Below are 70,865 nucleotides of genomic sequence, written 5' to 3' on the forward strand. Positions count from 1 at the left end.
AAGGAATTCTCAAACTTGCACAAGGTAGGTAGATAATAAGGTATTATTATTTAAGGTTCTGTTATCTATGTCATTATGTATGCATATTAATTTGCTTCTTGCATTTAGCTACTTTACATTAGTGTCCCTCAGCAGCTTTCCACACCAATGTTTGTAAGAGAAAACTGAGGACTCTAAAAGTTCAGGAGCTGGTTCACTTTTAGGCAGTTAATTTCCTTGCCGGTGAACTCACCTTGTTCATATCAAACGTGCGGAACATCTGCTCAATGTACTCATTGGCCTCTGGATCCAGCCCTCGAAGCCCAAAGAACTGTTTAAATTCGTGCTCTGTCAGCTGTCCAGAAGGACACTCCATCATGAACTTTTTGTACCAGTGGTGGATCTCAACAGCCTGCAGATCATCCACTGTGGAGCTGCTATTGTTCCCCATGTGTATGTGTGTTCAGAAGAACGATGCTACAGGAACGATCCTCTTCCTCCTGTTGCTCTCACAGCACTGCCCATCGGCTCCTGTCCACGTTCGACATTAGTGGCAGTTCAGTGAGGATCTAACATTCCACAAGCTAATTATAAATGTTAATCTGCTTAGAGACTGATTTATAAACCTCAAAGTTTCAATGATACGAACGGCCTTCTTAAAATGGAAAAGAGGTGCAAGATAATCTAGCGAATCACCACTATTTCAGAAGCCAGATCAGAAAGGGTGAGAAAGTTAACCAGAAACTGGCATCAAGATCTATACTGGTTTGGTACACTACCCTACTTTAAGCCTTGACAAAATTATACATGAAGATAAAAAGAAAAGGCTACAAGATGTGAGGTGAAGTAAAGATCTACTCCTCTAACTGGATTTAAGAGTCTGTTTTCTCAACTAGAAATGTCGGTTAACTTTTGTGTATAAGACCAGAAAGTGTTATAGAAGTAGCCCATCACAAACATTAGGCTATGTGGGAAAAAGTTCACCTCCACACACACGAAGGAGCCCAGAGGAACAACAGCAGATAGGGGACCCCAAACAATCCCCTGACCTACCTACTCCCAGAACCACCCCAGAAGTGCAGTCAACCCATAAAAGGCTCATTTGCATGAACAGGAAGGAGCAAAAAGAGACAACCACAGGCTGGGGAAACCCCCAAATAACCCAGTAAGAAAAATTAAGCCCCTGTCCCAGCTCCTTCTAAGGCTGCGATAGGGAAACCATCACCCCCACAGGCCTGAAGGTGACACCCATCACAAGTCAGTGGGAGATGTTGTCAGAGTGTCTTACAGACTGAGTTGGGTGACTGCCTAGGGGTATGGAAAAACATTATGGGGTGCAGGGGAAGAGAATTTGTGGATTGCAGAGAACTTATCATGAGGTGTTTAGGGGAAGAACCAAAGGTGGGGAAATGTAGCAATTTGAGTCCAAATCAGTTTGCCTCACATGGGGCACCAATTGTCACAGCACTATGAAACTAACAAGCAGCAAAAAACTTTACCAATGGTCAAACCCTACTGTCTATGCTGGGCCTCCATCCTCCTGTTGCCAGACCACAGTCCCTGTTGCTGCTACATTGGGGTTTTCCCCTTCCCCAGGCTCCTCCTTCATCCAGGACCATTCACTCCCACGCTCCTCAGAGCTATTTAACCACTTTGCTGGGATGAGCTACAGCTGCACATCATCAAAGCAAGGCCACAGCTGCATATTATCAATGTCAATCAACCCACTGTCTTCATTCCCCTACAGCAGGGGTCCTCAAACTTTTTAACCAGGGGGCTGGCACACGGATGAAGTGGCAGGCAGCCATCTGCGACTGCTTGGTTTCCCCCCCCCCCCAACCCCTGGCAGGGGGCGGCCCTGTAAATACCAGGGGGTGGGATTGAGGACCCTAGGGGGGCTGTGTCCGGCCCATGGGCCATAGTTTGAGGACCCCTGGTCTAGATGGTTTGGGGATGAACAAGCATGGGAAAATGGAGGGAAAGGGGATACAAGGGGCTGGTTGCATGTAAAATGGTTTTGGCCAGTATGAGTATCTAGCCATGTCCTGTGTCTGATCAGCACAGTCTTTCCTGTCTTCTACCATTTCTAACTCTTTTTCTAGCTGTCCAGCTCTGATCTGTGTGCACATGTGTGCATGAGGATTTAAGTGCCTACAGCTGGAGTGGAGACCACAGCTCACAGGAGCCTGCATGTATTTGGTGCCAGCAACTGGAATCAGTGAGGATCTAAGTGCCAGCAACTGGTGTCAGACCATGGATCACAAGGTCCCGCATGTCTTGGGTTCTAGCAACTACAGTGAGTGAGAGTATGTATGTTAGTAAGCATCAAGCCAGATAAGCCATCAAATAGGTTAAGTGGTTTGGGAACCAGCTGTGTGTATGTCTCTGTGAGTGAGACAACTGGAGGAGTTGACTATCAGAAACACCAGGGGTCCAGCCCAGCCACTGGAGAGACTGTAAGGTGTGGGGCTAAGGAAGACCGACTTTTCTGTGTGTGTTTCTCTGTGCAGGAGGCAGCTGGAGAAAACAAGGATCCTGAGAGTCTCATCACAGTTACTGGAAGGACCCACAGCGTACCTGTCTGTGTGTATGTTGGTGTGTGCAAGGGGATCTGTACCAGCAGCTGTAGTGGGGCTGTGGGCCTTGGGGGTCTGGCATGTCCAGGTGACAGCACCTGGGGAGATGGGGCACCCAGAACCAGCTACTGGGTAAGCAGAGTGTCAAAGTCCAGCTACTAGAGTGATCTGCACTGCACATTTGACTATATTTCCCACTGATGGATCTTCATCCTCATCAGCCGAGAGTGGCACAGAATGCAGCCATTGGTGCTGCTTGTGTTTGTGTGAGTGCTGGGTGATTCTGTCTGTGTTGCTGGTTGCGTGCATATGTATATATGTGTTGTATACATGTGTTTCTGTGTGTGCTTACTAAGAATACATTCTCAGCTTTGGAACTTGTTGGACCTGGGGGCATGGAGCTGTAGCAGCCTCACTTCTATCAGGCCACCAGATCTAACTCCTGACAATAGCACAAAAGAATCACAGGCAATAGCCGTCTTTACTTAGAAATGTTTGTTGTTCCAACATTTTATCCTCTCAAACCTGTATCTGTTAAAACACAGAGATTATTTTTGTAGCATAACTTACAAAAAATATGCAAACCCAGAAATATTTTATAATAAAACAAAAAGAAGTAATTTTAGATCCTGAAACAATGAACAGCACTAAACAGTCCATGTACTTACCATTTGTGGCCAGCATCATATAAAAATGTAAGTAGTACCACCTAAACTTCACTTTCTCAAGAGCATATTAAATCAGTGTAACAAGACTATGTATCACAAATGTTTCAGCTACTTAAACTGAAGCTGCAGATAAACATTAAGACCATAAAAAATTGGTCTTACTGAAATATAGTGAGACACTAGCATGACTGAGCCTTGAAAATTAACACCATTAATCCATTTAAGAAGGACAGTCTGTAAAGGAGATAGAGGATTTCTACCTCTGTTAGACACTGTTACTAAACATTCTTAAACTAAGAACTCAGTGTTACATTCAAAATCTTTTTTATGGACAAAGAGGAAGTATACCTTACATATAGAATCATAGATTACAGAATTACAGAATGGTTTCGGTTGGAAGGGACCTTAAAGGCCATCTAGTTCCAACCCCCTGCCAGGGACAGGGACACCTCCCACTAGACCAGGTTGCTCCCAGCCCCGTCTAAACTGGCCTTGAACACTTCCAGGGATGGGGCAGCCACAGCTTCTCTGGGCAGCCTGTGCCAGTGCCTCACCACCCTCACAGTAAAGAATTTCTTCCTTAGATCTAATCTAAACCTGCCCTCTTTCAGCTTAAAGCCATTCCCCCTTGTCCTATCACTGCAGGCCCCTGTGAAAAGTCCCTCTGCAGCTTTCCTGTCAGCCCCTTTAGGTACTGGAAGGCCACTGTAAGGTCTCCCCGGAGCCTTCTCTCCTCCAGGCTGAACAGCCCTGACTCTCTCAGCCTGTCTGCCCAGGAGAGGTGCTCCAGCCCTCTGATCATCTTTGTGGCCTCCTATGGACTCACTCCAACAGGTCCATGTCCTTCTTATGTTGGTACCCCAGAGCTGAACGAAGCGCTGCAGGTGGCGTCTCAGGAAAGCAGAGGGTCAGAATCACCTCCCTCGACCTGCTGCCCACACTTCTTCTGATGCAGCCCAGATTATGGTTGGCTTTCTGGGCTGCCACTGCACGTTTCTGGCATCTGTCCAATTTTCTGTTTACCAGTATCCTCGAGTTGTTCTCAGGCCTCCTCTCAATCCCTTCACTTCCTAGTCTGTAACGGTACTGGGTATTGCCCCCATCCAGCTGTAAAACCTCGCACTTGGCTTTTTTGAACTTGATGAAGGTCATGAAGACTTTATGAAGTCAGAGCAGCACAATCACCCTTGCCTCCTAGCTGTCTCCATCATGTGTTAGCATATATATTTGAATGCACTCATAATGCTGCTTCTGGTGACACTCTGTAGTCCTGCCACAGGGCATGGCCATGGGCTCCGTGCCCAGTTCACAAGGCCCCAGGGCTAAGGCTTGCCAGACCTGCCCTGAATTGTTCACCACTGGCCTGCAGCTTTCTTTCACTTGGCTTAGCTGTGAGAATAATTTCTCTAATTTAGCAGATGTCTATGGCAATTTCGTTAGTTATGCTTGTGTGGTACAACCATGGTTTTATACAGGTAGTAATAGCAAGCAGTTATTCTAGGTGGCATGAGATGTTTACGGCTCTTAACACAAGATGTAGAGAAAGACAGGCCTGGTGAAACAGCTGAGGTCTGGAGAAGTGGGAGATGCAGGATTTGACACAGGAGAGAACAGACACAGATGGGGCAAAGGCTTTGTGCTGGAGACCCCCTGGCGGTAAACAATTAACTAATGATTGGTTAAGTAAATGCAGGCCCAGAACTGGACAAAAGTGGTTTAGGAGTAACAAAGTAAACCTATCAGAGACATGTACAGGGCACCACAGAGACTGACAGCCCCCCTGCCTCTTTTGGCGGCTTAGAAGAAAGACTTTTTACCAGGGCCTGTAGTGACAGGACAAGGGGTGACAGTTTTAAACTGACAGAGGGCAGGCTCAGACTGGACACCTCGAGAAGCACTCAAGGCCAGGCTGGACGTGGCTTTTAGCAACCAGATGTAGCAAGAGCTGTCCCTGCCCACAGCAGAGGGTAGACCAGATGACCGCTAGGCTCCCTCCCACCCCAGCTGTCCCGTCACCCGCACACGCGTGGACCAAACAGCCTATCGCTGCCGCCGTCCCACCGCACCCTGGCGATGCCTCAGGCAGCCGCGGCTGATTGGTTGCTTCCTTGTTATTGGGCGGGACCCCAAGCCCTACTCGGGATTGGTGATTTTGTGCCATGTTGCAGGATAACCATGGCGCCGAGGCGGATGCTACGTCGCAATTAGCTGACTGACGTGTCTATCTTAGTAGCTCCGTAGCTTATTGGCTTTCCTCCCGCTAGGAGGCGGGGCTGTGCGGGAGGCGGAAGCTGCCGCGGCATGTTCCGGTGCTGAGGTGGCTGGGGGCGGGATTGGTTTCACTGCGGCGGAGCCGTCGCCGGCGGGTGCGCGTCGCCTGTAGGTCAGTGCTTCCCCTCCGCCCCTCGGCGGTGGGCCCGGGCTGGGCTTTTTCCGTCACGCAGCGCCAGGACACGGCCGCCAGCCCCGTGGCGGCGGCCTTGCTGGCCCGCAGCGTTCGAGGAACCGGGGCGGGTTCGCAGGTGCTGGGATGCGGGGCGGTGAGGAGCGGCCCGGGCTGGCGGCGGACCGTTCTCTCCCGGGCTCCGCAGTCCGGTCCGCCTGGCCCCGCCACGCCGGTGCCTACGCTGTGGCCGTGCCGCTATGGCCGCGGGGCCCAGGTGTGCCGCGCAGCGGGGCCCGCCCGGGGAGGTACCCCCCTGGGGAGGTTTGTGTCCCGGGGCGCCCGCCGGAGGAGCTGTGGCCGGCCAAGCTCTTCGTCGGTGAATCTGCGGGGCCGGTGGGGCAGCGTGTGTTCTGTAGCTGCCTCGGCGCTGGCTTCCCCTCCTCTCGGTGGAAGGTTGTGGCGTGCTCCTGAGGCCTGGGGTTGCGGGGGGCAGCGGTGGTGGAGATCTGTAGCTCTCCTTCGAGCCTTGTCCCTTGTAGAGCCCCTCTGCACAGTGTGAGAGGCTTGGTCTGGGGCTTGCGTACAGCAGCAGTGCCTTCTATACCTGTTTGCCTTCAAAAGAAGGGAAGAGCAAAGAATTAAACTTCTGTGTAAAAAACTTATAATAGACTTGACAGCGGTTTTCCCTGATTTATTCATTCTTCCCTGTGGCTAATACCTAGAGATAAAAATGCATGGATTTATGCACTGCTCATTATTCATATGCAGACTGTCCTATGACTAGTAATGGACTCAGGCCATTCCCAGTAGGGCAAGTATATTTCAGAGTAATGGAGCCTCTTCTAGAACACTGCTGGTAGTCACAGTGTTCAAATTAAGGTCTCATGAGTAAAAGTTTCTTAGTCATGGGAGTGCTGAGCAAAATATTATTTTCAACTACAGTCAGAACACAAAAATTCTGGCTTACATCATGAACACAGTGCATATCTTTTGTGTTCTGCTATTCGTTACAAAAATGGAAATCCATACCAAAGTCTGTATGACCCTGGAAGAGTGATAGCCTTGTCCTGAGAGCTGTACTGTTTACTTTATTTGGGTGAGGCAGTGGAACACAGAATAACCTCTGTCTTTCTGTGTTTGTCTACTTCTGTTTATGAGGAAGTTGGTCAGCACTGTATAAAGTTTTCCTGGTATAAGCTCAGAAGCAAATACGAAGTGCAAGCTCCAGGTTATTCCTGCCACAAGTCCCTGAGACTAACATGTGAGACAGCTACTACCTTGCATGTGGGCTGTTGGCTTTGGGACAGTATTTAAGACTATGTTATGTTTGTTCCTGGATTTTTTTATCAGGGATGGCTCAAACAAGACTGAGCCAGGCTCTTTACAGTGGTGTCCAGTGGCAGGATGGGAAGCAGCGAACACAAACTGAAACACAGAAGGTTCCCGCTGAACATCAGGAAATCTTTTTTTACTACGTACATTACTGAGCACAGGCACAGGTTGCCCAGGGAGATTGTAGAGCCTTTGTCCCTGGAGATACTTAAAAGCTGTCTGGACAGTCCTGGGCAACTGGCTCTGGGTGGCTCTGTTTGAGCAGTGAGGTTGGACCAGGTGACCTCTGGAGGTTTCTTCTGACCTCACCCGTTCTGTGATAAGATCCTCCCTGAACCTTCTCTGTGTTGTCCTTCACTGAATTTGCTCTAACAAGTCCCACCTCTCTTGTTCTGGGGAGTCCAGAACTGGACACAGTACTCCAGATGTGGCCTCACCAGTGCTGAGTAGAGAGCAAGGATCACCTTCCTCCTGGCAACACTCCTAACGCAGCCCAGGATGCTGTTGGATGTTGTCATGCTGTTTGTCATGAGGGTGCATTGATGGCTTATGGTCAACTTGTTGTCCACCCACCATGATCCTCTCAGGTTTTTCTCTGCAGAGCTGCTTTTCAGCTGGTCTGTCTCCAGCATATACTGGTGCAGGGGGTTATACCTCCCCAGGTGCAGGAGTTTGCATTTCCCTTTGGTGAACTTCATTAGTTTCCTGTTGGCTCATTTTGCCAGCCTGTCCTGGTCCCTCTGGATGACAGCACACCCCTTTGCGGGGTATCAGCCACTCTTCCCAGTTTTGTGTCAGCTGCAAAGTTGCTGAGGGTGCGCTCTGCAGTGATATCAGCCAGCTGTCTCTACACTTCTGGTGCATCCTCTCAAGCCCCATGAACTTGTCTATGATGAGTTTGTGCTCCCTAGCCTGGTCCTCTTCCTCATAAGGTAAGTAGTCTTTGCTCCAGACTTTCCCTCAGGTGTTGGTGGCCTGGGATTCCTGAAGCCTAGTCTTGCCACTAAAAACTGAGGGAAAGTAAGTGAGCCTTTGCAGTGTTCAGGGCCCCTGCCGCATTTAGTAGTGGGTCCATGTTTTCTCTGGACTTCCTTTAGCTATTTATATAATTGTAGAATCACTTTTCATTCCCCTTCACATCCCTTGCCATACTCGGTTCACCTGAGAATATAATCTAAAAGTGAGTTCGAATCTTTAAGACTTGAGTTCAGTTTATTAAAGTCCGTGCCTGTGCAAACAGGCCTCAGTTCCTCTGTTTGTATTTTCAGGAGGCCAGGTGTAAGCCAAGCCCAGCAAGGCATATTAGCTTGAGTTCAGTATCAGGTTAATGTATCCAGCCTGGACAAAGGCCACGGAATCTTTTTTTCAACATAGTCCCTGTACATATTCCTGAAATTGTAATGCCTGTAGCATGCAGATAGGTGCTGAGCCCCATACATATTTCTAGTTACAACTGATATCTGGAGATGCATGGATTCTTTTTTTCCCCTTATTTCTAATACTACTTCTAATAATTCACCTATCACTTCTATCAGTCCTGAATCATGTTATTTTATATTTTTTATTTTATTTTATATTTTTTATTATCTTATTTTATTATTTTATATTATCTCAAGTCACATCTCAACCACATACTGTGCACTTGTGACTTTAAGAAGCTGTGGCCTAATGCTCAATAGCAAGGTCAGATCCATCCTCTTCAAATATTGCTTGCTGACAGTTAAAAAGAGGCGGTTTTGCATTTGGATGACTTTTTTCTAACATGTGCTTTTACAAGACAGCAGGTTCTGTTCCTGGGGCATTGTGGGGGTGGTGGTTTACAAAACTGTAAATACTTTATTATTCTTACAATGAATCGGGGATTCCAGGTCTTTAAGTCTTATATTACCAGCTTGGTGCACAGTTGATGTTGACAAGACATTTCTCTAGCAGGAATGGTAAAACTTATTCTGGTATTCCATGCCTCAGGCTCACCTAGGGCCAGCTGAAAAGCAAAGTACTAGCACTTTTTTCATGGGCTATTGTATTGATACAGAATGTGGACAATCTTGGCTTTCTGATAGTATGCTTCATTAATAGTTTCACCCTCCAGAGCCCTTGGCAAGAGACTGAGGCCTGGCTTCTCTCCTCATGTCCTTTTGCTCACAAACAGCTTCTCAAGCATTTTATTCTGTAGGCTGAAGAAACTAAGCTTATGCCATTCAGTATAAGAAACCAGGGCATGTCTCAGCAAGAACAGGAGAAATCCAGTTTTCTGAACACTTCTTATGCTTATTGCGAATGACTGACTGTAATCATTCCTCATCCTACACAGTACACTGGGATTGACTTACTTCTGTACTGTTGGGTAAATTATTTTCCTCTTTTTCTTTTTTTTTATCTCTCTGTCTAGAGTCTTGGTTCATGCAACCTGCCAGTACGCAAAAGTTAAAAAAAGAATGGTGTGAAGGACCTGTGTATGACTGTTCTGCCTTGGAAACCTCTTTACTACTGAATAAGCAGACCTATGAGCTACCTGGCGCATGAAAGTGGTTGGTGTTCATATTCCCTTTTCTGCTATTGATACTTTAATGTGCATTGTGACATTTTCTACTTCTGCAAAAAAAGTTGGTTAGAAGATGTGACTGCTACAGAAAAATAACGCACTACTGTTCTCTCCATTGTCAGTATTTCCACATGTTCTGTGGCAATCTAAAATCAAAGATTTGCTTACTAAGAGATCAGGAATGAGTGGATCATTGTAGCCAGCTTTAGAAGCCTACTTCTAGCTAAACCGAGACTTCTTGTCATATTGAAAGATTCCATTTGATGGAGATAATTATTGTAAATGTAAACTTGATCTTATGGCTAATGTGAGTTTGCCTAGTTTCAGTTTGCACTATTGGAACTTCTTTTACATTTGTACAAATTATTTTGCCATTTACAGGCATGGACTTACAGTTGGGATAGATGTAAGCTTTTCTGTTAAGAGATATGTCAGGTGTCACGTGACCTTTCTTCATAGAATACTAGAATGATTTAGGTCTTAAGAGATGTTGACATTTGTTTTGCTGATTGACTGGATACCAAGCAAAAATGAATTCCGAATCAAATATAAGAATAAATGCAGTTTATTAAATTACACTATAATAAAGGAAAACAACATGCAATATGATAAAAGGAAACAGTACTAGTTATTATGCATAATACGATAAAAGAGCAATAGGAGCGAAGCATCAGATCATTACTGCAAAGCGTTACGGAGACTAAGAAAAGGACACATCACCAATTACCACCTTAACATCATCCAGGCCCACATTTTGGCTGGGAAGCCCCATTGCAGCTGGCGCCAGGAATCTCTTGGTAACTGGGAGAATTCCTATGCGGTGTGTCCACCCATAGGTCAGGCTTCTGGCCCAGTCCTGGAGCTTACCTGCCTTTATACTCAGTGAAAAACGAAAATAGTATACACACCTAGTGTATGCAAACTTTTAAGTTTAGGCTAGGTGCAGGCGTGCACTGTCTCATGTTTCATAGGGTTCACACATGCCAGGGACATTGGCCAGATGCCTGAGCATGGTGGAGTTACCATCATGACACAGCTGAACACAATATTTATTGTCTGGATGGTCCTGCTCATATCTTGATTGTTCAGGGGGCTTGAGACAAACACCACCTGCTCATTAAAGTTGTCCTTGAGTGCCCCGAGCTCACTGTCCAAGTTGAGCGATCCGTAATTAAAGACAAAGACTTTTTCATAAGCAGTCATCAGTTTAATACATTTTTATCACAGGATTGGTCAAACCCTCTGTTCCTAGCACAGCTGGCTTCAAAGTTAGATCAGGTTGCTCTGAGCCTATTCCAATATTTTTTTATCATCTTCCGTGTGCGTATTTTTTTTCTGATTGAAATTTCTTATGCTGCAACTTGTGTCCATTGCCTCATGTCCACCTGCTGTGCACCCTGTAAGTGTCTGGCTCTGTCTTTAACTACCTAATAGGTGATTATGGAGAAGACAGCGATTATATCCCCCTCCTTACCTGCTGTTCTCAAGGCTGAACAAGCCTGGCATTCTTAGCCTCTCCTTATGTCTTGTAATGCAACCACCAATCATCCTGGGGCTTTCTGCTATACTTGCTTCGGTTTGTCCCTGTCATTTTTGTGTATCGGGGACACTGTACTTACAAGTGCTGAACATAAAGGAATAATTGTTTCCCTCAACCAGCTGGCTGCAGTCTTACTAGTACAACTCGGTATATAGCTGACCTTCACTGCTGTGAGAGCACTCTACTGACTCATGTTGAGCTTACCCACCAGCATCCCTAGGTTCTCTTCTGCAACACGGTTTTACAGCCAGTTTATCCTCAGTCTGTACTAGTGCGTATGTTTGTTCCATCCCAGGTGTTGGGCTCTGTATTTGCCTTTTCTGAACTTCATGATATTTCTATCTCTTTCTTTAGCCTGTTGAGATTCCTCTGGTGGGCAGCACTATACTTTGGGTTATCAACTACTCATTAGAATCTGGGGAACTTACTGAGGTGGATTGTATCGCCTTGTCTGGGTTAATGATGGAGAACTTAATTTCCGCTCCCTACAATGGCAAATTATGTATTGCTGACTGGTACTTCTTGCTGCCTTTTTCTGGTTCTTTTTTGCTTACTAAGATAAAGGAGGTCAGGAATGAGTGGATCATTGTAGCCAGCTTTAGAAGCCTACTTCTAGCTAAACAGATACTTCTTGTCATATTAGAAGATTCCATCTTTTAATGGTTTAAAGGTTTCCTCCACTTGCTGGATCAGTTTGGGTCCTGAATTTCAAGCAAAGGGAAGAAGGTATGCTAAGCAGCAGCTGTGGAAATACATGCCCTCTCCACCCTGTCCCTATGTCAAGGTCCTACGCTGTCATATATGTGACATGCAGAGGTCTCATCATCTCTGTAATGAGACACACTTGCATTTAGTAATCAAATGTCAGGGCTGAGTTCACCATTCCCACTACTTATTAACAGAAGCCTTTTATGTATGGCCTGTAAAGAAGTGACTTCATTTAAGAATCACTTACCCTTCTTTTGAGTAGACTGAATAGATCATGGTTCTCTAATGTCATTGTTAAGAAAGATAAAGAATGAACTATGACAGTGACTTGAAATCTGGTATAGAAACATATTTTTCAATCATACATGTAGAGTGGTGAAGGTATCTTCATGTGTCTTACTAGCATATCATCTGCTTTTATGTTCAAAGTGTCTTGCTGCTTTTGTTAACATGGTCATTTCTTTATTCCTGAGGTTTTACTTTGGCTTTTCTCTCTTGGCGGAGGTAAGCCTGGTCACCTCTATAATGTTACAGGTCAGCATGAAGGGATGCGTATTCTTCTTAGCAGTTTTGACTCTGTAACCATATTCTGACTCTTTGTTTTGTTTTAGGCTGAAAATGCTGAGCCGTTTGTCAGGTTTAGCAAATACTGTTTTGCAAGAGCTGTCAGGTGATGATGGAGATGCGGTTACTGAATCCTCAGTTGCTGTAAGTACAGTGTTATCTAAAGACTTACAGATGTTACTGAGAGTTAGTTTGAAAAGTATGAATAGTTTGACTGTAATGAGAACTGTTTTCTGCTGCTTCATTGCTGACCGGTAGACTGAGCTGTCATCCCACTCTGCTGCTTCTGTATTCCTGACCTCTTAATTCACCATTTTTGTGGGGCAGACCATGATCTCTTTAGTTTCCACGTCTCAGGGTGATCCTAGAAAACAAACTAGAACTAGGGTGAAGAAAGACTTTTAAGGGTGCTAATGATTCAGTAGCAGAAAGGGGAGCTCTGCATGGTTGGGTGAGGGTGGAAGGCTGATCTGTATGTTGCCCTTTGGTACTTGAGATGGTGGATGGCGTGAGTGGTAGAGTCCCTCCTGTGCCACTCAGTTTCAGATTTGCTTTTGTTGTGTTTGGCGAACATGCTCTTTTTTCTGTGTATTGGCTTATGGGTATCCTGAGCTTTCCTCCTGATTTCGCCTAATTGTATATAGTTCTATAGGCTACATGAAATGCTTGGCAAGGAACGGAGCGCAACATTTAGGAGTGGAGCTGAAGATGCCAGTTAGATGCTATGCTGCAGTCTGTTTAGACTTTTTTTTTCCTCCAGAGCACTCATTTCATTTTCAGGTACAAGCTTTAGAGACAGAAGCAGAAAACATGGAGGAGGCACCTGAGGAGCTATTGGAGCGCCTAGCCCAAACAGAAAAACTAGTTGTTCACCTAAAGGATTTGATCAGAGAAAAGGATGCCCAGCTCCAGCAAAAAGAAACTGTACTCAAGGTATGATTTCTTTCACTGGGGACCTGGGAGCAATGGTAAAATGCTGCTTCAGCTTTCTATGCAAGCCAAGCTATGGTTTCTTTTGAACATTTGAGACATCTGTACTACTAAATGTATCAGTTCCAGAGAATTGTTGGAATCCAAAGAATGGACCCTAGCCCAAGAGATGTAGGATAGCTTCTGTACATTTTGCATAGAGGTAATTCCTTCTGGAGTAGATTACTTACATCCAGGCTATGTAACATTTTGTCTTGGAGCTCCTGAAGGCCAGTGTGGATTCCTGGTGGCTCTAATAAATATTAATATCTTCTGTATGAGGTTTTTCTTTCCCCACTTCAGAGTGTTTGAGACAAAGAGCAGACTGTGCTGCAGTCACCCAGCAGTCCAGTGGTGTTACAGCATGGTAACCAAAGATACATATTGTATACCCTGAGGCATGACATGAGAGAAAGAGCAGATACTTGAGATAGTGTTGAGGGGCTGAGTAGAGCAAGTCAAACTGAGTTTGTACTAACTGCAAGAAGTTCCTTGAGTGATCAGTCCCTTGAACAGAAAGTACTAGAGCAGAAGCTAACTGTTTTGCTGTGTGTAGTGGTTCAGAGCAAATTTGTTTCCTGGATGTGTTTTGATTAGCACTGTTACTGGGGAGGCAGGTTTGAACAAAGAACGGCAGGCTGACAAATTATGTAACTTTTCCAAGTGGTGCTTTTGCTGTGATAGCACTGGAATTTTAGTTGCAGTTTATATCTTTCTTTTACAGGAAGAGCGAGAGGCTGCAGATGCTAAGCTGCTGAAGCTTAAACTTCAAGCCAAAGCCAAACTGGCCTCTCTGAACAAACGCATTGAGGAGCTGACAGAGAAGGGATCACCATTACCTGCACAGACCTTATCAGAAGAGCAAGCGTATTTCAAGGTTGGGAGAACAGGGCTGCTCAAATGATGTTGGCCTCTACTGATAACCTGGTGCCACCCTACATTTTAGGTCCCAGTGAGTTAGCATGTCCTATCTGTCTTGTTAGCAGGACGTTCATAGTTCCCACAAGGATGTCTATGCTGTAGGAAGCTGTTGTACTGCAGATGCCCTTGGAGTGCACAACTTGACCTCCTCAAGGGTATGGGCCAGTTTCACTTGCATACTTTCAGTAATCTGTTGTAGCTAAGTTATTTCCTGAAGAAATCACATCTGAGCTGTAAGTTTCAAAATATTACCTGTCACATAAGTACAGCAGAAGGAAGGTTGCTGAAATACAAGAACAAGGAGGTAGGGAGGTCATTAAAATTGAAAGACAGTAACTTACATGTAAAAAAAGCAACATATAACTTTCCAGCAGTGTAGCTTCCTGTGCTGCTGCGATGTTTTGTGGTTAACAAGCCACAACTGTGTAAAGCTAGGTAAAAAATGAGGGGAAAGTGTCCTGTACCAAGACATTAAAGAAGCTATTAGCTACTAGCTATAAGCTCCCATTGGCACTGGTTATTTTTGGAAACTTAATTTTTTTCTGCTGATCACATGGTTTTCTTTAAAAACTTAGTAATATTAGGCAAGGGAAATATGACAGAAGTCCAAACAGCTTGCAGGACTTCAGATGATGTTTGTTAAACCAGAGAAGACAAAGGTTATTTAAATCATTGGAATAAAAAGATTTAAAAGGGTATCAGAAACATTATAAAGGGTGAGTAAGAGAGCTGTTAGGTGAGGGGTGATGACTGATGGAGTAAAAATTGGCTCCGTGACTTGTGCTTACTATTTTTGATTGATGGCATCATAAAATCATTGCGACTGTAAATCATGCTACTGTAAAATCATGTGCTACTGTAATCCACTTTGCAATACAATCTCGATACTCTTTCTCAATGCAAAGCAGCGTTTGGTTTTCATAAAGGAAGACCTGGATGACCTTGAGGATTGACGTAATATGAAAATAAAGCAAAATTTAACAAGTGCAAGGCCAAGTAATTGTGGTATCCTGCCACTGTATACTGGAAGGCCATGAAAAAAATCCCCCATCTGCAGTGAAGGCCCTGGAGGCTGTTCAGCTATGTCACTTTGCATTGCTGTCCTGCTGCTGAGGCACTTTTTTTTTTTTTTTTAAGCTTATTCACATGTACGGTTTGTAGACCTGTGTTGCTGTTACATCACATTGTGTAGACTTCCTGTTATGGTCTAATAAGTGTTCTGGCTTCAAAATTCAAATTCATTAGTTGAAGGCAAAATGAGAGAAAGCTTATAATCAGTTAATCAGCGTGGTATAGATTTTTAAAAGACACCTACTCTTTTGGTTATTATGTAAGTCAAACAGCTGTCTTTCCAACTATTGTACTAAGAGTGGCAAGGCCTTGTGGAGTGTAGACAAGGCTGTATTTAGAATATCTAATTGGTACTGTTAGTTTCTGTGCTTTTAAGAGTGCCTTATTTTGAGGAGAACTGAAAAATCAGCTTATATCTTTCTATTAAGTAGTTGGCATTTGTATACAGAACAATTGAGGCTCTTCTTAAACTTTTAAAATGGGTAAACACAAATTATGTTCAGGTACAAGAGTTTATACATTTTGGAAAAGCATGATATTTGAAAACTTGAGCTCTGGGAACTTTGTGGCTATGCTACTGTCCTTAATTGTGGCACTCCATGTAGTGGCCAGTGTGCAACAACTTTATCAGAAGCTTTTCCAAATCTGACTGTAAATATCAATTCTGAAAGCTAATCCCAAATAAGTAAATTAATCCACCCATCTTTCCCCCCCTAGCAACTGTTGTTGCCCCAGCATTATGAATTAGTATATCCCTTGCTTCTTAAAGCTTCCTGCACTTTTGTTGTTTCAGGGTTTTTTTTTCTCCTGTTCTACTTCTAAGCTTAAGTGCAATTAAAGCTTTCCCCTGTCTGTCTATTCTATCTGCTTCCAAAGACCTTCTCTGTAGGTGACACAGCTTTTGGGGAACAGTGCCTTATTCTTATTACACTGACTTATAAGTCCTTCTAAAAGCCTTCATAAATTTTTCAGATTGGCTTTAAAGGACGTAAATGCTCTGTAGACTCGATATGTTATTGGTGATCTTTGTTCTAATGCCTGTGACAAGGAAAAGGAAAGAGATACATTTTTTTATATCTATTCGGTCAAAAATCCCCAGCACTAAGTGCTTGAAGTAGTTGGGAGTGCTGAGATTGTAACAATAGATGAATGTTTCTCCTGCTCCTCCGTGATAGTTTTGATATGCTGGATTTAATATCTGATTCTGTGTTAAGCAGGTGTACAGCTGAGGTATTAGAGGATTGCCTGCCATGCAGATGGTCTTTGAAAGACAAAAAAAGGTGCAGATGTAGTGTGCTCATACGTCTGAGTAGACATAACCTAAGCACATGTTTTTGTGAAATGCTGTCCAAGTTTAAATTTCATGGTCATAAATGGAGTATTTTAATGCCTTGGATGTTGTCCAAGTTTAAATTTCATGGTCATAAATGGAGTATTTTAGTGCCTTGGAGTGGAGTAGAACTGATGATTGTGTGATCCCTTTGCTTATTTCTAATAGGTTCATTGCTGTAAGTCACTTTAAGGAGATTTCCATGGGCATTTTCTGTAGTCTGGAGTATATAAGGTCTGACCCTTTGTCAAGTGGAGAATATTCTTCTGTTGCTAATTAAAAAATGTTTAATTTCTGGTATTAGCAAAATCTGTGAAATTAAAAAGCCTCACAGATTAAGGTGGTCATATCATACATCATGTATTATATTTTAGTTAATAATATGATTTACCTTAGTTTGTATGGTAAGCATTCATGGATAATTATCCATTCCAATGTGATTTGACACTTCCCAGTTAAAGACATCTTGTGCATATCTACACAGAAATAGGGAAAACAGTTACTTTTTTCTTCATTCGTTCTGAAGAACAACTTCATTTAAAGACACAAATTAAAATGTGAAGTTAAGAAATGTAGTAGAAATAAGCATCTGGTTAAGAGTCAAGAGTACAGTAGCATTCTAATTTATTTTTTTTAATTCCAGTAATACTGATCAGTTTATTTTCTTCTGTTTCTTTTCTTCACACTTCTTTCTCCTTGCAATATCAGAATGACCAAAATACAAGTGAAGCACACAGTGAAGAAGCTGGAGCACTAAAAGAGCAGCTCAGGGAGCAAGAGGAGATTGTTCAGGATCTGAAAGAACAGCTGGCTCTAGCCAAAGTGAATCTGAAAGATGCTGAAATCAAATACGCCACACAGGTACAGAAAATTTTTCTGTTCATCAGTCTGTGTTTATGTCTGTTTCCACCCCACCACTTATTCTAGCATAATGGAATAGAATAGTTCAGCTGGAAGAGACCTGCAATGATCATCTAATCCAACTGCCTGGCCATTTCAGGGCTGACCAAAAGCTGCTAAAGCATATTGAGGGCATTGTCCAAACGCCTCTTAAACACTGAGAGGCAAGGGGCATTGATACCTTTTTAGGAATCCTGTTCCAGTTCATGACCACCCTCTTGGTAAAAGGTATGTTTCGTAATGTCAAGTCTGAACCTCCCCTAATGCAGCTTTGAACCATGCCTACGCGTCTTGTCACTGGATAATTTCAAACAGTTGTTTCTGAGGATGTGCTGCTGCTAGGGAATATGGCTAAATCCTGTAGCCTGACAGGGGCAAGGTTGCCAAAGCTCCATGCCCCCCAGTCCAGCCAGTAGCATGGCTGAGAATGTGTTCCCAGCAGTCACGCATATACAACTCCTGTATGCATATATAGGTGGCCAGCCACATGGGTAACGCAGACAGAAGGACCCAGCACTCACATGAATACAAACAGCACCAACAGCCTCACCCTGTTCTCCTCTATGGCAGTTCAGGTGAGAGAAGAGTAAGAACATATATGGATGTACATTGTGCATCTCACCAACAGCTGTGCTTGGACACTTGGTCTGCCCAGTAACTGGCCTCTGGATCCCAGTATCCCCAGTTGCTGTGGGACATGCAAAGCCCCAGGGCCCGCAGCTCTACACCAGCTGCTGGTACAGACCCATTGCTCACACATGTGTGCACAGAGCCGGCTGGGTCTCCCCTGGTCCCTCCAGTAGCCAACACTCCTGGGCTGGCTTGCTTTTAGAAGAATGCTCGTATTAGTGCATGCATGCATGCAAACACCCACACACCACCACCACCACGCCTGACCAGGGCTCCCTTGTTCCTTTCAGCAGCCAACCCCCAGTAGTCTTATTCTTAGAGAGACACAGACACACATGCGAACCCTGACCAGGACTCTCCTGGTCCCTCTGGTAGCCACGCTCCCTGTGTTCTCACTCTTAGAGACATGCAGGCATGTGCTTGCACACAGTTGACCAGGACTCCCCTGTTCTCTAGTAGCCAGCTCCCTTAGAGATTCACACACACACAAAAGCAGGTCTCACTCTTAGAGACCCCCAGGACCCTATGGTCTCTGACAGCTGGCCAGAACTCCCCTGGCCTGTCCAGTAGCCAAGTCTGCCTTTTGGTCTCGCCCTTGGGCAACATCCCCTCCCTCTGTCGTTGCTCCTAGGCTACTTCACTTGCCAGCTAGTCCAGCCTGATACTTGCTAGTGACTATACATTCACTTGCATGCTTACACTTGTTCCAGTTTCTGGCACCATGTGCACGCAGGCCCTCTGACCTGTGGTTCCACTGCAGCTGCTGGCACTTTAGTTCACTTGCTCTAATCACTCCCATTGTTGGCACCGTGGGCACATAGGCCCTTTGACCCGCAGTCTGATTCCAATTACTAGCACTTAGATCCCCCCCATATGCACACAAATGCACACTGAATAGAGACCCTCTCCCACAATGGAAGGGTTAGAAATGGTGTTTACTAAGAACACAGGACAGACTGCTATCAGGTGCAGGGCGTGGCCAGGCAAGCGTATTGAGCACCTGCTGTTTACACAACTGGCCTTTTTTAATTCCCTTATGCTCTATTTTTTTCATTTTTGTTCCTCCCCAAATCACCTAGGTCCATCCATTTCTCTGCCTATCTTTCCTCCTTTAAAAGTCTTTTGCAATACCCAAATGCTCTTCACCTGCATCCTATACCCCTAGGCAGTAACAACCCTTGGTGCAAATGGTGCTCCACAGTGAAGTCATCTTAATGGGTTTCATACTTTGACAGTGGGACTGATGGCTCTCTGAGGAGGGGGGGAACAAGGCCTGTGTAGGGTGTCCCTTCCTCAGAGTCAGAATTTGGATTCTTCCCTGCCTGCCGTTGCTGTTCTGTGATGAGCTTTGGAATAACTGGAACAGAGTATTCTTTGGCCTCCCAGACTTCACATTGCTTCTGTGTTCTATTGTGGATGAGCAAAGGAGTTTCTTATCACATAATGCAACTGTTGTTATGTTACATTGTATTTATTTATGGAAAGATTTTTGTTAATACTCTGAACTGCAGGTTTAGCTTTTGATCTGTGAATTGGGCTGTATCCTATACAAATAAAACCCCTGAAGTGTTACAAACTTGTAGTTATAAAGTAACATATCTTTTACCATTCTGCATATTTGTAGATGAAATTTTTGCTTTCTGGGATCGAAATCTTATCAGTTAGTATATATGTATTAGTAGGATAAAGATACTGTTTGACCAAGGTGACATATAGGGTTATCAAGCTGAAGACCTTATCACACACATAATATGCTGGTGCATGATTAAAGCAAGCCCGCGTGTCTGTCAAGCTTATAAGTGTCTTGGTTTATGTTTTTTTTTGTTTTGTGATTTATGTTTTCAGCTGAGCTCCCTGCAGGAAGTGATTCGGGAGAAGGAGGCTCTCCTGGAAGAGCAGGTTCACCAGCACCAAGCTGAATTGCTCAAGATAGTGGCCCAGTCAGACCTGGAAGTAGAGATGCAACAGGTATATTTGATATAATAATATTACTATGAGAGGAGAAAGGAAAAGAAATTTTACCAGTCTGAAGACACCCTGAGAGAGCTGTTCTCATCAAAATAACTCAGAAGGGGTGAGAAGAGATACAATTTGATTGTCCTGGGAGTTTGGGGATGCTGGTTTGGACTTTGAGTCCTAGCTTCAATCTGCTGATTTGCTATCAGTTGAAAAGCAAGAACAGTTAAAAAGAAGTATTAAATTACTGTGCTCCAGTTCCCAATTTGTGAAACAATGGTGAACTCTTCCTACTGCATCAGGGCTCCAGAATAAGTGTCAACAAAAATGAAGTTATTCAGGCTATTAAAGTAACTTGTGTTATGCAAACTAGATGGGCAGCTGAAAGCAGGAAATCTAGCTGCCTTATGTTAGCCTCCCAGATACTGGTATAGCGCTGTCTCTCTCACAGAACCTGCGTACGCTTCAGAGGAAGCTAGAGGAGCAGGAAGCAGCTCTGCTAGGACGAACTCAGGTGGTAGAACTGCTGCAACAGGAATTGCATACTGCTGAACAACAAAACCAGGTACCTTTCATGCTTTGCTTATTTCCTTACTGTCATGTGTAGATGGTGGATGGGGCCTTTGTCAGTAGCTCAGAAGTTACCAGATTAGCTTATTTCTGCCACCAGGTTTCCAGCATGAAGTCAGCTGGGAGCCTCCCTCAGGTTAGGCTTTAGAGCTAGAGGTCTGTATGCATAGCTCGTAGTCAGTCCAGACAAACAACAGGGATGGGGTGCTGCAGCAGCCACCTCTAGTGACCCAAATTCTGGGCAGGTGGACAGGGACAAAATCTATCCATGCTTCACGCTGCTGACTGATACGTTCAAAGTCATCAAATACACAACGTTTTGCCTAAAACAAAAGTGCCTAACACAGTGCTGCCATAGCTACACTGTTTCCGGACTGCAGTATCCAGACCAGATCAGAGCATAGACATTCTTTGGTATGTTTTGCTGAGAACTTGCTAGTATGATGACACAGCTTCTGGAGTGGTATTGGCTTTCAATCATTTTTGAGCATGAAGAGAATGAGATCGAGTCTGTGTGTATATGACAATATATATACCTGTGACCCTTAAGACAGGGTTTAGTACACAATCTCTTAGAAAGCTTGTTTGCAGATACCAGTTAAGATACTAAGCACACTTAGGTATGACTCTCATTTTCTTTTCCCGTGTGGCCCAGCCAGGCACAGTGGTGGGACCTTTTACCACCAGGAAGAGGTGAAGAACCTCAGTGAGCTGACTTGTGCTCACTACTGATTACATTGCTCACCAGGGTGTTTCATGGAGTGGTGGCATGTGTATCTTCATGGCATGGTTGTTGGGTGTCCCCTGACTCCTGTCTGTCTTTGACTCCCCTCATGCACATTATACAGTCAGAGGGAGACCTTGGTACACATACAAATTTGAGGCCATGTGGCTGAAGCTTCTCTTTCTACCCATAAAATAAAGGGAGCTTCTCATGAGTCTCCTCCTGACACTAGTTATGCTGACTGTCCACAGCTGCAGGAGGAGGAAAGGAATTCTGGCAAGTGTAGGGTCTGTTTTTGTTCCTTGGTTGTCTTAAGTCTCTGGTCAGTGTCAACCAGCTTTCTTGGATTTTTGTTGAAGCAGTGGGCACTGTGTAGAGCACTCTGCCTCCATTTTCCTATTTCAGCATTTTTTACCCCCTTCCACATACATACTTTTGTTCAGTTTTTTAATTGTACTCTGTCATTTTTTAGTTCCCCCTCTTTTGTTGTAGTCCTTCCTCCCCTTTTGGGGAAGCTTTCTTTCCTCTAAAAGAGAACTCATGGACACTGTTCTGTTGTTTATTTCCTCTACATTCCCCTGCTCTACATTAAGACTCATCTTTTTTTTACCAAAATCAAGTGTTCTTGTTTCTTCCAGTATTGCTTTCTTTCGGTTTGCAAATAGTAGGGCGGTTTCTAACAAGCTGAAATTTCTGCCATGTTTATTTCCTCCTTTCTGCTACTTAGATATTTGAAAATAATTTAATGGCAATTTTAAAATATATTTCAGGCACTTTTTGCTTTTGCAAGGTATTGAACTAGTTGAGAGTTAAATTAATTTCCATATCCTTTTGCAGATGCTCCTAGATCAGTGCCAGAAGATGGAAGTGGATCTAAGCTCCCTGAGGGATGTGCTAGATGCAGAGAGACGAAAGTCTCAAGATCTCAGAGAGAAGATGGAGCTGGAACTAGCAGAGAGGAAGCTGTCCTCCCATCGCTTGCAGGAGGAGGTGCAATGTCTCTCAGAACAGCTGGAAGAGGCAAGAAGAGCACAAGCTGAATTAGAGGTGAAGTATAAAGACCTGGAGCAGGAACAAAGGCAGGAGGTGGAAGAGAAGAACCTGCAGATCAGATGTCTTAAGGTGGCTGAACAAGAGCTACAATCTAGCCATGCTGCTCTTGTCGCTGAAAATGACCAGCTGAAACAGGATGTTAAGCGGCTCTTGGTAGTGTCTGCCGAAAACAGTGCTACGATACAGAAACTGCAGGGTAAGCAAGCACAGCAGTTCGCTGAAGCAGGTTCTCAAGAGCCTAAGGATCGTCAGGTTGCCTTCTATTTGGCTTTCTTTTTATAATAGCTTATAAGAAAGTCTCAGTTCCTAGTTGCATAGGAACATAGGAGCGTTTGTGCTGTATCAAACTAAATGTCTCTCATGTAATCCCACCTTTCTACCTTTGGCGGAAAAAGCCAGTTGCAAGAGGAGGAGCATAAGACTAGAGCAGCATATGTAGTGCTTTTCTTGTGTACTGTCCCAGCCTATAAATTTTTGAAGCTTATGGATTTCTTGAGCAAGATGTATATTTCTGATTAATTTTAATAACTTGTTTGATTTTTTTCCATTACCTTATGTAAGTTCTTTTTACATGTGCCACATCCTTCAGTGTCTGAATTTCTACTGAAATTACAAGTAAAACAACCAAGGAAAGCAAACTGTACCATTTTTCTCTGTAGGCTTGTATTAGAACTAATAACATTGACCTTGCCTCAAGCTATTATTTAAAATTGATTTTTCTACCAGCTCCTTTATGGCCCCAAACTGAAGCAGTGACTGAGAGATAAGGGATCTCATATACTATTGTCCATACACGTAAACTGGATATATTTCAGAAAAAAAAGGCAAGAACACACCTTAATGCCCCTTTTTCCCCTCCATTAGATGAACTTGTACAGAAATGTGAAGAATTTGTCCGCTGTCAGAATGAGCTGAAATCCCAGTCAGTAGTGCAGGTCTCTGAATTGAAGAAACAGGTACGATCTTTTCATATGAGTCTTCTGAAATTTTCCCATGTGTTGAGGAACTGAAGCTGAATGAAATGTCTGTAATTCCTTTTTTATGATGTATAGCTTGAAACAGGATCTTATGGGTTCTCTCAGCTGATGGGCAGACACGTTATGACTGTGAAAGCCTGCAAAGAAATAGGAGTAATCTGAGTAATTTAAAAGTTGCCCATTGATTTGTTAAAAAGTTAACTGAAAGACCAAAGACTAATATGGATGTTTAAACTGTACTGAAATTTATCTTTATCCCCTCCATCCTATGTTTAAACAGGATGAAACAACTTCACAGGAAAAAAAAACAGATCAGGAAGATTGGAATGGGACTTCATTCCTACCCACAGAAAATTTGGAAGGACAGAAGACTGAAGATGGTATGATTATCTTATCTATCTTAATATTCTTTAAATATTTAAGAATTATTCTTGCCTGTTTTTAGATAATGAACATGCCCTTGGTTACTGGTTCATTATGCTGTCACTGCCAAGATCTTCAGAAATACTATCTAATTCTTTCCAGTGGTTAAAGTAGAGTTTAGTTCTAAAAGGAAAAGGTACTATTTGATTGTCAGACAGTGAACAGATTGACAAACACCTGGAATTATTAAAAAAACTGGGCTGTGCATCATAGGCCTGCCTGTATGGTGTTATCTTGTGATATGAAGTGATGTTGGTATTTTGGCCATGAGACAGAGTGGGTAGAACTTGCTACCCGTACGGTTCACATGCTTCATGTATGATCTGTGGTGGTAGGTACAAAGAACATGGAGAAGACATGAAGAAGCTGGGATGAAGGCAATAATGGTGGTAATATGTGATTGCAGACTTTTTCAGAAAAGGGTGCCAAGGTTAGCTTCACTGTGATGGGGCATATTAAATTCAATGAATATTTTTGGTTTATTGGGGTTTTTTTGTTCCATTAATGTCAGTTGTGCCTAAGGATGGTAGAATAAATTTTGTATTCCAAGAGACTGTGCACTCGCACATTGTTAGATTGTATAAAATAAGGTGAAACTGAAGTAGGAGCTCCTCCCTGATACAAAATGCTGACAATCTGCAGGCAGTGCTTCTGGGGTGGTTATTTTTGACAACTGTAGCTGAAAGAGTAAAGGTTCCAAACATATACCACCGGGGGGGGGGGGGGGGCAGGCGGGGAGGGCGTGTGTGTTAAAAAAACATGGACAATTAACTTGGTCTTGAGTGTCTAGGCATGTAGACTGGTAGCAGTGGTAACACCATTCTACCTTTGTGACAGTGATAGTACAACTGTCAGAATTACAGTATGAAAAGATCGGTTTCCATAGTTTTTGATTTTGGAGTATGGTGTGCTATGGCAATAGGCTGTCTAGATTTTTGCAGAAATAGATTCCTTTTGCTTCCTGTCATTCAGAGATGCCCTCTTCATAAGAATCGTGGTGAGAGAATAATCACCAATAAACTTGATTCCTTCAGTCCTAGCACGTATCTGTTCTCTTTTCACTCTATGAACTCAGAAATGCAGGGCTTTAATGGACTTCAAGACATCATTTAGAATCAGAGTGGTTTCGGTTTGAAGTAACTTTTAAAGATCATGTAGTCCACCCCCTTCTGCCCTAGTGAATAGGGATGTCCTTCACTAGATCAGGTTGTTCAAAGCCCCATCCAGCCTGACCCTGAACATATCCAATGATAGCACAACCAACAACTTTTCTGGGCAACCCAGAGAGAAGTAGTCCTCTTGAAAGGCTGCAATAAGACTTGCTTAGCCTTTCTTCATAGGTGAGATGTTCCAGCCCATTGACCACTTTTGTGGCCCTCTTCTGGACTCACACTAACAGATCCATGTCTGGCTTGTACTGGGGGACCCCAGAACTGTACACAGTATCCAGGTGGATCCCACAAGAGTGGAGCAGAGGGTGAGAATAGTCTCCTTCGAGCTGCTGCCCACACTTCTTCTGATACAAACCAGGATATGATTGTCTTTCTAGGCTGCAAGCACACATTGCTGGCTCTTGACCGTTTTTTTGTTTACCAGTATCCCCAAGTCCTTCTCTGCAGGCCTATTCTCAATCTATTTACCCCCTAGTCTGTATTGATACTGGGGGTTGCCCCAACCCAGGTGCCAGACCTTGCACTTGACCTTGGTGAACTTGATGAGGTCTGCATGGGCCCACTTCTCCAGCCTGTCAAGGTCCCTCTGAGTGGCATCCTATCCCTCTAGCAAATCAACCACACCACTCAGCTTGGTGTCATCTGCTAGCTTGCTGAGGGTGCACTCAGTGTGTGAAATGCAGACTCCCACTGTCTTATGCCGTGGATGAAGACAGTAAATAGTATTGGTCCCAGTGTGTGGACCCTTGAGGGACACCACCCATTACTGGTTTCCACTTGGACATTGACACATTGACTATAACTTTTTGCACATAGCCTTCCAGCCAGTTCCTTATCCATCTAACAGTCCATCTGCCAAACCCTAGCTCTGTAACTTAATGGCAAGAATGTTGTGGGTGACCATATCAAAGGCCTTACAGAAGTCCGTCTTTTAGTCTGATATCATGCCCTGAGTTAAGATTGAGTATATCCAAAATGTACTTGGACTTAAAAAGCAGGTCCTTTTTCCACTGAAGAGAATGCCACCTGAAAAATGCAGTGACTTCTAGAGCTTTGCTGTCATGTTACTTAAAAGGTCTTTCCCAATGCATGTTTACTTCAAACAAAGCTTTTTTTGTTGTAATTTTGTTTCCAGTGGGTGTGTTGAACTTGGTTACTGACTTTCTTTACATTTTAAACACTGGGAGATGTAATTTCTTCAAAAAATAAGAGCCAAACCCCAAAAGATTAAATGAAAACATGTAAAAAATCATTGTCTTTCAAACCTCCTCTGTAGGTTCTAAATACTTTGTTACTCCTCTTTCTTATCCCTAACAGAACTGTTTAACTTGGTCTTGAATTTTATTTTGCGTATATATTAACATACATTTAATATCATCAGTAATTACATGTTCACAAAAATTGAGTCTGTTTTTTGATGATTCTAAGTTTGTATTTCTGGGCAAGAAAGACATTATATAAGTTGGTTTACTGGCTGTTACACTAAAATATTGAGGCATCATCTCTAATAGCATTAGCTAGAACTGAGACGAGTCATAGAATCACAGAATAATTTATGCTGGAAGGGATCAAAGTCAGATTTTAGTCCAGCTTCTTCCTAGAAGCAGGATCAACTGTGAGATCAGACAGGGTTGCTCAAGCCTTTATCCAGTCAGGTCTTGAAAACCTCCAGTGATGGTTACTGCACAGCCTCCCTGGGCAGCCTGTTATGATACTTGACTGTCCCCTTGGCAAAAAAGGTCTTCATTACATCCACTTGGAACGTACTTTATTTCAGTGTATGTGGGTTGTCTTTCATCCTCCTACTTTGCACCACTGTAAAAAGCCTGGCTCTGTCTGCTCAATAACTCCTTCATCAGTGTTGGAAAGCTGCTTTTAGGACTTACCAAAGCCTTCTGTTCTCCGGGGTAAAAAAGCCTTGTTCCTTCTGCCTCTTCTCAGAGGGAAAGTGCTCCAGCCCCCTGACCATCTTGGGGGTCTCTTGCTGAACTTGCTTCAGTTTATCAATGTCTTTCCTATATTGGGGGTCCAAAACTGAATGCAGCACTTGAAATACAGTGTAGCGAGTGCTGAGTAGAAGAGGATAATCTGCTGACTGGACTGCTGTTCATACGCTCCAGGATGCTGTTGACCTTGTTTGCTGCCAGGCACACTTCCTGGCTGAGATTTAGCCTGATGTCTATCAGGTAGATCTTCTTCATCCTTTCTTGCAGAGCTGGTCCCCAGTCCACATTCTAGGGGCAGGAGTTTACATTTGCCCTTGTTGAATGTAATGAGGTTTCTGTTGCCCCGTTCTTCTCGCCTGTCTAGGCTGCTGTAAATGGCAGCCCTGCCAGGGAGGGTATCGGCTGTTTCCCCACAGTGTGCTGTGTTCTCCAAACTTGAGTGTGGACTCTGCCACCTTCAGCTCACTGATAAAGATGTTAAACAGGAGAGGTCACAGATTGACCTCTGTGATTTTCCACTTGTTCCTAAACTCCAGATAGAGCATGACCTGTTCACCACTGTTCTCTGAGCCTGATCATTCAACCAGGTTTTTTATGCGTTGAGTTGTCCTTCAGTCCAGACTATTACTTCTAATTTTCAATAAAAAATATTGCAGGACACACTGGCAGAAGGTAAATGCTATCCACAGTTCTCTCTTCATCCACAAATGCATAAAAGGCAATTGGGCATTGCAAATGTAATTTAACCTTGGTAAATCCATGCCGACAGTTTCTCAGTCACTCCCTCCTCTTCCATGTGCCTGCTGATGTGCTCCAAGAGGACTCACTTCGTGATTTCAGGAGGGACTGAAGTGAACTATACTGGCTAGAAGTTTACCATGTCATCTTTGGGGCCTTTTTTTGAAGATGGATACACCATTTGTCTTTCTCCAGTCATAGTGGACTTCCCTCAGTTTCCATAACCTTTCTGTGATGATATTGTCCTTGCAAGGATGTTGGTCAGCTCTCTCAGGACCCTCAAATGCAAGACAACCGATCTGTTCTCATAAATTTGTATCACACTCTTTCTCGCAAGTAGTCCCTGACTCAATCCTCAGGACAGAGGCTTGGAAAACTTTGTTAGTGAAGACAGAGACACAGATGGCGCAGAGTATCTTAGCGCTACCTGTGTGCACTGTCACTAAATCATGAACCTCATTGAGTGACAGTCCCACATATTCCTTGTTCAGCCTTTTACTACTAATGTAGAGGTAGAAGCTGTTCTTGTTGCCCGTGACATCCCTTGCAAGTCTCGAACGCCAGTCATTTTTGCATATTGTAACACAGTCCTTAAATGTTTCTGAATTCCTTTGCAGCGTGTCCCTGGTTTTATCTCCTATATAATACTACTTCGCCTCAGAGCTCTGCCATGAGTTTCTTGTTTACTCAAGCCAGTCTCCTGATAGGCTTGTTTTCCTAAGTGTCAAGATGGACTGTTGTTGTGCTTGGAGACTGCTGTGTTTACAAACCTGCCAGCCCTCCTGAGCTTCTTTGTCCTTCAGAGCTGTCTGCTGTAGGATCCCACCTACAAGTTCCCCCAGTAAGGTGAAGTCTGGTCTCCTGAAGTCTATGATCTGTGCCTCTGTTACTCTCATTCCTCACTCCCCTCAGAATCTTGAACTCCTCTATTTCATGGTCACAACAGCCAAGGCTGCCAGTGATTATCATATATCCAGCCAATTATTCCCTGTTTGTGAACAGCTGCTCTAACTCTTGGTTAACCCATCCAGTACCTGTATCAAGAATTTCTCCCTGACTCCCTCCAGCAATCTCAGATTGCCCACGTTGTACCTGTATCAAGAATTTCTCCCTGACTCCCTCCAGCAATCTCAGATTGCCCACGTTGTACCTGTATCAAGAATTTCTCCCTGACTCCCTCCAGCAATCTCAGATTGCCCACGTTGTACCTGTATCAAGAATTTCTCCCTGACTCCCTCCAGCAATCTCAGATTGCCCACGTTGTACCTGTATCAAGAATTTCTCCCTGACTCCCTCCAGCGATCTCAGATTGCCCACGTTGTGGTGTGTTACTCTTCCAGCAGATGTCAGGAACATTAAGGTCCCACAGAAGATTCGGGATCTGTCACACAGAGACTTCCTCAAACTGTTTAAAGACAGACGTTTACTGGCAAGTAGCCAGTGTGGAAATGAACACATTCTCTGTCTCCCCAGGTAGTGAGAAGACTGACACGGTGACTGTTGATATCAAATGCAAATGGAAGCTTTCTTCCTGGGGTAGTTAATCAGGAAAGCTAAATAACTATTAGTACTTTCAAAAATAACTATTAGTACGTTCAAAGGGGTTTTTTTTTCTGGGTTTGGCACAGGACATATTTTTGCCTGTCTTATGCTTTGGAGTATGAAAATGTCTTGAGTACCTCCTGAGTACTGTAGAATGGTTGAGGTTGGAAAGGACCCAGAGCCAGTTGCCCAGGACTGTGTCCAGACAGCTTAAGAGGGAGACTCTGCAACCTCCCTGGGCAACGTGTCACCCTCATGGCCCAAAAAGTGTTTCCTGATGTTCAGAGGGAACCTCCTGTGTTTCACACTGTGCCCATTGCCTCTAGCACTGAGCACCACTGAAAAGAGCCTGGTTCCATCTTCTTTGCACTCTTCCTTCAGAGATTTATACTCATTGATGAAATTCCCTCCTGAGCGTCCTCTCCGCAAGGCTGAAGAGTCCCAGCCCTCTCAGCCTCACAGGGGGATGCTCATGTCCCTTCATCATCTTTGTGGCTCTTTGTTGGACTCTCTCCAGTATGTCTGTGTCTCTCCTGTACTCAGGAGCCCAGAACTGGACATAGTACTCCAGGTGTGGCCTCACAAGTGCTGAGTAGAGACAAAGGAATACTTTGCCTAATGCAGCCCAGGATGCTATTAGCCGCCTTTGTAGCAAGGGAGTGTGGCTGGCTCCCACGGCTTGGTGTCAGCCAGGACCCCCAGGGCCTTTTCTGCAAAGCTGCTTTCCAGCTGGGTGGTCCCCAGCATAAACTGGTGTTGTGGGGTTGTTCCTCCCCAGGTGGAGAGCTTTGCACTTCTCCTTGTTGAACTTCACGAGGCTCCTGTCAGCCCATTTCTGCAGCCTGTCCGGATCCCTCTGCGTGGCAGCACAACCCTCTGGTGTACCAGCAACTTCTTCCAGGTTTGTGTCGTCTGCAAGCTTGCTGAGGGCGCAGTCCGCCCCATCACCCAGATCATTAATGAAGATGTTGAGCAGGATCGGACCCAGTGCTGACCCCAGGGGTACACTGCTAAGTTACTGGCCTCCAGCCAAGCCTTCATGTTGCTGATCACCACCCTCTTGGCTGGCCATTGAGCCAGTTTTCAATCCACCTCACTGCTGTTCGTGCAGCCCATACATCGACAGCTTCTCCATGAGGCTGTTACGGGAGACGGTGCCAAAAGCCTTACGGAAGGCCTTGATGATATCCACTGCTCTTCCCTCATCTACCACGCCAGTCATTTCATCATATACAGTGACATATCTATGATAAATGGTGTTTATATGCCAGGTTACAGACATATACGTGTAAAAAAAAAAAATAATTCTTGAGTCAAACAGTAGTTGAGTTCTTGTACCAATCTTGACTTGGACCATGGCCCTTGAGTGTTTTATTCTTCTCTAATTTTAACAATTTCTCATCTCATTTTTATCCAAGTTAAATCTGAAAATTTTGCTATAATAATTCTTTCTTTCCCCTCCTCTATAAAAATGTTTCTAAAATCTTGAAACTCTATCAGCTGTCCTTTAATTTTAGTCTGTATTATAATAATTTTTCTTTTCTAAAAGGCGCTTAAAGTATGTTGTTTCGGTGGTTTGTCTCTTAAAAAAAATAAACACATTATCCAATGGCAGTGTTATATATCTCCACTACATAAGTTTTTACTAAGACCCATGTGTCCTGTTCTCTAAAGCTCCTCGAAGAATATCCTGTTACTCTCTAAAGTAGATTTTTAATCTTCACGGAAATTGTTTGTTTTGAATGTTTCAGAAATACCACACTTGCAAGTTGTTCTCCAGGAGCCTCTGCAGAAAGCTGTGATGGTCACAGAATATGCAAAGCAGGTAATGATTAAGCAGCTGAAATAAGCTAAAACTAAAACAGGTCAAGGACTGGCCTTAAAACAGCTAAGCTGTGATGGCCTTTGTTTTAACAATCCTCTTTGGAAGGTTATTATTAACTGGATTAATGATGAAAGACAGAAAGAGCTTCCAAATACTGCTTGTACTATGTTCTTATCAGACTGTATTTCCCTTTGCTGGCTGCTTGGAATTCTTGTGTCCTTCATCCACCCAACCCATATTTGTGCTTTTTTTCTGTCTCTTGTGACTTAGTTTTTCATCAAAACCATAGGCTAAACGGGGGGAAGCTTCAGTAAATATACGTCATAGGATGCCTTTCAAACCAGCCCTATCCATTCCCACTGCCTTAATGGGGGTCTGGCAGACTAACTGGAGGAAGCGGAGTTATTTTTGCTAAGTGAGGGAGACAAGTAGACTCTGTCCTTGTAGTCTTGCACTGTGAACAGCGGCAGGTACACTTGCAGTCAGTCTGTCGGTGAGAAGAGTGCAGGATTAGATACCTGCTGCTTTGCTTTATACTCAGTCAGCAAGGTGATGGAGATTACTACCTCTGTATATCTGTACTAAGAATTTGTTGTAGAGTTTTTTGTTGGCTTAGAGCAACGTCTGGGCTCTTTCCAGACTGCTCCACTTTGTTCCAGCCTGCTATGTTTTATCTAACATATTCCTCTCCAACAGAGAGAGTTTATAGTATATGTATATTACTGTGAAGTATTAGGGCAAAAGTTAACATTTTGGACTTATGTTGGAACTGGAGAAGGCATTTTGAGTCAATTCATTTTGCTTGACTTCAGACCCTTACATTCCAACTGCCTGTAGTCAGGGTGTAAGCTAGAGGATCAATGAGTTTGTACGCACACACATGCACACCATCTTTTCAAGGGCAAATATAAACCTTTGAGCTATTTTCTAGAGCCCCTTTATAGTCAGTGGAGATAGGTTCTTTAGCATACGATTCAGACCGAGGTGAATGTTTAACATGGGTCAATGCATGCCGTACGTTCCATTTCAGTGCTTGTAGCACGCAAAGGCAAGGTGCTCTTGGGACTGGAGATTTCCTTATGATTCTGTGCCCTCTTAGTGCCCTGTACCTACATTCTAGGTAGTTACAGCAAAAGTTAGTTCTGAACGCTTCATTTTTTTTTTTCAGTCTTTCAATTGTTGGGTTGGGGTTTTTTTACTTGTTTTTTTGAGGGTGGGAGGGAGTAACTTTTTTTTTTTTAGACACTTAGTTCTGACATGTAGTCTCTTTGTATTCTAGTTCAAACCTTTTCCCATGGAAACAGTACTAGCCGTGCCAATTCTTTGTTGTGGTGAAAGACAATGTGTTGGGAACTAGCCAGAAATACTGCCATTCGTTTTAGGTGGATGTTAAGTGGATTTCTCAGAATGAAGGAATTAGTAGATGAAGTTTTAGTTCTTGTAGTTCAACAGCAAACTAACCAATTTCCTGGGCTTTATTCAGCATCTTTGTGTGGGCAAAAAGAGTTGGTGTGTGTGAAATAGCAAAATCTCTCTTTCTAGTGTGCTCTGTGTTCTTCAACACTCAGGTTCTGTCCTGTCTGACAGAAGCAGGAGACATAGAGCAGTGTGGGGTGGGTCTTTCTCTGTGGAGGAGCCTACTGTAACTTTCCTGGGAAGACTGTAGGTTCTTTATCTGCGGTAGTATCTCATTACTATCTGGAGTAGTGAGGCATACAGTGACAAACACATGACTCCTCACCTTCTCTGCTTGGGTGGTTCAATGAAAGGCTATGGATCTATAGTTTGACCCTTTGAAGCAGTGAAGATAGAAGAGGAAGCATCTCAATATGCGAAGTTGTTAGAATCATTGCATTCATTAATGCCTTAATCTGCTGAGACAGGTCTTAGTCTCTTGCTTAATATAAATTATTTAAAAAAAAGTAGATTTGTTTTGATTTTCATTAGACATCAGAGTTGCATCTAAAGTTGGGACTGGTGCTTTTTACTTAAGGGTTGACAGAGCAGCAGGCAGCTAAGATAGCTGTGTTCTAATGCAAAGATCATGGATCAAAACTTCAGTATTTTTTCTTCAACCAACAGAGTAAGTGTGTTGGACCTGAGGTGGAATTGCAGATTCTCGAAGCTCCAGCCTCTTACGTAGACTGCTCTTCTACTTCTACAGGTGAGGACACAGAATAAGGCACAAGACAAGAAAATTGTGGACGTTTGAGAAGTTTCAGGGACAAAGCAAAGCTGATTTGGAAAGAAGAGCTTTGAGGTCAGAATCTAAAGTTGTACAGGAGATAGAAAAGATGCACATGAGGTAGAAGAGAACATTCTAATGTGGGATGGATAGGATATATCTGAAGAGAAGAAAGAAGTGGTTCCTAAGATGAGAGAGAAGGGTTTGAAGGAGAGCGTGTTTGTAGATGCAGAGGCCGATGTGTAAGACCCATAAGAGAATTAACATAAATTGAAGAATTGGGTTTCTCTCTGCAAGCTACTAAATTTCTTTTTGTGCCTGGAATTACCACCCCCACCCTTTTAAAAAAAAAAAAAAAAAGGAAGAAAAAAAACACACAAAAAGCCAACAACCCAAAACAAAACAACCCATCACCTAGTTCAGTCTCTTTGCCTCTTCATTCTTCTGTAGAGGTCAGTTGTAGTGTAGACTTAGGTGATGCCAGCATGCAGCAAACGCAGGAGGTTTTGCATTTATAGGTTCAAACTTTTTTCTTTTCCTTGCCTTGGAAACTAGAGAAACTACAGTCCCATATATTTTCTCTCCATTTACCTACTGACTTTACATGCAACTTGTTATGCTGATGGTGACAAGTGTACCTTTTATCACTAGGTGTGTCAGGAGAGCTGGTGAATTCTGAAGTGCAAAAGCCTTTTGATGACACTTTGGTGCTCCTTGAGGTACAAATTTAGTCTAGAACTTTTTTCCTCTCAGTATTGTATGCATCTGTGGATATGAAAACTTTAATTTAGTTTAAAAGCCCCAAAGGCTTTTTTTAACATCCTGTAATGTAAAGTCGTTGATACAACACTGCAACATGCTTTAAGTGACAGCTCTCCTTTAATGGTTCCTCATAAAATGTTTCTGCTCTCCAAACTGCTGGACAGCCTTTACAACACAAGATGTTGACTTATTCGTGGGCTGCTGATCCATGCTTTCTGGGAATAATTTGTGACTGCTTGTCTTCTGTAATCTGTTTTTGGGGGTGGGAGGCAAGCTTAGGACAGTTATTTGGAAAAAGCCAAGCACTTTGTCTGGTGCTTTCACTTTGGAGATGGACACAGACTAGAATATGGGCTTATGCACTGTTTCTTTGCCATGTTAAATGGACAGATAGAATACAGGACAAAACCTCATTTGGAGACTATGGATAGGATGCCAGGAAAATGTGTCTGGGTAAGTACACTGGAGAGCTAGTGAGAATCATAGGAGAACTGAAACACTTTGGAATCGTGCTATCTTGTAATCAAGAGAGAATGGGAAACAAAGGAATAGGAAGTTACATTTATGGTCTAATCCTGAAGCCAGAATCTTTGGTGCTGCAACTTCAGAAACTGAAATGAACAGAAATTACATGAGTCATCCTCCTGTTATTAGTGAGGCTATTTATTGCAAGAGTCAGCTCAAGAAAGGGTATCCTTAAACTACAAAACGTGAAAAGCAGATACTTCCGAAAGTCACCCTTTCACAGGATTCAAAGGAAAATTGAAACCTTTTATTTTCTTTTAGGCAAAACCAGATGGCTTTCCCAATGGAAGCAAGCAGTTTACTGAAGAAAGTTGTCCACCTGGAATTCTGGAATATCTTGCTGCAGAGAAACAGAAAGAGCTGTCAGTTTTGCTGCTGGAACTGAAAGAAGCCCAAGAAGAAATAAATTTTCTGAAAAGGCAGCTCAAGGGCCCAAATGGCCAAGATTCTACAGGTAACCAGAGCAGAGAAGCAGCTAACCAGCTAGAAGATAACTCCCAGATACGGTTTCTTGAAAGGGAAGAGCAAAAGGCTTCAGATACCCAAAATGAGTTGGCCAGTAGCTCATTACTGAGCAAAACAGAAGTGCAGCAAGTTGGTGTATTTCAGGAAAACAGAATCAGTCTTCAAGAAGTGCCACAGGGAAGCACTGTCCCCTGCAGAGGCGAGATGGAAGCAATGCGAGAAGTCTCCTCAGCAGACCCAGACCCTGGCACCTCTCAATCTCAAGAACTGATAAACTTACAAAACCAAATTACAGAACTGCAGATAATTCTGCAGAAATCAGAAGAATCCTATAAAAAGGATTTAGGAGAAAAAGGTGAAGAAATAAACAGGCTAAACCAGCTGACTGAGGAATACAGAAAAAAAATTGAGGATTATGATAGTGCATTTTGTGTTTTGACTGACGAACGAGATCAGCTTCTGTGCCAAATGAAGGAACTCTCTACCGTAACAGAACTGAAAGAGCAAGTAAAGCAACTTGAGGAAAATCTAGCTTTTTCAGAAAAGCAGAGGCTGTCAGACAGTGAAAGCAGTCTTCTGAGAGAACAAATCCAAAGTCTTAAAAATGAATTTAAATCTAAGGAGATAAAAATTGAAGCTTTGCAAAAAGACTTGGATGAGGCACAACTTCAGCTTTCTGACCAAGACATGCAACTAAAAGATCTGAGAAGCCAGATTGAGAAGAAGGAATGTCAAGTACTTGATCTAGAACAACTTTTGAGGAAGAATACAGCTGAGATAGAAGAGCTTTCCCAAAACTTAGTCTCAAAGGGATGTGAAGCAGCAAGCCTAGAACAGCTTGTTGCTGAACGCACCAGGTCTATAGAGAGCCTGCAACAAACCTTGCAGGAGAAAGACCAACAGATGAGAGAGATCAGTGTCAGCATGTCTGAGAAAATGGTCCTGCTGAATGAAGAGAAATTTTCTCTAGGAAATGAGCTGAAGAGTCTTAAAGAGCAAACAAGTATATTATTAAAAGCCCAGGAAGAAAAAGACCAAAACATAGAAGCAAAAGATATATATCTAAAATGTGAGGCATCTGAGCAGCAGTATGAGACAGAGGCAGCATGTAAAGAAAATGAGGTGTTAGTAAATAAAATTGAACTTCTGAAAAAAGAAAATGAGCAAGTAAAACGGAAGCTGCAAGCAGCACTCGTTAACAGGAAAGAGCTTCTGAAGAAGGTTAGTAAATTGGAGAATGAGTTAATGCAATTAAGAGAACACGAATCAGAAACCTCAGTGACTCAAGAAGCTGAAGGGGAAGAAAATATGACAAATGTGATAAGCAGAGAAGTGAATCTTGAAAGCCAGCCTAGTGAGGATTATCTAATTCAGCTGCTTTCTGAAAAGGAGTCTGAGTTGCAGAGCATCCGGAAGGACCTGCTGGATAAAGAGACTACTGAAGCACAATTGCAGGCAGTGATCAAGGAAATGAGGCAAAGCTTGCAAGGCAAGACAAACGTTGTTTCAATTAAAGATGAAATCATGGAGAGTCAGACAATTGCTGACAAAGTAACAGAAACCAATAAAAGCCCAAAAGATTATGAAGAGAATGAAAAAAATAGTTCAGCAGCTACAAATCTTGAAGAAAACCAAAAGTCTGCTCTGAAAGAGAGGATTTCAGCTCTTGAACAAGAAAAAGAGCAACTTCAAAAAAAACTTCAGGAGGCCTTGGTATCTCGTAAAGACACTATAAAAAAGGCTCAAGAAAAAGACAGGCATCACAGAGAACAGCTGAAACAGCAGAAAGATGATTACAATATCCTACAAGAACAATTTGATAAGCAAAGCAAAGAGAAGGAAAGCATCCAAGCTCAGCTCAGACAACTCCAAGAACAGAAAGAATTGACAGAGGGTGTTCTTGGGAATCAGGGTGGGTTGGATTCTTCATGCACAGAAGGAGAAAATACAACAAATAAACTCTTCCAAGTTGCAGATGTTTCTGGGGAAGAGTTTAAGAAAAAACTTGAAAAATTGCAGATGGAGAAGGAGGAACTGGAACATAACGTTAGCTATATGCAAAGTGAACTTGCTTGCAAATCAGAATTAGTCTTTCATTTGCAAGAACACATAGCACAGTTGTTTCTGGAGATAGAAGGGCTGAAGAGAACCTCTGACCAAGCTGAAGCTAAGGCAGCAAGTCTTCAGACAGAACTGGAGGAGAATCTAGCAAAAATTTCTAGAGAGGGCTGTCTGGAAGACCTGAAAACACTTATGCATCAAAAGGATGAAGAAGTGGAATTTCTTAACTTGCAGTTAAAGGAGAAGAGTGAAGCTCTCAATAATGTGCAGGCACAGCTGCTGGAAAAAGAGGATTCAGTCAGGAGACTATGTAGTCAGTTGGAAACTCAAGCTCAGGTTCATGAGGAACAAAGCAAGAGACTGCAAACAGAGTTGCTTGAAATTCAGGAGAAGCAAGATGATGGTGCAGAAGCAGCTAAACAGAAGAATCAAATGCAGAGAAAGTTGCAAGCTGCACTTATCTCTAGAAAAGAGGCACTAAAGGAGAGCAAATCTCTAAAAGAGGAGCTAGCTAGTGCTAAAACTACTATTGAAAATCTTTCCATCAAGGTGACAAATATGGAAAACGAAATATGTGGCCATGTTAAAGAAGCAGATACTTTAACAGAAAAGTTAGCAGGCCTCACTGAAGAGCGAGAAAAACTTATTGCAGAAGTTGATAAAGTACTTACAGAAAATCAGAATCTTGATGGATGCTGTAAAAACCTGACATTTTCTCTAGACAGAGTTACTCTGGAGAAGGAGAAGCTGGAGAAGGAGGTGGAATCCTTGAAATGCTTTCAAGCTGCCGAGAGTTCTGAGTGGCACGAGAAATACAGGGACCTCCAGAAAGAATATGAAACTCTCCTGCAGTCCTATGAGAATGTGAGTAATGAGACTGAGCGGATTCAGCGTGTTTTGGAAACTGTTAGACAGGAAAAGCAGGAAGTTTTCATTAAGCTGAAAAGTGTTGAAGCAAAAAAAGAGGAAACAGATAAGCAGCTACAAGAAGCTGGACAGGAAATTGATGGAATGAAGGAGAAAATGAGGAAATTTGCAAAATCAAAGCAACAAAAGATCCTGGAACTAGAGGAGGAGAATGAGAAGCTTAGAGCAGAGGTGCGTTTTACAGATGGAGAGCTACACAGGACTGGAGATGTCTTTACAAATACTAGCCTGAAAGAAGATCTGGAAAGCTCTAGGAGAGATTACCAGTCTCTCTCTACAGAGCTTGAGAGAGTAATGGCTGAAAAGGCATCTCTGAATCAAGAGATCACAGACTTAAAGCGTCATTTGCAGTTAACAGAATCTAAGCTGGAGGAAAGCAGAGAACTGGTAGACAAGTACGTTGCTGAGAAGGCAACAGGGGTAGAAACAAATCGGGCAGTTGCCACACCACCACCAATGGAGAGGACTGAAAATCGAGTAGACGTAAGTTTTAGACCAGAGTCTTCTACTGCAGAGCTGGAACAAAAAGCACTTGAAGGTAGTAGCCCTTGTGAAGATCTTGGTACCTACATACAGCAGATAGCTCAGCTCACAGAGCGAATCACAGAACTAGAAGATAATAGGAAGGCTTCAGAGCAACAGCTGAGTGATATCCACGTGCGTGTTGAGACTTTAGCAGGTGAGAAAACTGCTTTAGAGATGCAAATGGAAGAGAAGGTCCATGAATTGAATGCTCTTCAGGACACAGTAGCAAAGATGGAACAAACAGTCCAAATAACCAAAGATGACCTCATCAGGATGACAGAACTGAAGGACAAGCTAGAGGCTGAGAAGGATGATTTGGAAGAAAGGCTCATGAATCAGCTGGCAGAACTTAATGGAACTATTGGGAACTATCAGCAAGATGCAACAGACTTCCAGATCAAAAATGAGCAATTGAAATCTGAGCTTCAGAGTTTGCAGAGAATGATGCATGAACTGGAGGAGGAGAAATGTCAGATGGCAAAGGAGAAAAGTAAAGCAAGTTCAGAAAAGGAATATGTAGAAAAGCTAAAATGCAGTTGGAGGGGAGACAATGGCACACATGTAAAGGAGCTTCAGGAACTGCTGAAACAGAAACAGCAGGAGATTAAGCAACTGCAGAAGGACTGTATTAAAAGCCAGGAAAAGAACAGTAGTTTAGAAAGAACTGTTAAAGCTCTGGAATTTCTGCAGAATGAGTCTCAGAAAGAGGTAGAAGCAACCAAAGAGACTTTAGCAAAAGCAGTTGAAGACACCAAGAAAGCCCAAACAGAACTTGCTCTCTGCCGAGTAGTATTGGATGACACCCAGAGTGAGGCAGCAAGGGTTCTAGCAGAGAGTGTCAAAGTGAAAGAAGAGCTGCAGGCAAACAAAGAGAATATTAAAATTCAAATGAAGAAAAAGGATGAGGACTTTGAGAGAAGACTGGAACAGGAAAAAGACAAGCACTCAAAGGAAATTAAGAACATGGAAGAAAAGCTGGCAGCTTTGCAGAGGGAGAAAGACTATACAGAAGCAACTGTTGGCGATCTTCAAGACTCCTTGAAGGCAAAAGATCAAGAAGCCAAGCAATTGCAAGGCAGCCTAAACAAAACACTAGCCCAGCTTGCAGCCTTCACCAGGAGCATGTCATCCCTTCAGGATGACAGGGATAGAGTGATAGATGAATCAAAAACATGGGAGAAGAAATTCACTGAAAGTATTCAAAAGAAAGAGGAAGAAATACGTTCAAAAGAGGAAACCTGTGTTGTGCTAAAGGACCAGATTAAGCAGATGACCATACGTGTGGAAGAACTTCAGACTCATATATCCAGGTAAAGGTGATAATGACTCGGCTGGTATTCTTGTATTTCCTTTTGACAAGGCAGCAGCCAGAGGTGAGGTAGGATTCCCCTTTGCACTATACCAGAAAGAAAGAATTTTGAGTACATAAATATGCTAAATATGACATGTGATTGGAAAAACTAATGAATGCCTATGATGGAGAGCAGAATTAGTCTTCCTAATAAACTCGTAAACAGGCTTATCTCCTGGATTGCTTGTGTTTGGATAGAAAAGAGGTTTGGAGTTATGTTGTAGGGAGTTACTATGTATTTATTGACTGCACCAAGTATACAAGGAGATTAACACTGTGTAATGTTCCTTTTTCTCATTATTAGGGCACCTGTGTTAAATCTGTTCTCTGTAACAAGCAGTAGTCATCAGAGGACTATCTAGAATCTTTATTAATCTGAAATTTGGAATAGATTAAACTTGGCAGGTCAAGAGAGCATTGGGATAGATAATTCCAGTTGAATCCCAATAGATTTTGAGGGAAAGGTGGAGCTATGGAAATGTACCAAAACTTAGCTCTGGGAATTTCCAGAATTCAAAGCCAAACTGTTCTTACATGAGTAAAATTGTTCTATAAAGTTTGTGATCAAAATGCTATTTCTTTGCATGCTGGAACATTAAATGAGCATCAAGCATATGAGAACAGTGATTTCATTGAGAGTGTGTGTCTGCGTGATGCTTGCTTGCTTGTTTGGGGGTTTTTTGTTAGCCACAGTGCATGAAAGAAGTATTTTAATGAAAAGGAGGTGATAACACTCAATGTTTAACCTTCCTCCATTTTTTTTCAATATCAACATAAACGTTTCCCTCAATGGACAACTTTTAAAAAATATTTCCCTAGCACCACTCCCTTCAGACAGTAGCGCAGTCAGAACTTTAAAAGATGCCTGGAATTTTAAATTGAGGGAAAACTAATCATCTGGATATTTCCCACGTGCTTTCTTAAAGTAAAATGAATTTTGTGTCTTTTCTAAATTAGTATAATCAATGAAAACTGTTACTGTATTTGGATACTGAGATACTTCATTGATTTGTCACTGTCTTTCTCTTCTCTGTTTTCAGGCTGGAATGCAGCAAGAGAGAGTGTGAGTCCGAATTGAGGAGTGAGATTCAGCATTATCAAAAGACATGTGAAATGTTGCAGGAGGAAAAAAAAGACCTTTTGATGCAACTTGACGGGTCTCAGAAACTGTACAGCAAGTCTCAGATCGAACAGCAGAAACTGGAGTCAGAAATCAGCAGCCTGAGAGACCAGCTTGCTGACTTACAGAATTCCTTCACCAAATGTGAATTGGTCAGAGAGGAGCTGGACAGTATGGTCAAGCAACAAGAGACCAGTATCCAGAACTTTAAATTCAGCTGTGAACAGCTTGAGGCTGATCTGCAAGCTTCCAAGGACCTAACAAATAAGCTGCATGAAGAAATTAGTGCCAAAGATCAAAAGATCATTAGTTTGCTGTCTGCAAAGGAAGAAGCAGTTATAGCAGCTCTATCTGAATTACAGCAGCAACATTCTGAAGAGATGAAAGAGCTGGAGCATAGGCTGAGTAAGGAGGAAGAAGATAAAAAAGCCTTGGAAAATGAGAAGAACAAATTTCTTGATAAATTTGATTGTCTCACTGAAAAGATGAAGATAAGCAGAGAAGAAAGTAAGCAGCAGAAGGCACAACTGGACTCCTTCACCAAGTCCATGTCATCTTTGCAAGATGACAGAGATCGCATACTGAGAGACTACAAGCAACTTGAGGAACGTCATCTTGTTATAATCTTGGAAAAAGACCAGCTAATTCAAGAGGCTGCTGCTGAAAACAATAAGCTCAAGGAAGAAATTAGAAGTTTTCATAGCCAGATGGATGACCTCAACTCTGAGAATGCCAAGCTGAATGCAGAGTTGGTGCGATATAGAGAAGACCTGAACCAAGTGATTTCAATAAAGGACTCCCAACAGAAACAACTTCTCAAAACACAGCTTCAGCGGATCCAAACTCTGGAAAAAGACAAGACAATCATAGAAACACAGCTGAAAGAGTCCGAGCATACTCAGGATGATCTCAGGAAGTGCATGGAAGCCTTGAGAGAGGATAAAGTCAGTATGTCTCAAGAGATTGAAACCCTTACATCCTCTCTTTCTCAGGTGCAGAGTGAGATGACAGCATTACGTGAGGGGGGTCCTATCATGGAGTGTCAAGCACAACTGAAGGCCCAAGAGGAAGAGGCACGAGAACTGAGTCATAAGCTTTCCCTCTCACAGAAAAGGATAACAGAACTTGAGGGGGAACTGGTATGTGTTCAAAGGGATGCATCCAAGAGAGTGGAAGAAGCCGAGAACAAGCTTCGGAAGGAATTGAAACACCTACATCATGATGCAGGGATAATGAGGAATGAAACAGAAACAGCAGAAGAAAGAGTAGCAGAATTGGCACGGGACTTAATGGAAATGGAACAGAAATTTCTTGCAGTCACAGATGAAAACAAAGATCTCAGAGCTCAAATTCAGTCTTTTGGGAAGTCCATGAGCTCTCTTCAGGATAGCTGGGACCAGGCCAATGAAGAGCTTCATGTTTTGAAACAGAAATACACTGCAGACTTAGAGGAACAAAAGAGTCTAGTGCAGAATCTTCATGAACAGATGGTTCGGCTACAAAAGGAGCAACATTCCACTGCCAGGGACCGAGATACAGTGAGGTCTGAGCTGACAGAACTGCAGAAAGCCAGTGATGAAAGAGGTCTCTTGGCCCAGATTGAGAAACTTAATCAGAAGCTGAGAGCCAAAGATGATGAGCTTCTCAGTTTGTCTTCAGAACTGGAAGGCTCTTCCAACCAAGTCAAATCTTTCTCCAAGGCTATGGCAAGCCTGCAGAATGAGCGAGACCGTCTGCTGAATGAACTGGACAAAATACGTAAGACTGAAGAAGTGAAGCAACAAGCAGAAGGGAACACTTCCTCCACTCTTTCAGAAGTGCAGAGTCTTAAGAAGGCACTGTCCTCCTTGCAGGATGACAGAGACAGAGTAGTAAGTCTTTGTTCTGTCTTCCTGCTCTTACTTAAAGCCCCATTGGAGATTTGGATCTTCAAATCTGCTATTTGCAGTGTAAAACACAGATTATTGTCATCACAGAATAGTTGAGATTGGAAGGGACTTCTGGAGACCTTCTAGTCCAACCCCCTTGTTCAAACAAGGTCAGTTGGAATAGGTTGCCCAAGGCACTGTCCAGTTGGATTTTGAGTATCTCCATAGGTGGATATTCCACACTCTCTGGGCAGCCTGTTTTTATATCTGTCTGGAAATGGTTTCCAGAACTAGTTGCTCTATCGCCTTCCCAGGGATAGAGATGAGGTTGACCAGCCTGCAGTTCCCCAGTTCCTCCTTCCTGCAGGTAGGGATGACATTTGCTTTCTTCCAGTCCTCAGGAACCTCTCCCAGTCACCATGACCTTTCAAAGGTAATTGAGTTGCCTCCCAGTGACAATAGCACGTGTGGGCACACTATCAGATCCCATGGATTTAGTATGTGTCATCTGTGTTATCTTCTCTGTCATATGGAAGCTGTGATTTCAGGTTTCTCTTGTTAGCTTGATTTAAAATACAGAATCGTAGAAATAAGATACAGGTTCCCTGTTAACCTGCTTAGGCCACATCTGTGGAAGCTTTTGATTTGTCTTGGGTTTCTGCAGGAGACTAGAGCAAAGGCTTGGCTCTGTTTCTCCTCTTAGCAGCTGATTATCAAGACAGGTCCAAGGCATTGCAGCTTCATTTTGATATCCTTACTTGCATATTTAATGTTTCTGTGTTTGTGAAGGCTCTGGCCTTTACAATGCAGCTCAGCAAGCTTCAGAGTTCTAGTTGCTGGTCAGATGACCAACTTTTACAATCATTTTCCACTGACACTTAGTCTGTCTTAGTTTTCCCTTCTGTTAATTCACAACAGACTTTGTGATACTGTCTTAAACATTTTCTCCTTCTTGTCCGTTTTGTATCTCAGTTATTTGAAGATTTATGTCTCCTCTACTGCTGTTTTGTTGAACTTGCATATCTGTGTAGCACTGCTAATACTGAGATAGATCCTCAGTAGAGAGATCTCCTGACTCATTAGTTGGTCCCTGTTTCCAAAGTCAGTCACATTGTCTTGTCCTGATTGCAGTGATGGATGCGTAATGACAACTTACTTCTAATCCCAGTCTGAGCAGACTGTCAAATGGATTTTATTTTCTCAGTTCCCTGGTTTACCCTAAATACCAACCTCAGGAGTTATTCTTAACTAGCTCCTGTCTCAATTTTTCTTCCTCTGAATAAGGGTATTAATACTGTAGTCTGGGGTCTTTTTATTAATATATGTCAAATCTTCATGGAAGGTCTCAAAATTCACTACTCTCATTAACAGCAGAATTCTCTGAGGGTTTTTTTTCTGAGCAGTTTTTAGTAGACTGCTCTAATCACTGATTCAGTTTCTAGTTTCTCTGTCATCTGAATGTGACTTTTTTTCTCCATATGCCACAGAGAAATGCTTTTAAACACTTGTAAGTAATAAACCTAGCTGCTTGCTCAGTTATCACACACACTGATGTTTCCTTTCAATTAAAGGTGAGAGAGCTGAAGAATCTGCAGCAGCAATACATACTTGCCGGGGTAGAATCAGCTGAAAATTCTCGCTTAAAAGCACAACTGCAGGAATATCAGCAAGACGCAGACAAACAGCAGCTTCTTCAAGAACAGCTGAAGCAAGAAAGCATTTTCTACCAGCAGGAGCTCCAGCAACTTAGGTGAGAATTGTCTGTCTTCTCGCTGCCTCAGAGATACAAATGTGCTGTTTCTTTCTTTCTAAGAGCACTTGTGGACAAAAGGCAAAGAAAGCATCGAGAAGCTCAGCCTTACCTGTGTCAGCTGTCACTCATTTTGCCCTGTTCGGGGGTGGGCACACGCTTCCCTTGTTCAGCTTTTGCCTCAGGCTTAGAGCAAAGGATTACAGCCCAGCATATTGGAAGGAAATGCCTGTGTGAAATAGATCAATGACCTCTTCATTTTTATTTCCTTCATCTAGTGGTGGCCAATATCATCTGTTCGAGAGAAGACAGTTTCTCGTATTGGAACTTATGTATCCCACTGATATCATTGTTTAGAAAAAACTCATTTTGTATGACTGTATAATCCTTCGTTTCACTTGCTTTTTTAAAAAAGTGTGTAATTCAAGTCTAGTAAATTGTCATTTCCAAGTGGACTGAAACTAGTCAGACAAATATGCTCGGTTCTAAAAAGGGGAAAACAGTCCTTTCAGGTACTTCAGCGATCCCTCTAAGAATGACTGAACCTGGAGTAAAAGGGTTTGGGGTTTCTGTGGAAAGATACATGGTTTATCTTTGTCCAAAGTGGTATAAAAACTTATAGTGGTCCTTCCCTCTCCCCCTGCCCCCAGTCTGACCCTCAAACTAACACTTAAGATCTTGTAGTCTTGAAGCAGTTTACAAATTTTATTTATCTCTGATAAAAGGGATATTTTTTTCCCCTGTCTAGCTTCTACAACGTAAATGAAGCTTAGGCCTCAAGTTTGCATGTTGGGATCAGTGCTGTGGTTCTGGTGCATATTTGACTGAGGCAACGATAATGTTATGATGACAAGTGTCATTGTCAATGACTTGCTTGACAAAACTCTCTGTGCACTAAGATCAAAACAATCTTCAGGAGTACCAAATGTGTAAGCATTGAACAATCTGCAGGATTGAGCAAAATATAGAATGCTTCCTTAAACTTGATTTTAAGGTTCCTGTACATAAGTGGGTTATTTTGGTTTGGTTTAGTTATGAAACTTTATTTCTGGCAAGGGGTGATGATAGCAAATATAATCATCCTCAGCTCATTCTGAGCAGGATACCTGGATATCATAAGTGATAGTGGTAACTTCCTGCTAATTTCCTTTGTGTTGTACTGGGCAGACAAGAGAAAACTACCTGGGAAAAGCAGAACAGCAGCATAAAGGAACATTACCTGATGGCCATAGCAGAAAAGGACAAGCAACTGAGCCATTTACAAAGGATCACACAAGAAATGAAACTGTCCCTCGGCAAATCTCATGTTGTAGAGGAGCAGTACCAAACAAAGGTGGGTGGAAATACACAGGCTCTTTATCGCATGGAGATGTGGGGCTTGAAATTCAGCCTTGTATTGTTGCTTGTATTCAGTTTGTACAGACTGCAGTATCGGATTTTGTTGTGTGACCTCCAAGGACTATACCAACAATGCAAGTTGGATCACTGAAAACCTTTAGAAAACTCTGACCTACTCTTCTGTGCTCTTCCCTTAGTTTGTGGTTCATAATGTTTCAAGAGAGAAAGAGACAGGGCTTCCTAGGCCCCCTAGGTCCTTCTAAGCAGTATGGAACTTATCAGGTTGGTCTTCCTGGCTATTTTAGGATTGCTTGTTCCACTGTATTTGAATCAGATCTTCTGGTTTAGTTCTTGTCACATTGTCACGATGTCATGTTGTAATTTTTAAGTTTACTATGAATTTTTAATGCTGTTTTTACTGCGACAGGGATCTACAATCCTGACTTCAGCCTAGAGAGGCTGAGGATTGAACTTGGGACTTTCTGCCTCTTTCTCTTGTATCACACTCCTAAAAGTGGAATGGAATATGTTGAGTATTTTGCTTGTTCTAGGGAAAAACACTTGTGTGCTGCCTGTACAATATCATTATGAGCAAGAGGAGAACTCTCCTGCCTACATCTGTAATGTTCCAGTGAGAAGCTTTTATCTCAATGGAGAAGGGAGAAAATCTTCCCTTATCCCTTTGATGTATACGTGCATATATGCAAAGAAAAAGCTAAAGCTAGAGCAATGTGCATGTGGTGCTTTCCAGGAGAATGCCTCAGTGCTAACCTTTTAGTCTGTGTTGAATGAGAGCAATGTGGATGTTGCTTTGGTTTTTCCTTTGTTTTTCTTATTCTCATCACTTTTTTTTCCCTTCCTGTACTGTACACAGCTTTAAGACCACTTTTGAGAAGGACCCATCGTATGTGCAAGTTCAGTGATCTTTCGTAATTGTTTGGGTTTTCAGATGGCTTTTAGGATATTTCTGTTTAGTCCCCATTTGTTGTTTTGCCTGAGCAGAACAAGTTCCAGGCCTAGGGATAATGTTGGGCTTTGACCCTGGAATACTAAACAGAGAGGACTAATACAAGAGTGGGTTGTCAGGTGTGCAGTATATTTTGCATTGTTCTTTCCCTGGCAGATGTCTTCAGAAGTTCTGAGAGGGGACTTCTCAAGCCTAGAAACAGAGACAAAACATCTCCAGGCCCAGCTGAATGACAGCCTGAAAGAACTGCACCAAAAAGAGCTCAGAATTCAGCAGTTAAACAGCAAGGTACCGATCATATTTTATACTTGCTTGCAGAGTCTGGGATGAGGAATGTGGGGAAGAGGGTAGGCTTGAATAGGGCTCAGGGAGCAGGAGTGAATCTCTCTGTTCTTGTGGGCATTCAGTGAAGTAACAAAATCAGAAATACTAGTTAAGAGACTTCTGCAGATGATCTTGTATATCCCTCTGTTCCTCAAAGCAGCACTAGATTGGGTCACCCATGACTTCGCCTGAGTGGAGAAAAAAAGAGAGATTCCAGAACCTCTCTGGGCCCTTGTCCAATGCTGCTTTACACTTTTAATGCAGATGCTTTTTTTAATGTCTACAGCCCCTTATTATATTATCTGCCACTATCAAAAAGAGTTGAGCTCTATCTACTTTATGACTCCCTTTAGTTTAATTGTAAGCTATTATAAAATGAGCCTTTAGCCTCCTCTTTAGCATGCTGAAGCAGCCAAGCTGTTACAAGCATCACCTTTTCCAATCCCTTGATGATCTTATTACCCTTTTCCTGGACTACTTCCCATTTCTCTATCCATTCTAGAATCCTTTAGGTTGGAAAAGACCCTGAAGAGATTAGAGCCCAACTGTTAACCTAACACTGCCAAGTCCACAGTTAAGCCATGTCCCTAAGTGCCACATCTACATGTCTTTTAAATACCTCCAGGGATGGTGACTCAACCACTGTCCTGCACAGCCTGTTACAATGCTTGACAAGCCTTCTGATGAAGAAATTTTTCTTAATGTCGAATCTAAACTTCCCCTGGCACAACTTGAGGCCATTGGCTCTTGACCTATCATTTGTTACTTGGGAGAAGAGACTGACTTCCCATCAGCAGGCAGGTGTTCAACCATCTCCAGGAAAGCAGGACTCCATCACACACAACAGTTACTTGGGAAGACAAATGTCATAACTCTAAATGTGTCCCCCACTTCCTTCTTTTTCCCCCAGCTTTATATGCTGAGCATGATGTCATATGGTCTGGAATATCATTTTGGTCAGTTGGGGTCAGCTGTCCCAGCTGTATCCCCTCCCAGCTTCTTGTGCCCGCAGCCTTCTTGCGCGTGCAGTGGTGTAAGAAGCAGAAAAGACCTTGACTCTGTGTAAGCTCTGCTCAGCAATAACAAAAACCTCTCTGTATTATTGTTGTGGTTTAACCCCAGCCAGCAACTAAGTACCACACAGCTGCTCCCTCACTCCCCGTCCCTGCCCCACCCCAGTGGGATGAGGAGGAAGATCAGAAGAAGGTAAAACTCATAGGTTGAGAGGGTTGAGATAAGAACAATTTAATAACTAAAATAAATTAAAATAATAATATCACAGAGTACATTTGTAATTGTGATGAAAGAGAGAGAGGGAGGAATTAAACACAAGGTGGAGGTGGGAGGGAGAAAAAACCCAAGTAATGCACAATACAATTGGTCACCACCTGCTAACTGATGCCCAGCAAGTGCCTAAGCAGTGGTCAGTGGCCCCTGGCCAACTCCCGCCAGTTTATGTACTGAGCATGACATCCCATGATACGGAACATCTCTTTGGCTAGTTCGGGTCAGCTGTCCTGGCTGTGTCCCCTCCCAACTTCTTGTGTACCTGCTCACTGGCAGAGCATGGAAAATGAAAAGTCCTTGATTTAGATTCAGCGCTACTTAACACACTGATGCTTTAGTTGTTGCTATCAACATTGCTCTCATACTAAATCAAAAACATAGCATCAACTACTAAGAAGAAAATTAACTCTATCCCAGCCAAAACCAGCACATCCACTAAGTGGGTCACCTTGTTGTAGAAGGAGATCAGGTTGGTTGATCAGGACCTGCCTTTCATAAGCCTGTGGTGTCTGGGCCTGTCACCTGGTTGTCCTGTATGGGCCATGTAATGGCGCCCAGGGTGATCTGCTCCATAACCTTCCCCAGCACCAAGGTCAGGCTGACAGCCCTGCAGTTCCCAGATCCCCTTCTGGCCCTTCCTGTAGATGGGCATCATGCGAACCTCCAGTCAACTGGGACCTCCCCAAATGAAAATGAGTGACCTAAAACCAGTCCCAGGATTCCAGATATAGTCTTACCGGTACCAAGCAGAGCAGGCAATAGCTTCCCTCAATCTGCTGGCCTTGCTTCTCCTAATGTAGGCCAGTAGACAAGTTTGCCTTGTTCACAATGAGGATGTACTCTTGGCTTGTATTCAGCAGGGCAGCTGCTCCCTGGTCCTTTACAGCAGAGCTGTTGCCTCGGCAGCCTTTCCCCAATCTGTACTGACGCATGGGTTTTGCCTCAGATGCAGAAGTTTGCCGTTTCCCTTATTGAACTTGAGATCTCTGTTGGCCCAGTCCTCAAGTTTCTTAAGGTCCCTCCAGGTTGACATTTTGGTCTTTGTCATGTGAGCCACTCCTTAAAATTCAATATTGGCTGTGAACTTGCTGATGCTATGATCTATGTCGTAACTTATATTGCTGTCAATGTTGAGCAGTATGTGCCCCAGGTGGGCCCCAGGAGTATTCTGCTCACTGCTGGCTCTCAAGCCGTTTATCACTGCCTTTGAGTCCAGTGGTCCAGCTAGTTTTTGACTATGCAGCAGTTAATTTGTCTACTTCATAGCTCCTTAGTTTCCAAATGTGAATACTGTAGGTGATGATGTTAAAAGCTTTATGTACTGGAGCTGGGTTGGAGTTAATTTTCTTCATAGCAGCCCCTGGGGTGTGGTGTTACAGCTGTGTGACTAAAGCAGTGCAGATAACACACCAATGTATTAGCTGTTGCTGAACAGTGCTTGCACAGCATTAAGGCCTTTTCCATTTCTCACTCTGCTCTCCCTGTAGTGAGGAGGCCAGGGTGGGCAAGAGCTTGGGAGAGGTCATAACTGGGACGGCTGACCTGAATGGACCAGAGGGGTATTCCAGGCTGTATATAGATCACATTCAGGAGGATCAGTGACAGTAGTGTCTGAATCAGTAACTTTTCTGCCACTGAATTTTAGTGCCCTTTCTCTAAAGTGACCAGAGAGAGAAAGGAGGAGGGAGAAGGAAGGAAGACAGAGGAGGAGAGGGGAGAGAGAGGGCAGGTTGGCAGAGGAACAATGAGGGAAGGATGGAGGGGAGAGCAGGAGGAGGAGGGGGCAGAGGAGGGAGAGGGACACCAGACAAAGGGACCAGAGAGCAAGATTATGTGAAGAAAGTTGTTCCCAAGTTCTGTTTCTATTGTCAGTAGTTCTTTGTAGCCTTTTGCTTTCTAGACTCCTGAAGGAAGTACCTCCATTGGAAGACATGCTGGCAGTCTTCAGTGCTGCCTGCGATATTGAAAAAGTTTCTGTACTTCAGTGCAGTATCCTATTCCCATGTTGAAATGGAAGACTCAGAATTTAGCCATCTTCAGAAAGAGAGTTGCATTTAAGGAGAAAGGAAGAATATAAAATCATAATTTATTGATGATATTTTGGAAAGGTTTAGGTCAGTCTCGGCACTTTAGAAATCTTGTTTTGAAAATGTGTTACCCTGTACATCATGTTGATGTTTTGGGACTCATGTTCTGGAAACCTTAGCCACAAGCTACTGTTGGAGATTGTCACTGATCTTTGTAACCTGCAGTGTGGTAGTTCCCATCTCAATAGAATTCTCACCCTCAGTTACACAGAGAACAATTTTGCTTTCACAAAAATAAGAGTTCTTTACTTAGCAGTTGTGTTCTCTTCTCAGCTGTCTCAGGTCTTTGAGGAGAAAAATGCCCTCTCCCTCCAGCTGCGAGGTAGCAGTCGGAACATCTGTGAGAGCCATCAGCACTACAGTGAGGTGCTGAACCGCTGCATGGTGCTTGAAAAGCAGCTTCAGGAGCTGCAGTCTGCAGACAAGGGCATGGTAAGGGTGGTCGTCTTGGTGTAAGGGAGGGAAAAGCTTATTGCGGATGGCTCCGCTAACTGCAGCGTTGTAGCTACTTTTTATCCTCTTCATTCAGTGCTACCTACCATACATTTGTGCTTTCTTTCAGGAGCTGTTTACAACAGATGCTGCTCCAGGAGCACCCCAAGAAAAGAATGAGCCTCAGAGAGGCAGTTACACACCAGAACTGCAAGAGTTGCAGCTGAGGTAAAGAAAGCCTGAGAAAACGCTCGGGAATGGTAGTCCTGATGGAGGTCTTTAGGCTAGTGATGAGGCTGTTTCTGTTACTTTCTGTCAGAGTGTTGGGAGAATTCAGTTCCACACCTTGTGGAAGTGGAAGGGCTATTATATGCACTTGACAGCTGTTGTTAGGTATCTTTTTGGGTAGGACTTCAAAAAATGAAGAGACAACATGCAGCAGCAATTCCAGCTAACCATCACCGGCCAAATGAGCATCTTTGATTTGATGGGCTGGGTCCCTCAGTAACTGCTGAAGTGTATCAGTGGTCCTGGTCTCAAGGCTGGTAGCTTGAGGGCGTCTGGAATTGAGACCTAGCACATGATTCCTTGTAACCTTCTGGAACTAAGATCTAGCACGTGATTGCTGATGTCCTTTCAAAATAATTTTCAGAAGGTGGGGCCACAGGTGACAGACCCAAGAAGCTCCTTCCTGATGTGACACAGAAGTTTCAAGGGATTTATTTTCTCTTTTGCTTTCCAAATAATTTAAATATTAATAAGAGATAACCAAGTCTTCTGTGTGAAGTGGAAGGGAACTGGAGTCTGTTCACATACTGCATCAATGAATACTACAGAAACAGAATAACAGTCCATGAATTAGCCCTTGTTTTGGTATGTGATTGGTTATTTTCTGACAGGTTGTCCGAAACAGAACATTTACATAGCAGCACAAAGCAGGATTTGAGGTATTTAGAGGAGCAGCTGGAGGAAGAACGGGATCGTCGTCTTGCTGTAGAGGAGGCGCTCTCTGCAGCACAGGATCAGATCAGGAGGTGAGGGAGCTTGAACAAACAGGCAGTATCACCATAAAAGTAGGGTGATCCTAGCTCTGTGTTCATCTGCACTTCATTACCTACTTCTGTCAAATGTCACTTAGGCGCATAGAAATGACTATACCTTGTCTATCACAGAATGGTTGAGGTTGTGGAAGGGACCTCTGCAGGTCATTGGGTCCAATGCTGCTGCTCCAGCAGGGCTACCTAGAGCCAGTTGCCCAGGATCAAACCCAGACAGTGCTTGAGTATCCCCAAGGATGAAGGCTTCACAAGCTCCCTGGGCAACCTGTGCCAATGCTCAGATACTCTTACAGTTAAAAAAAAAAGTTTCCTGATGTTCAGACTGTTGTTCAATTGTAGACAAAGCTAGAATGAGACAGCGGACTAGACATTAAGACAAATTTTGACTAGAAAAGAGATGCTAGCTTTCTCAATGAGTTAAATTAACTACTGGAAAATATGATATGGAGACTTGGAATTGGGTGAAGGCAGAAGAGGAATTTTTGTACTTCCAGGGGATTTGTCTCCTCAGTAAGCACCTGTCTGTCCTGGGCGAAACAGTCTTGACTTGAAGAATGTCATTCAGTTTTAATGTATTGCAAATTAACATAAAGTTTTAATTAATTTTGGTATTAAGAAACAATTAAACACAGGTAAAACACTTCCCCTGTGCCTTTCCCAGGCTCAACTTTGGTCTAGACACCTCTCCTCCCTTCTTCCTAGTCCCATTGTTTGCACTGCACATTTTGCTTAGTCCCCTTGGTGAGGCAAAGGGCAGTGCAGGAGGCTGGGGTCAGTATGTAGTGATTTCTGTCTGCTGCTCCTTGTTTCTTACTCACTTCCTCTTCCCCTAGCAGCTACTACCTTTTGTTAAATATGTTTGAGCAGAGACCGTATACTCCTTTGGCTGTAGTTTTGGCACACAGCGAGGCGTCATTCGTTGCTAAGTCAACTGTAACCGGCTGTGACTGGTACAGAGCCCTTCACGGCCCCCTGCCATACAGCTCTCCCTTGCAACTCCCTGGTACCAAAATCTTGCCATTTATACCCAATAAACTGTGTATCTCGGGTTACTTGACAGATGCCCTTATAGTCAGCAGAGAAAAGGAGGCTGACCTAGACTAGATGTGAGGATCAGGGTGCAGTAAGTCACATGTTAGAAATATGTGCTTCTCCTTGGGTTTTATCATGTAACTTGATTGTAGGCACTTGTGCTGTGCATTTCCTGGTAGTTAAAATAAACATCACTGTTGGAGTCTTTTACATGAAAACAGAGATTTTCTTCTGACACACATGCTAATTCAGCAAAACAATAATGGTCTGTATGGAAGAATTCTGGATGAAGTTCCCTGGTAATTGCTATACAACACAGACAACTGTAGCCCCTTCTAGCGTTCAAGTCTATGAAACCCTTCTGCAACTGATTTCCCTTCACTAACCAATGCTAGCCTGAAGATATGACAGTGTTGCTTCCACATTTCACCCCTTAGTAGTATCTTGCCAATCCTGAATATCTGTCACTAAAAAATAGTAAGAACCAGCATTATTGGGACCAGAGCTGACTTCCAAAATAATTTCAGGGAATTTAAAACACACAGTTAAATCATCTGCCCTGGCTTCCTTCAAGTCACACACTATGAAATTTCACTTGAAAAGCCTCATGTAGAACACAGAGACCTTAATTAAGTTAGAGTTCAAAATTCTTGGAAGACAAAAGGGAAAAAACAGCACCTAAAAAAACCAGTTTTGAAGTGACAGGATATAAATCAGGTAAGAAAGGGCTCCACTGTCAGCAGCTGAATTGTCCTGTCTACTGGAGAGGAATGGTGATCTGCACATCATGCAGTATGGGAGTTCTACCTTTCTCTCTGGCTATGGCCGTGACGGTGGGCACGGGAAGTGCCAGTCACTTGAGCAGGTATAACTGGCATGGAGAGCACAATGTGCCTGCTTTCTTACAGTTTCACCAGCCTGTTGGAGCAGGGAGAACTGCTGCTACCTGGGTCACCCAGTCCTCCTGATGAACTTGAGCTCAGGAGGCACTACAGTTGTACGAATGGAACCAGTTCTTGTCAAGTGAGGCCATGACTTGCTTCCAATGGTTGATTACTTTTTGAAAAATGCCTCTTTTCCTAAACTTGTCTACCGTGTTGGTTTGGGGCATCATAAGAAACTGAATTTAATTTCATTGTTTTCTGCTGCAGGTTGCAGTCAAATGATTGGACATCTTCCTTAAGTGCTAGCATTGATATGGCTCCAGGTCATGAGCATTCCTTGCTGATTGACTCCATGGATAATAATTCCAGCCAAGTAAGAATTTACATTCACAGCTGTTAATAATGTGAGCCCTGGCTTATGCAAGAAAACGTGGACTGAAAACCGTGTACCTATAGCAGTCAAATCCTTCTGTAGGCACATTCAAATCTGGGTTTCTGTAGGTTTCTGCTCTGGTCTTGCTCTGTTTGCCACACCAAAAGCCACACACTGTTCTGATTGTGGCTTTGCTATGGCCTGCATAAGCAGAGTAAGTTTCAGAGCTCCCTAAAATGTAGGCTAGCATTACCTATGCCTAAAATGTGGTCCCAGGTTCTTTGTGGAATATTCAAGGCCTCAGTAGTGAGCAGATAGGCAGTCTGTGCAAACAGTGGGCAATCTCATGCGTAAGAAGTGTAGTGTAACTGGCCCTAGCATCTGCGATGCCTGGAGAGTCTGTCCTTTTGATTAGGGACAATCTCAGTTTTTCCTCACTCACTGTCTTTCAAACCTGTGTCAGTCAGGCTGGGAGCCAAAGTGGAGAGTTCATTTTTCACGGTTCTGAATGACAGCCTGGCAGTCACCTGTCCTGTTTTGCTACAGATGAAGCCCTGCTGAAGTCTTTGCTCTCTGGTCTCTTCAAGATTTGGGGGTGGTGCTCTCAAGAGCAGCATCAGCAGAATTATGGCAAGAGCCATAACTGGACACTACTTTGTGCTCATGCACAAAGGTTTGTTACTAGAATAGACAGTTTTCTTTCTATTGGAACTTTCCCAGTAGATGTTACATTGTCTGAGGACTCCTGGAAGGGCCCCTGTAGAGCGAGGTCACTCTGCAGCAGCTTGTTCAACAGCTTCAGAAGTCCTTTCAGCTGCAAGGGTGAAAGAACACAACAAATAGTAACTCTTCTAGGCCGGAGAGTGAAGCAGAATTCCTAGTAGCTCAAGGTTCTAGCAGAAAAGTAACATCAATCCATTTGTTTATATTTCACTCAGAGGGGCTAGAAATTTGTAGAGATCAAATATTAGAGGGAGATGTTCTGCATTCTGTCACCCTTTCTCAAGGAAAATTGGAGAATGCTGGTTCACGAGAAACCTGCAGAGAACAGGGGAAGGGGAACATTTCACTGAGGGTTGGCTCTAGAGGTCGAGTCCAACAGTGGAATGGGTTTGGGAAGGTTCATACTACTTATCTTAAACTTATTTTCATGGTTTGGAGAGCTCTGAGTGAAGGCAGCTGGGGACATAGCCATTCCTGGTACTGACTGGTCTCTCTTTTACTCTTCCAGACTCGGAATGTCCTTGGATTACGACGCCTGTTACGCTCTCTCTTCCGTTCCCGGACCCACTTGCCTCTGCTAGTGGCCATGTATCTGCTTGCTCTTCATGTCCTGCTCTTCCTGTGCTTTACAGGCCACCTATGAACAGGAATAACAGCTTCTTCTTGAGCCGCAGCCCTCTGTGTAATGAGGTCCTGCATTCCCTATTGACAGGGTAGCACTTCACCCAGCTGCCTTCTTTTTCTCAATCAGCCCTTAAGGAGCAGCTGCACCCAGCAGCTTGCACCTAGGTTGCTTGCTGTCGAAGTATGCAGCAGCCGATGCTGATATTTGGGATCTGTTTCCAGGACATCTGCCATTGCTTTGGTGTTTTTAAATGAGTGGCATGTTTTCTGAGCCAGGGTTCTTGCACTACAAGCTTCAAGGACAACATCTATTCATGTACCTGGAGTAGCACCACTCATTTTATATAGTATTGTGCTGTGGGTGGGAATAAGAAAAATATTGAGTTGCTTAAATAGCTCAGCACTTCTAGGAACTGCAGGATCTTCCCCCTCTTAGACTGAATCAGTGATTTGGGTAGCTAGGTAAAGAAGAGAGAAGCTTCTTCCCTGTCTTCCATTCCTTAGATTTGCTCTGTGGCTCAGTGCTGTTTGAAATGCATATCCTAAGGAAGTTGTGGACACTTTAAGGAACATGAATTCCAAAATTATGTTTCCTGCTCGGTTGCATCTCCTGTTCAAGAAAGGCCAAAATTAGTATATCCAGATGTGCTGAGCATTCCATCTAAAAGCAGCCATATGTCTGCCTTGACAAGCCTGTAAAATAATGTCAGTAACCTAGTGAATGAAAAGGAATAGGAAACAAGAAACTTTTTAGCTCAGAGTTAATAACCTTGCTGTTTGTAGCATCTGTGCACCTCTCACAATGGAAGGTGCTTGCATACCTCTTGAAATGAGAGCAGCTGTGCTCCTGCATTCTTGTCCACTGAACCCTTGTCACAAGATTAAACCCATAGAGACTGTTTTGAAGGGTTCCATAATGTGGTATGTGGGCCCAAATCAAAGGCAGAAGCTCAAGAAATAATCTTTTCCCCCTGTGCTGAGGAAGGGACTAGAGTTCTGAAACCTTCTGGCATCTCCGCTTTAGGAAAAGCGTGTTGTAGAAAGCTAGTGCTGGTCATTGGACTTGTCTGAATCTAAAGCAAACTGATGCAAATGGACTTGATCTTATAGGCTATATGGAAAGCTGTGTTTTCTAAAGAATTCCTGAATATGTCCTGGAATTGAGACTGCTGTCTTCCAAAGGGAAAATCCTAAATGCAAAGAAGATAGACCCAGCTGAGTTCCCTGTCAGAGACCACCAAGTGGTCATTCTGTTCAGAGTACTTGCCAGGATTGTATCTGTTTCTTGCCAGATTATTAAGTCACATTTTTCCCATGGGGAAAGAGGTAGTTCATTTGATGCTGCTGGTAAACTAAGATTCTCTAGCCTGTTTGAGGATGGATTGATTTCATCATGGTAGCTAAAATAACTGGATCTCTGGCAGGTCCAGATCATTGGCATTATATATCCATTTGTGCACTATCCTTGATTATCTGTGTGGACTTCCTCAACTATATAAAAATCAAGTGACCAAATACTTTGCCTATAGCTTCCTGGGGCATGTGCTCCTGTATATATAATAAAGATTATTTTTTAGATGGAATTTGTGTGGTGTTGTCATGTAAATGTCAGAGGTCTTTCAAGGTTATAATGCTGCTGTATCGTACCTTATCAGGACCACCATGTTGAAATAAGACAAGCATCTGCTGGTTCAGAGACATTTAAATATTTTGTACCTTCCAATGGAACAGTTAGAGCTTAGAGTAAATACGTAAATAAATAAAATGAAGCCTCAGAAGGAACTAGTGATTTGATAATCATAGTCTGACCTAACAGCTTTGTGGTTTGACCTAATGAAAGATGTTTCCTGTTTCAAACATTTCAGCTTTTTGTTTTTTTCTCTGATAGACCTGTCCAACCTAGTTTTTTGATTGATCTGCAGTAGAGTCTGAAAAGGAGATCACCAACAGAGCTGTGCTTTGCCATCTCTAGTACACACAAGCCAATTCAGCATGGCCACTACTGGGGCAGGTCCAGGATCTGTTTTAGTGCCAGGAGGAAAGCAGTGTTACCAGGGATAGTGGAAGCAGGTTACTGCGCGGAGCTGTAAGAGGAACCCTCCTTACCATTTCCTTTACAGAATAGGTATGAGGCTCTGAGTATGGCAGACAAAGCATGTGATGAGAGAGAAGAGGAGGAACCTCTGCAAGCACTCTCGCCAAGGTCAGATCAACTGACCCCTCGCAACAGGAGCTGCGTTAAGACCAGTGCTGAGAAGAGGCAACAGTGAGTGATGGTCATAGGTAACTGCCTCCTGAGCAGAACGGAGGTACCCATTTGCAGATCAGACCTTCTTTTCAGGTAGGTTGGCTGCCTCCCTGGGGCTTGAATGAGGGATGTCACCAGATAACTGACAAGCTTAGTACAGCTTTCAGACTATTACTCACTCCAGCTCATTCATGTGGGTACTAGTGATGTAACAACAAGAAGTCCAAGGTTGATTAAAAGAGATTTCAGGGCCCTGGGAAGATTCAGGAGCACAGGCAGTGTTTTCGTCAATCCTCCCAGCAATGGGGAGAGATATAGGAAGAAACAGGCACGCCTAAGACATTGATACCTGGCCCCAGAACCGGTGCCTCCACCAGAATTTCGTTTTTAATAGAAACAGGAGAGTCCTTAAAGCATAAGGTATGCTGTGGTGTGATGGGATCCACCTGTCCCGATGGGAGAAATGCATCTTTGCTTGTGAAGTGGCAGGACTCATTGAGAGGGCTTTAAACTAGAATCAATGGGACAAGGGGATACTAACAGGAGAACTGAAGATAAGCCAAGGGTTGGCATGGCATTGCCTGAGGGTGGCAATGCTAATGGTAGCATTTACGCTGCTCCAGGGAGCACTGAGGGCTTAGCAGCACATCTGAAATGCTTGTAGACCAACACGTGCGGTATGAGAAACAAACGGGATGAACTGGAAGCGTTGGTCAGTTCCCAGAGCTATGGTGTCATTGGTGGTGTGCAATTTGGTATACTACTAATACAGAATTTGTTTAGTGTAACTTGCTTAGCATTAATAGTTAAATTTGCTGAAGGCTTAGGCCACAGGCTGGGAACTTTCACCTAGGTATGTTGAACTTTTAGCTAGTCAAGTAAAAGAAGGCCTCAGAGACAATTCAAGTCAGAAGATACGGAAGCTATGTTCATTAACAGAAGCTGCAATCTCAGAGATAAGAAACAGCCTGCCTAGAGACTGTCAAAGGACCCAGTGAAGAACAGGAAGACCCCAACCCTAATGTAACTACTGGTCTGAACTGTCACATGAGGGGTGGGGAATTTAGATTGTAAGGGTATGATTGCCCAGGGATTTCTTTGTTTGAGGTCCCTCTTTGGACGAACCCAGCTTGAGCTGTAGCACTATTGATACAATGTAATTAATTAGTTTATTAATAAAAATAGTTAATTAATAAAAATTAAAATAAATAATTAATCAAATGTAAGGACTTTACAGAAGAATCTCTTTTCAGGTTATTGATTCAGTGGAAACCTAGAGTCGAACCCTCTTACGGTGGCTGGCATGTGTAATTTCCATAACACTGGTATCGGTGAGACTTGGTGGAATGACTCCCAAGACCGGAGTGCTGGGATGGAGGGCTATAGGCTGCTCAGGAGGGGTAGCCAGGGCAGGTGAGGTAGAGGAGTTGCACTATATGTAAGAGAGGTTTCACTGTACAGCCCTTACAGTTATCGGTGATGTGGTTGAGAGCCTCTGGGTGAGGATTAGGGGGTGGAAAACAAAGTAGATATCATAGTGAGTGTCTACTATCAATCGCCCAGCCAGAATGACAGCATTGATGTGTTATTCTGTAGGCATTTAGAAGAAATCTGTGGATTGATAGGCCTTGTCCTTATGGAAGATTTTAACTTCCCAAACATCAACTGGGAATTTCATACTGCTGTGAAGAGCAAGTCTAGGAAATTCCTGAAGTTTGTGGAAGACAACTTCTTGTTACAAGTACTCAGTGAGCCAACCAGAAAGATGCCCTCCTAGACTTGTTTAAATAGAAAAGGGCTGATGGGAGATGTGATGGTAGGTGGCTGTCTTGGCCACAGTGATCGTGAAACCATTGTTTTTAAAATTTTCGGTGTAATGAGAAAAAAGGTCAGCAGTGTTGCTACACTGGATTTTGAGAGGAAACTTCAAGCTATTCAGAGAGCTACTTAGCAGTGTCCCCTGGAAATCTGCTTTTGAAGGTTTAGGAGTTGGCAAGTGCTGGTCAGTGTTTAAGAAGCACCTTTTAGAAGCACAGGAGCTGGCAATTCCACTGTGTTGAAAGTGAAGCAAGCAGTGAAGGCCGGCTTGGCTGAACAGACAACTCCTTGCAGAGCTCCAGAGGAAAAAGGAATTATACGATCTCTGGAAGTAAGGTCAGACTTTGCAGGAAAATTACAGAGCTGTGGTTCACCTTTGCAGGGAGAAGACATTAAAGGTCAAATCTCAGATTTTGAACTAGTCCACTGTTGTGTCAGACAACAAGAAAGGCTTTTTTAAGTAGCAAGAGAAGGTCTGAAGAAAACATTGGAGTGATCCTTGTTGAAGATGGTCACCTGACTAATAGGGGCAAAGAAAAAGCAGAAGCACTCTGCTTATTTTATCTCAGTCTTTAATAATATTGATAGACCTTGGGCTGCCTGGTCCCCTGAGTCAGAGGAACACAAGTGCATGAACAATGACTTTCCATTTGTGCACACTGAAATTGTAAGGGACCAGCTGCACCAGCTGAATGTTCACAAGTCCATGGGGCCTGATGGGATTCACCCCAGAGTACTGAAGGAGCTAGCGGATGTTATGGCAGGACCCCTCTCAATCATCCACCAAAGGTCTTGGGAGTCTGGGGACACCCCCCCTGAGTGGAAGCTAGCCAATGTTATTCCCGTTTACAAGAAGGGTGTGAGGGAAGACCCAGGAAACTACAAACCGGTGAGTATAACCTCCGTACCTGGAAAAATTAAGGAGGTTGTACTGGGTGCTATTGAAAGATACGTAAAGAACAATGCAATCGGGCACAGTCAACATGGGTTCACAAAGTCCTGTTTAACTACTTTGATATCTTTCTATGATAAGGTCACCCACCTAGTGGGTCAAGGGAAGGTGGTGGGTGTAGTTTTTCTGGATTTTAGTAAGTCTTTTGATACTGTCCCTCACAGCATCCTTCTGGAAAAGTTGTCTCACTGTGACATGATCAGGTACACAGGGTGTTGAGTGAAGAACTGGCTGAATGGCCAGCCAGTCAAGGGAGGGGATTGTCCCACTGTATTTAGGGTTGGTGCAGCCTTGCCTTGAGCACTGTGTGCAGTGCTGGGCCTCACCACTTTAAAAGGATGCTAAAGTCCTTGAATGCATCCAGAGGAGGGCAACAAAGTTAGTGACAGAGCAGGAAGGCACGTCCTTTGAGGACCGGCTGAGGACTCTGGGTTTGTCTATTTGCAGATAAAGGCTGAGAAGCAACCTCATTGCTCTGCAGCTTCCTGAGGAGGGGGCATGGAAAGCGAGGTGCTGAGCTCTTCTCCTTGGGATCCAGTGATAGGATGCATGGGAATGGTTCAAAGTTGCATCAGGGGCGGTTCAGACTGAACATTAGACTCATACAGTCATGGAATGGTTTGGGCTGGAAGGGACCAACTAGTCAGGAGACCATCTAGTTCCAACCCCCTGCCAGGGGTAGGGACACCTTCCACTAGACCAGGTTGCTCCCAGCCCCATCCAACTTGGCCTGGAACACTTCCAGGGATGGGGCAGCCACAGCTTCTCTGGGCAGCCTGTGCCAGTGTCTCACCGCCCTCACAGTAAAGAATTTCTTCCTTAGATCTAATCTAAACCTGCCCTCTTTCAGCTTAAAGCCATTCCCCCTTGTCCTGTCACTACAGGCCCCTGTAAGAAGTCCCTCTGCAGCTTTCCTGTCAGCCCCTTTAGGTACTGGAAGGCTGCTGTAAGGTCTCCCCGGAGCCTTCTCTCCTCCAGGCTGAACAGCCCCAGCTCTCTCAGCCTGTCTGCCCAGGATTGGTGCTCCAGCCCCCTGATCAATCTCTGGCCTCCCATGGACTCACTCCAACATGTCCATGTCCTTCTTATGTTGGGCCCCCCCGAGCTTAACACAGTACTGTAGGTGGCGTCTCAGGAAAGCAGAGCAGAGGGTCAGAATCACCTCCCTCGACCTGCTGCCCACACTTCTTGTGATGCAGCCCAGCATGTTGCTGGGTCATGCTGAGATTCTCATCCACCAACACCCCCAAGTCCTTCTCTTCAGGGCTGCTCTCAATCCATTCTCCACCTAGCCTGTATTTATGCTTGGGATTGCACCAACCCAGATGCAGGACCTTGCACTCAGCCTTGTTGGTCTTGATGAGGTTTGCACAGGCCCACCTCTCAGGCCTGTTCAGGTCCCTCTGGACAGCATCCCTTCCCTCCAGCATGTCAACCACACCACTCAGCTTGGGGTCATTGGAAAACTTGCTGAGGGTGCACTTAATCCCAATGTCCATGTCACCAACAAAGATGTTAAACAGTGCCAATCCCAATACTGACTCCTGAGGAATGCTGCTCGTCAGTGGTCTCCACCTGGACATCAAACTGTTGACTGCAACTCTTTGAATACAACTATCCAACCAATTCCTTATCCTCCGAGTGGTCCATCTGTCAAATCCATGTCTCTCCAATTTAGAGACAAGGATGTCACCCAGGACACTGTCAAATTAGGAAACATGTCTTTACCAAGAGGGTGGTCACATGCTGGATGAGGCTTCCTGGCAAGGTGGTTGATGCCCCAAGCCTGTCAGCGTTGAAGAGGCATTTGGACAATGCCCTTAGCAACATGCTTTAACTGTTGGACAGCCCTGAAGTGGTCAGGCAATTGGACTAGATGATTGTTGTAGGTCACTTCCAACTGACATATTCTACTCTGTTCCAAGCACTGAATATCTTGCCCTTGTGTCAAATAGAAATTGCTACCCTAGGAACTTTTCTTGCTTCACTTGACTCATTCAGAAAGGAAGTTATTTTGGTTTGAGATGTTTATCTAGTGTCAAACTAGTGTGATTCATGCTACTCATCCCAAAATTGTGCACTTTCCACCAGTAGGCAATGTACCAAAGAGTTTAATCTGTAAGTGTTTAGGATTCTTTAATGACATGCTTTCCATCTTCCTAGCTGGTATTTACTTTTTTTTTTTTTCTTTTGGTTCCGGAAGAACTTGCATGTGTGTGTATGTATATGTGTGTGTATGCCTCTGTGTGTTTATATATTTTTTTAAATGTGCTGTAAAGTACTGAGTCAAATTTCATAACAAGTTCTGTAAGCAGTACCTTGCTTTCTTTGGATCTCTTTGTAATCGTCAAGTCCAGGGGCTTCAGCCTTTTAACTTTTTTGTACTTTTATGGCAGAGTGATTTTTTTGCAAGAGATGAAAATGGAGATCACAGTCTGGTTTTGCACACTGAGAAGTGTAATTGTACCCCATCAAGCACTACTTCTGGAGTCCAAAATTTGTGTCCTGGGTGTACGCCTTATCAGCACCCCTGAGCATAGGCAGCATGCAAAGGAACTGCAGCGCACTAGGGCAGGTTTCGGTACTCACGACTTGAGCAGAGATGGGGGCTGGGACACAGGAAGCGAAGATAGATGAAGTTAAACCAGGAACTAGGAGCACACAGCAGTCCTAAAGCTGTCACTAGCAACAGGTGCCAGAGCAAAAAGCAGCACATTTGCCAGCAGGAGCTGGTGAGCCTTTTAAGGTAAGAAAGATGAGCGGGTTTGGGGAGTGGAATGTGAAAAGCAGCAACCAGAAAAGTAGGGTTTTGGTGGGCAAAGAGAACTGCTTCCTGACCCAGCATGAGTGAGTTGATAGTGCTCAGCATTTGCTTCGTAGTCTGCTCTTTGGCCATAGCTGCTGCTCTTGTGTTTGAGGCCCTAAAGAACCACATTTTCAGATCAACCAGCATGACTGTGCTAAGTCTGGTAGCCCTATATTTGTGCTGTAGTGGATGCTTTCAAGGGGAAAAATGGGACAAACTAAAGGGTTGAGACGCTACCGTGGCTGATATTCCTCATAGAGGGTGTCTGGAGCCTTGAGTTGTGATTACACTCAGGTTACTCATGGTTCCCAAGATACACGGTGGGTGGCTTTGGAGAATAGGTGATCAAGAACCATTTATAGCAGTATTCAAAATCCTGAACCACCTGCATTTGAGCTAGCTGCTCAGATCAGCTGCCCTGTTGAACAGCCCTGTCCTAGCTGGTTCTTGCAGCTATTTTATCATTAACAAAAATGAGCCAGAAACTTTTAAAAATCTTTGGCATAAGAGATGTTAATAAATTAGGAAGGGAAAAAGAAGAGGAAAGGTATTGCTAGATTGTGCTATGTTGCCCACATGAGCCTTCCTGCTTCCCCTGCTTCCATTTGCAATTAGCTGTATTCAGTTTGTCATGAGATTACTGTCAGTGTTCTGGAGTAGGACAGCTGCCCCCCACCCCCAGCACCTCTGAGGCAGCCTGGGGAAGATCTTCACAGTAAATCTGCCTTGGTCCCACATCCTCTCCCTTAGCTAACTATGTGGCTTTTGTTTAATAAAAGAAAGACTTGTCCCTGCTGTGGTCTTTCAGTTTCTGTTGTCTTTGCTCCCTGGTCTTACAGTGCTGGTTCTCTATGTAATCGGTAAGGGCAGCTTGAAACTGAACTGACCAGGGCACTGTGCTGAACTGGAAGGTTATTAACAGCTTTTTGTGTCGCACAGTTAATTACTTGTTCAGCAAAAACATTTTGCTTGCACAAAAAGCAACTGTCCTGGGCACCTGGGGCCAGTTTGTAGGCTCCCCTATGGTTGTGGGATTGAGAAGTTAGTGCTGTTGAGAAGTTCATAGCAAAAGCATACTGTTAAACGAGGATCCACCACCAAGCAGTCCTCTTCCTTCCTGGTGGCCTGTTCACAGGTTTACGTGGTGTTTGCAGTGATGTGAAACAGGGCTCAGCAGCACAGTCTTTGCTGTGCATTCCGTTCAGCCTTTCTGGCCAAGTGACAAGCAGCTTTGGGCAACAGAACAATTTGGGGCTCCTCAAGGCCACAAGCGGTGTTGGTGGGACGTGAGAGCTCTGCTGAGAATGATTGCTCTGTTTTGTGGTGTAGGGGCAAGCCAGCCATGTAATAATCTTTCTTCTGTCTCTCATTTTGTAGAAAACGTGTGGTTTGGGAGGGGTTTTTTCATCACCTCTTTTCACTGTCCCCTTGAAAATGAAATGCAGGAGGTTTAGTTTTTACATTACTTTTCTGTAACTTCCTCTTCCTGGGTCTATCACTTCCTCCAGGCCTCTTTGGACAGCCTGTGCAAGCTGCACCACCGCAGCTGCAGCCTTTGCAGCCCTGCATACGTAATGATTTTGGCTCTATTTCCCCTTTTTACCATTTGACACACACAAACACAACACGGCATACTGTACCAGCACCGTCAGACCAGAGTACAGCTTTGCTCTGAACCTTCTCTAGCACGCTAGGCAGTGATGAAAAGGTTGGAAAACAGACAAGAGACTTGAGGAGTCCAACCTCAGGTAAATAAGCATTGCATCATGGTGGCAGAGCAAGCCACGGCTCCTGGTGGTGTGCCATGACAGTGCTTAACAGCAGGGAACAGTCTCCCACAGCACAGAGCATTAATGTATGTGGGAAAAGCAGAACCAGGCATTTGGATGCTGGCACTAATTTGCATTAAAATAAGGTGTGCATTTTAACCACGGAGTCAGCCTGAATGAAGACTGTGGTTTACACTTAAAACGCCTGTGTTTTGCTGAAAGTGGTGCTGGGGCTCACGAGCAGCAATTTTGGGGTGCCCTGTGCTGTATGAATGACAGAGAGATCAGCAGGGCAGATGGCCTCCAAGGGTCCCTTTCCAGCCCTGGTTTTACCATGACTGCTGTGGTCTGACATGCCGATGGCTGTGAGCCAGCAGTGCCCGCAGGCTGGGCTCTGGTTGATGGCGTGTCCTCCTTGTGCAGATGTGGAGAGCAGTCGTGGGACATGACATGTCAGTGAAGGTTGAGGCTCAGGGAGACGACTGGGACACTGACCCCGATTTTGTGGTGAGTGTCTGATGTGGTAATCCATAATGGGGGTGGGGTGGGGGGTGGGGTGGTGGTGGTGTGAAGGTTTCACTGGCTCTAGGCATATGCTGGTCACCTGGTCCCGGGCTGGGGGTGAGGCACAGCATACCACCAATGCCTCACAGGTACTGTCAGGTCATCTAAACTGTTTCCGACCCTTATCTATGTTTAGTATCCAGAACTTCCTACATCAGTGCACCACACATCTGACTACAAGTAGTATCACTTAAGGGGTAGAGAATATTTAGTTTCTTTTAAACCTACTCCCTGGTAACTTCACTGAGCCCTCCCCACAAGTTATGTTACAAGAAATAGCAAAAGCTTACATTTTCTCCTTCCCACACTGTTGGTAATTGTACAGGATTCCAGCATTGCCCTCATTTGTCTTTCTTCTAAATGGAAAAATCTTAGTCTGTTTATGGTCACCTTGTACAGATGCAGCTACATGCCTCTGAATAGCCTCATTTTCTATCTAGTCCAATTCTCTAGGTGAGATAGTAAGAGAATAGAAGGGCTCAGCCAGTGGGAACCCCATGCGTTCATACAGTGTCATGATTTTCATTTTCTGTTTGATTCTCTATTCCTTTCCTAGTAAGTCACTCACTTCAGCTTTTTGGCCCATTCTGTATTTGCTACTCTTCTACATAATTGCACATAATTCCAAATTTCCTACTCCTTCCTGAATGGTACATATTTTGGAACCATCGTTGTGCAGACATAATTAGGATTTTCCCCCTCCCCCCTCCCCCCCATATGCTTTAATGTTGTACTTATTAACACTAACCTTCATGTACAATTTTGTCATCCACTGATTCGGCATCACAACATTTTTCTGCACTGCTTTGTTTCCTGTGGTTGGTTAATCTAAACAGTCCTTTACTATCTCAAGACATTCTTCATACCCTTTTCCTAAAGCTCTTAGGAGCGTACAGCACAGCCAAGTCCTGTCCTCCTGACGCCAAGGAGTGTCAGCCGCGATTTACAGCCGCAGGTCTCTCAGCTCTGTTGGGATTTTGGTTTCCTTTCCAAGGTAGTTTCTTGACAGACACTCTTCTGTTGTGCAAGAGTCCTGTGTTTCTGAAGTTCAGTCTTGCCTAGTTATTTCCAATAAGAAATTCTACTTTGGGACAGAAAAGTGTGTCCCCTCCTCAAAGTTCCCAATTATTCATGTTTTACAAAATTTTATGCTGTCAAAATTCTTTTATTTTACTTCATTTGTTCTATTTGTGGAAGCATTTAAAATAAGCCTGAATGGAGTAAGACTATTATTTTTTTTTAATCTATTTCGTATATACATACTTTTAGCTTTACCTTATATTAGGAAAGTCTTTGTTGATGCTTCAATTTATCAAATACTCATCCAGGCCTTCTGAGAAGACCGAACAAGTGCTGTTGTAACACAGCTGAGGCAGAACAGCTGGCCTTGACTCAAACCTTCCCTTCAGCATCTTTCCACTATTTTTCCTCAACTATTTCCAGAGAAGTTTTGTTTGGCTAGCTTCTCCCTGAGGAAAAGGGCCGGGGCCACCCATGGCCCCACTGGTGGCTGGGGACCGAGGGCCTGAGCCCTATTCCCTGGGGATGGCTGCTGACGGCTGTGCTTGGCTCTGCAGAACGACATCTCCGAGAAGGAGCAGCGCTGGGGAGCCAAAACCATCGAGGGCTCCGGACGTGCCGAGCACATCGAGTGAGTGTGGGGCACGGGGGCGGCGGGCCCGGGAAGCAGCGGGGGTGGCGGGGGAGCAGCAGCCTCAGCCAGGTGAGGAGCTCCTCGGGGCTGCAGCCTGCCCGCCCAGGCTCTGCCTGCTGCATCCAGGCTCTTCGTTTGGGGTGCTGGTGTCGCCCCAGAGCAGGGCTCACAGGCCACCTGCGGTGGCGCCGGGCGTCAGCTTTCAGCTGCCTCCAGACAGTGGCTGTCCCTAAAGACTTCCCCGCTCCTTCCCTGGCCAAGCTGACCCCATCCAGCAGCTCCTCCGGGATGCCCCAGCACTGCCCTGCACAGTGTGGCTAGTGCAGCACACAGAAAAGGAAGCCTTGGGCTCCTTCTGAAGACAGAGTGTAGCCCTGAATGGGGGCTGGGTGCACACACAGACCCTGCCACCCTGGGTCCATCACCAGCCCCCAGGGTAGCATCATCTCCTGCCACAGCGCAGTGGCTGCATGTGTGTGGCCACAGTGGGTTTATATCCTGCTCTGTGCTGGGTTCTGGCTGGGACAGGGGCACAGGGGTGCTCCAGCTGGCTGCATGGGTCCACAAAATCCCACAGTGACCTGCCCTGACTCTCTCTGCCTCACCAGCATCCACCAGCTGAGGAACAAGGTGTCGGAGGAACATGAGGTCATCAAGAAGAAGGAGCTGGAGACGGGCCCCAAGGCCTCCTATGGCTATGGGGGCAAGTTTGGAACAGAGCGGGACCGAATGGATAAGGTAACAGTTGTAGAGGGCTTCCTTGGGCCACAGTGGAAAAGTCTTTTTCTCATAAAGAAAGAGCATCCCTGTTTTCTTGCCTGACCCTGAAGGGAGAGAATGGAGAGCTGGCACGGCTGTGCAGATTCACACATGTCTAAGTAGCCCATACTCTGGTCTCCAGGATTTGTCTGAACCCATTTGTATAATTTGTCTCTACAACTTCCTTGCAACACTCCCTTAGCGGTGAAGAAGGACTTTCTGTGGTTTGTTTCAAAACGGCTGCATGACAATTAAATTACGTGCCTCCCTACTTGTACTTGGAGAGCTAATGAATAATAATTCCTTCCTCACATTCTCCATTGCAGACGTCTGCTATATCTCCCCCAGGATGAAGCCCTAGCTCATACTCGCTGTTCTCACATCAAATCTGTTTTATGTTTTCTGATAACCATCAACACGCTTCTTCCTGTACATTTCATCTGGACCAAGACACAGCATTTAATACTTCTTTTTTTTTCCAAAGGGAGATGATAAGATTGCAGTAGTATTCAATTTGTGGGGTCACTGTGGGCGTGCGTGATACCAGGATGACAGAGCAGGAAACAAACATTTCTTGGAAGCCAAAATGGAGCAGCCATGCTCAAACCCTTCTGCCAGAGCAGAGTGAGGATGTCTTTGAGCAGCTCCTCGGCCTTTGTCCAGTTGCACCAGGATGTTGTAAGCATTTAGCCTCTGGCCCATCTCCTGAGGAGTGTGTGCAATTCTTGGCCACAGCACCTCCAGCAGAGTGCAGTGGGACCCTGGCTGGGCCTGTGCTAGGCATAAAGGGTGATCCCAGTCAGGTGTGCTGACCCTCACCCTCAGACACAGAAAAGAGGGAGCAGGTGCCAGACCTGCTGCCTGCGGGTTTCCAGCTGTGCATGCCTATCCACACTTTTCTCCTCAGTTTCCCCATGTGGTTATTCACCACACCACTGGCATTTGGGAGCAGCAGGTATTCAGCATCCCATGGATTGCACGATGAGCTGGCAGTGGGAGTCTGTGTGGGATGGCTGCCCTTGAAGCTACATCACAGGTTTCAGAGCAGAGCTGGTACTGGCAAAGGCCGTGTGGAGGGCATCGCTGCCACCAGCACAGTCAGTTTGGACCTGTCACCTCATGACTACCAGTATCTCGTCAGTGGGGCAGAACAACTGTGTGGCGCCTATGTCTCTGTCCACCCTGCCAGTCTGACCATGGGTGCTCATGTCATGCTCTCTCTCTTCTCAGTGCGCAGTGGGCCACGAGTATGTTGCTGATGTTGGGAAGCACTCCTCGCAGACGGATGCAGCCCAGGGCTTTGGGGGCAAGTATGGAGTCCAGCGGGACCGAGCTGACAAGGTGTGTTGGACAGGGCAGCTGAAATGCATACTTGCCGCCTGTGCTCGGTGCTGCCCCTAAAACACTGTGCTACATTTAGGATTGTGGCCACAGTTTTCAAAGTGCTGGTGGTTGCAGGTCTCTGCATGCCATGCACCGTGGTCTCCACTGGAACACAAAGCTCACTCCTGTGTGCAGGACAATGATTGATGATGATTTGCAGGGCACTTGTGGAGATTAACTCCTTGCTGTGCATTAATGTGCTTCCACTGTCCTATACGGGCAACGCTGTGTTTGTCTTGGGGGCTGTGGGTGGTGTTTTTCATCTCCAGATCCCTAAGCTGTGGCAGAACTGGACGGGGACAGCAGGATGCTGTCCCTCCTGTGCACATACAGGTGTCCAACGCTGCCCAGCTGCCTTGTCTGCTGAAGTGAGGTCAGGATTGTGGCCTTCTTACCTGGAGTGCATGGACACTTGTGAGGGGCTGTCCCTGGACACACTGCCGCATGGACAGCAGGGGTGGTGTGAGAGGCTGAGGAGTGGCCAGGCGTCTGCATGTTGCAGCACAAGACAGGGAGCAGGGTCCCAGCCCGGTCCCTGGAGGAGGGTGGGTGAGACCCAGCTTAGCCCTCAGGATGACTGACATTCCTCCCCTTCTTGTTCCAGTCAGCACTGGGCTTTGAATACAAGGGTGAGGTGGAGAAACACTCATCCCAGAAAGGCAAGTCCATGGGCACGTGTGGCCCCTCAACATTTTGCCCAGCTTCTCTTCTGCTCCAAATATCCTGTGCTGTCTGCTGTGGCGCAGTCTCCTTTGTTATCCCCCACCTGTCACTTGCTTCATATACCTGTTCCCAGTCGGTCACCCTTGCCGGCCCCATTCCATGCTGTCCTGTCACCACCCTTCTCTTGTATGTTTGGCTTGTCTCTATGTTTTGCTTTGATGGAAACCATGTCATGGCTGAGCAGAGAAGACACCCCCACTCACCTCCCCAGTGGATGGCTGATTCTCCGTTTCCTCTACAAGTCCTTCTGTGCAACAGTTCCAGCAGGAATCCAAGCACTGTAGGACGTGAGAAGTCATTTCTGAAAAAGTGGCATTTAAGAAAGGGCACAACAACAAATAGAGAAACAAAAGCCTGTACAGCACCCAAACTTTTGCAGAATTCTGAAGATGACTCAGCCAAGCTTTGACATATACATACGAGCAGCTATATTCATTAAGAACTTCACAAGAACTGAAACTAAAGGTATTATAAGT

General features: G+C 44.1%; 3 protein-coding genes across 6 annotated transcripts in view; 2 read left to right on the forward strand and 1 right to left on the reverse strand.

Annotated features, from left to right (window-relative positions):
* LOC101916831 (guanylyl cyclase-activating protein 1-like) overlaps positions 1-545 on the reverse strand; it is a 7,841-nt gene extending 7,296 nt beyond the window's left edge. Inside the window, exon 1 of the mRNA XM_005243462.3 lies at positions 233-545. Coding sequence (XP_005243519.1) covers positions 233-430 — 198 coding nt within the window. The 5' untranslated portion in view covers positions 431-545. The remainder of the gene's footprint in view (positions 1-232) is intronic.
* A 4,974-nt stretch (positions 546-5,519) lies between these two features.
* GOLGB1 (golgin B1) lies at positions 5,520-57,296 on the forward strand. Its single transcript, XM_027795354.2, has 24 exons — positions 5,520-5,606; positions 9,334-9,472; positions 12,346-12,442; positions 13,079-13,231; positions 13,992-14,144; positions 17,298-17,450; positions 19,965-20,087; positions 20,527-20,640; positions 22,207-22,618; positions 23,287-23,378; positions 23,680-23,779; positions 30,972-31,045; positions 33,128-33,209; positions 33,882-33,949; positions 34,779-39,805; positions 40,887-42,837; positions 44,406-44,584; positions 45,752-45,917; positions 47,046-47,177; positions 50,861-51,019; positions 51,150-51,247; positions 51,919-52,053; positions 54,261-54,366; positions 55,598-57,296. Exons 3-24 carry the CDS (start codon positions 12,353-12,355, stop codon positions 55,730-55,732), a joined length of 9,702 nt encoding a protein of 3,233 aa, XP_027651155.2. The 5' UTR covers positions 5,520-5,606; positions 9,334-9,472; positions 12,346-12,352; the 3' UTR covers positions 55,733-57,296.
* Positions 57,297-63,321: 6,025 nt separating this feature from the next.
* The window catches only part of HCLS1 (hematopoietic cell-specific Lyn substrate 1), an 18,759-nt gene continuing 11,215 nt past the window's right edge, over positions 63,322-70,865 (forward strand). For 3 of the 4 annotated variants that reach the window (XM_027795440.2, XM_055808370.1, XM_055808371.1), the window contains exons 1-6: positions 63,323-63,477; positions 65,730-65,813; positions 67,448-67,521; positions 68,133-68,262; positions 69,514-69,624; positions 70,271-70,325. In XM_027795440.2, coding sequence (XP_027651241.1) covers positions 65,730-65,813; positions 67,448-67,521; positions 68,133-68,262; positions 69,514-69,624; positions 70,271-70,325 — 454 coding nt within the window. In that variant the 5' untranslated portion in view covers positions 63,323-63,477. Of the gene's footprint in view, positions 63,478-65,729; positions 65,814-67,447; positions 67,522-68,132; positions 68,263-69,513; positions 69,625-70,270; positions 70,326-70,865 lie in introns of all 4 variants that reach the window. The other variant, XM_055808372.1, reaches the window with a different exon arrangement.

The sequence above is a fragment of the Falco peregrinus genome, chromosome 6 (assembly GCF_023634155.1).
Source record: "Falco peregrinus isolate bFalPer1 chromosome 6, bFalPer1.pri, whole genome shotgun sequence".
Classification (NCBI taxonomy): Eukaryota; Metazoa; Chordata; class Aves; order Falconiformes; family Falconidae; genus Falco; species Falco peregrinus.

Coding starts and splice junctions, on each gene's coding strand:
- GOLGB1 (XM_027795354.2), top strand. CDS start 12,353: ATGCTGAGCCGTTTGTCAGGTTTAGCAAATACTGTTTTGCAAGAGCTG. Junction 31,046..33,127: donor TCACAGAATATGCAAAGCAG/GTAATGATTAAG, acceptor TTCAACCAACAG/AGTAAGTGTGTTGGACCTGA. Junction 51,248..51,918: donor CTGCAAGAGTTGCAGCTGAG/GTAAAGAAAGCC, acceptor ATTTTCTGACAG/GTTGTCCGAAACAGAACATT.